General features: G+C 43.1%; 1 protein-coding gene across 1 annotated transcript; it reads right to left on the reverse strand.

Moving 5' to 3' along the window:
* Positions 1 to 31,670: 31,670 nt before the first annotated feature.
* CCNI2 (cyclin I family member 2) lies at positions 31,671 to 55,928 on the reverse strand. The gene is made up of 7 exons (XM_069244737.1): positions 55,383 to 55,928; positions 47,216 to 47,372; positions 44,762 to 44,896; positions 42,234 to 42,308; positions 40,343 to 40,483; positions 39,170 to 39,397; positions 31,671 to 33,523 (listed from the first exon to the last, which is right to left on the reverse strand). Exons 2-7 carry the CDS (start codon positions 47,327 to 47,329, stop codon positions 33,119 to 33,121), a joined length of 1,098 nt encoding a protein of 365 aa, XP_069100838.1. The 5' UTR covers positions 47,330 to 47,372; positions 55,383 to 55,928; the 3' UTR covers positions 31,671 to 33,118.
* Between the last annotated feature and the right edge of the window lie 16,161 nt (positions 55,929 to 72,089).

Raw genomic sequence — 72,089 nt, forward strand, 5'->3', positions numbered from 1 at the left:
AATGGCTCCTGCTTCAGCAATGCGGTCACTCCTTTCCTTATTGCCTAAAAGGTGCACCGGCTTGGCCCTCCCTCCTCATGCCTTCCTCGGCTGTTTTGTACAGCTCTCGGGGAGCCCAGGCTTTCGGAGCCTTTATTTACCGTTGTAGCCTCTTCTGAATTGGGTGTTCTAGAACCGTGTTTCTTTTCCTGTTGGAGCGTGGCTTTTTTCGCCTGTCACACCCCTCTCCATCGACTGCATTAGTTTTTCCTTGCCCTTCCCTGGCTCAAATCTCCTCCCATTTCACTCCCCTTACTTGTTAACTCTTTCTTTACCAAAATTGATTTTTCTTCATGTTTCAATGAAAACAATGACAGTGAAGAGGATTTTAAAAGCAATTTGAATACATTTATTCACACCGCTAAGGCGGTGTCATCCTCAATAAACAAGGTTTCCTTACAATTTGAGAATACCGTATCATCTTTTATGTCACAATCTAACCCGGCCCTATCTTTGGCGGAAAGCAGAAAGCACAAAGCCATACTGGCTTCTCAAAATACTCAATCTAAATCTAATTCTGCGCTTTTGGATGGTGAGTCGTCCTCACAAATGATAGAGGACGAAGTTCTTCACAGGTCTTTTAATCAGGAGGGGGAAAATTTGAGCATCAAAGGTAAGTAAAAAACAAAACACTTATTATCTCCTGCCCAAAAGATTGTGATTTCTACTATCAAAGATACGGATGACGATCTGGATGATCCTGATTCTGATGATGATGCAGATGACATGCACAATTCCAATGTCTTGTCTGGACCTCTTTCTAAACAACAAAAAGTGTCTCCCTCTGTTGACCTTTTTGATTCTAAAACTATTCTAGACTTAGATGGCAATCCCATGTTCGACCCTAAATTGATCCACCACCCTAACTCCACGGAGTGGCTTCCCTGAGACCACATGGGAGTTTATATTACTACAAAATTACATTTGCCATTGGACCAGCAGGTCAGATCTAAGCTGCATTCCGAATTCCCCAGACCTTCTTTACCACTACATATAACCTCTACTCCCATTATTGAACCTTCTATGATTACTTTCTTTACCCTCATAAAGGGGTCGACAGAGCTTGGTCCGTCTGCCAAGATAAAATGTTGGATATTGTGGGTCCTTTATCCCACATTGTTGACATGGCAGAGATAGCAAGACTGCAGAATAATGCCATTGACCCAGAGGAATTATCAATGTGGGTTCTGCAAGCCTTCTTTCTTTTAGGAAATGTGAACTCGGTGATAACACACAAGAGACGCAAAGGGTTACTTCATAAGCTGGATTTGAAATTGGCTAACCTAGCTGTTATGGATCCAGGGCCTAAAGCTGATGGTTTATTGTTTGGGGATTCCTTCATCAAGGAACTGAGCAAGTGCATCACAACGTTTGCATCCCTGGACAAGGCTCAATAGCCTCTGTTTAGCAAACGTGTTTTTGTCAGGGCTGGCATACGAAGGAGTCGCTTTACCGGCCACTTTGCCAGATCTCAAAGCTACAGAGGCTCCTCCATTAGTTCTCAACAAGAATACTGTCCATTATTTTACCACAAAAGAACAAGAGGCTTCAGAGGTCGGAATCAGCGGAACTTCGGATCCCATCATCCCACAAGTAAGTGTTCCTTTTGGCCATCTTTCCGTAGGGGGTTTAAAATATTTTCTTCACAGATGGAAAAACATAATTTCAGATCCATGGGTTTTAAGTACGGTTCAGGGCTATTCCATAGAACTCTACGAAAAACCTTTTCAAGAGTCTCTCCCACCCTCTAACTTTCTCCACAAAAATGTCCTCTCTAATTTCACAAGATATTCAAGCGCTCCTTCAAAAACATGCAATTTAAATAACCCATCAACATCCAACGGGTTTTTAAGTTCCATCTTTCTGGTTCAGAAGAAATACAAAAAAATGAGGCCAGTCATAAACTTAAAACAATTCGACCAATTTGTGGCCTATTGAAACTTAAAAATGAAGACTATTTTGCATCTCAGGGATGCTTTACTTCAGAACGCTTGGATGGTACGTCTCGACCTTCAAGACACTTACCTGACTATTCCTATTCACCACCAACACAGGAAATTCTGACAATTTCAGTGACAAAATCAAACTTATCAAATTTCCTGCCTTTATTTTTGGTCTTTCCTCAGCCCCATGGTCTCTTCTCTTCTATCGAACCTAGGCTTCATAATAAACAGAGAAAAATCTATTCTGACTCCATCTCAGGTCATGGAATTTCTTGGTTTTCTGGTAAATTCCACTGAAGCTACTCTTCGTCTGCCCGAGTCGAAAGTAAATGCTATAAAATCAGAGATAACCCAATCTTTACGCCTTCCTTCTCTCTCACTCACGTCTCTTGCACGGATTGTGGATCTACTTTCTTCTTCAATTCAAGCAATTTTTCCAGGTCCTCGTCACTATCCGGCCCTTCAGAGATTGAAAATTCATCACCTTCGCAAGGGTCTTGCTCATTCAGATTCCATCCCCCTGGATCAAGAATCCCCTATAGAACTTCAATTGTGGCTAGATCACCTGGACGCTTGGAACAGCAAGATTATCTTTGCGTCAGCCCCAGATCTTGTGTTAGAATCAGATGCAAGCCTAACAGGTGTGGTCAAGTATCGACTGGAGGTACATGGTCTCCACAGGTCTCTTCATTGCACATCAATTGTTTAGAGAGGCTTGCAGGCACCTTTGTTCAGGTCTGGTTCCTGTCAACAAACTATGCTTTCCCTCCCTTTCTGATGATCAACAGAGTACTCGCCCAGGTGCGATGAGGTTCCCTTCTGGCAATCACAGATTCGGTATCCTTCCCTCCTAGAGCTAGCAATGGACTTCCCAATTCTTCTCCCTTCCTTTCCCAAACTCCTCCTCAGCCCTCTGGGTCTTCCTCACAACCTGGTCCTTACCTTCCAGGCTGAAAGATGAAGTGTGTTGTTAACTGGTCTTCCCTCTCTTATCCAGGAATTTAGTCTGAAGCTTCAATCTATATCAGTAAGTCATGGGTTCCAGGCACAACAAAGGCATATAAATCAGGCTGTCCATTTGGTCTAGCTGGTGTTTGGGAAAATATTGCAATCCTATTCCAGCTGATATCTCTCTAATTGCCAACTTTCTGGCCTCTCAAGCCAGTTCAGGCAAATCTTATAGAACAATCAACCTCTATTGTTCGGCCATTTCAATAAATCATCCTTTCATTAAGTGCAAGCCCGTCGGTAAATACCATCTTATATGCTGTCTCTTAAAGGGAATAACATTTTCTAATCCCCCTATTCCTAAATACAGCAAATTATAGGATCTTAATCTTGTTTCACAGTTGTTTTTGTCCTGGCCGGATAACGATTCATTATCTCTCAAAGTGCTTTCTGCTAAATTAACAATGTTATTATGTTTAATCTCTATGAAACGACTTACAGATGTAAAGGATTTAAATATTTCGGTCCATCATTTCACTCTTAATGGTGTTCTTTTAAATGTTATAAGATGCACCAAAACAAAAATTTCTATTGTCTTTTATCCTTTTTTCCCCCAATCAACATAAACTATGTGTTGGAAATTGCCTAAAATCTTCTGAACGTAGAACTTTCCATCTCAGAATGTCCTCTGTTACCCAACTCCTCATCTCCCAAAAAAACTCAAACTTGTTTGGTCTCCCACTCTGGCTCGACGCGTTAAATGGGTTATGATCCTAGCGGGTACCAATACTCTAAATTTGGAGCCCATTTTTCCCGGGGAGCCATGGCTTCCAAAGCCTTTTGGGCAGGTTCCCGCTTAGAGGACATTCTGAGATCAGCTGATTGGTCTAATGATTCTATATTTCACACCTTTTATTGCAAACCTATTAATACAGTGGTTATTGATATGCTTTAAACAAGCATTATATGAGCCTCCGGGCTTGTCATAGAATGTAGATTTTCCAAGTAAATTATGAAGGAAAGTCTTCATTTTATTAAAGATACGGAGGCCAGTATTATCCTGCCTCTTGATTTCATTAACTGTGTTTATTTCTCTCTTTCTCTTCCTTAGTGTCAGAAAATACATCATCTTCCACCGAACAAACTTCATTGCAACTCCGGGCTAGAGTTTCCTCACAACGACTGTTTCTTCCAGTGACCATTGTCTTCAAATTCCAGACAGGACTGTTAAAGATTTCCACTTGGGCTGGATTCAAGACTTTTTCCTCTTTAGTTTTAGCTGTTGGTATTATTGCATGTATTTTACTTATTTTTACTACTTTCTCATGACTATTCTCGCTCAAGAAAAGAGAGCTGCTTGCTGTCAAGATAGGTATACCTTACATTACTGCTTATGTCTGATTGGTACCCTATATGATCTGTTTTTTCCCATTGGCTGCTTGTTCGCTTGCCTTTGGAATTGGTTTAGTGTTCCTTGACTGCAGCTGCTATTTAAATAAAGCAAGAAAAGTTAAGCATAATACTCGGCTCTGTGTCTTTAATAAAATTAAGTCTTTCCTTCATAATTAACTTGGGAATTCTACATCCTGCATGATTTGCAAACTATGTGCTTTGCACCACAAATGGCCTCTTGACTCACTGTTTTTGTGTACAAGTTTCTTCTATTGTTGAGGGTTCGTGCTCGAAACGTGTCTCTAGGGTAGATAGCATGATATGCTTGGGTCAGTGGTGCCTCTTATTGCCTAGTTCATGCACTTAAATGGACCTTTTCAGCAGGTGCTGAAATTTCAAGCAAAGTGATTGGGTTATTTTTCTACCCTGCATTTAGTTGAGGACAAAGATGTGCATTGGGAACAAGGGCCCCAAATTTAGTAAATGCTAGTGCAACACAAAGGAGTGCCGCACAACATAAAACTGCATAAAAGTACTTTTGGACTGAAAGTTGATGCCACTGAAGCATAGCACAAATTCCCTAACAATCTCTATAAAGTAGGCAGAATGGGCAGCAACATCACACATGCCCCATAGATCCCAAAGAAAACCATACCAGCTAAAGGAAGCCAAGCAGGAGGACTCATTTCCAACAGCAATCTGCACACAAAATGATATCTGTGCTGGAAGTGACATCACAGAATTTCCCATCATCCGTCTGCACAGGAAGTGACATCACACCCCCATCCTGCCTGCTGCTAGCAGACTGTGACCCTGTATGCCCTTAACTTCGGCTGCACCACACAACATAGTTGACATTCACCTGCAAGTTTTCATGAACTTACTCAAACCCAACACTCCATTCTTTCACACTCAGTTCTGCAACCTCCCATACAGCACTCCACACTTGCATGCAAGCTCCTCAACACCCACCCACTCAAACACACCACAGAGATCTGGACCTGCTGCACAACTAGGCCTTAGACCTACTTTTCCTCACAGAAACCTGGGTGTACCATGCATGCTTCAGCACCTGACATTGAACCAACCCTGCTCCCCCTCCCTTTGCAACAAGACTGCCAGACTTCACGAGCCCCGAGGTGGAATTGCTATCATCTATAAGCACAAAATCAGCTGCACTACATCCACAGACACGACACATTCTCCAACATGGAATATCTGTCGTTCAAGCTCCAAGTCATAGCCAACTTCACCCTTAGTGGCACTGTCACCTACAGACCACCAGGACTGCACACCAATTTCCCCAACATCACCAATTTCACCAACATCATCACAGCCTTTTTTGTAGCACTCACCCTCAATGCTAGCAATGCTCCTGAACTTCCACCTGAAAGACCACGCCAACCCTAACTGAAGAGAACTCACTGAAGGCCTTAAAAGACAGGTCCTCTCCCAACGATGTCACCAGGCACCTCCTGGACCCCATTTTCACTAACTTCATTAATGTTCAAGTCAAAGAGCCCACACCAGTCCCCTGAACAGATCATGTCCTCGCCAAGTTCAGCATCCCTGCCCTGGTCCAATGCACATGCACCAATATCAGACCAGCCCACTGAAACTGGAAGAGCATCACTGACAAGGACTGGATCACTGCTCTCAATACCCACCATCGTGGGCATAGCAACAGCCTCCCCAAAGCCATCAAGAATTTCAACAATTTGGATCACCTCATGTGCTGACTCATTCCTCCCCCTTGAACACATCAGTACAACAAGATCAGACCACTTGGTACACGGAGGAACTCGTATTGATGAAACGCCACCGCAAACAACTGGAGAGCAAATTGAGAACGAACTAGAACCAAAGCAGACCGGAGCAGGCTCAAATCTGCCCTAAGACACTACCTCCAAATTATCCAGTTTACCAAATGTGCTGGTCTGATGGACAGCCTCGATGCCAACAAAAGTGAAGAAACCTTCGCCCTTGTCAAAGATTTCACCTAACCATCAACAGCCTCCAACTCGATCACTCCCTCGCAGGGCTTCTACAGCTATTTCTCTCAATTCTTCAGCAATACAATCACTGCCATTTACAGCAACTTCAGCCCCTACCCAGACCCAACAGACCTTGACAAACACCTCTGAATCTTATCCAGAAAACCAATGCTAATAACAGGGCCCGTCATCACCCCAGAAGAAACCGCCGAAACTATGAAGTCATCTACTCAGTAGCCCCCTCAGACCTCTGTCCTCGCCAAACGTATTCCAGAGGACTGCAAGCCATCAGCACAATGCTTGCACTCATTCTGATTTCTTCCACCACTTTTGTGACCTTCCCAGATGCTTGGAAACACACAAGCCTACTCCCATCACTAAAGAAATCCTCTGCAGAGCCTTCAATGCTCAGCAACTATAGACCCATCTCCCTGCTACCATTCCCCAACAAAGCCTCAGATAAAATCTTTCAGACACCTCACTAAATACCTCAATGACAACTCCTCAACACCACTCAGTCTGGTTTCAGACCCAACCACAGCACAGACTGCCCTCAACACTGACACGAATGACAGCCGCATGACTCTGGAGAAAGGAGACACAGCGGCATATTCCTGAACCTCTCCAAAGAATCTGACACAGTCTCCCATCCTATCCTCATCCAATGCCTAGGCAACTTCAGAATCCAAGGGCATGCCGTCCGATGGATCTGCTCTCTCCTGATTGGAAGGACCCAGTCAGTAAACCTGGCACCGTGCACCTCAGGTGCCTGTGACCTAATCTGTGGAATTCTGCAAGAATCCTGAGTGAGCCCGACCCTTTTCAACATATACACAAACCCTCTAGCCAGCATCATCTGCTCTCACAACATAATCGTCATCCCCTATGCCAACACCACGGACAAGAAGCCCAATACCTTGATCAAGTTCAATGCCTGCATTACTGAAATCCCCCAATGGATGAAGACCAACTGTTAAAAGGTGAACACAGACAAGACTGAAATTGTGATCTTCAGGAAAAGCACATCATGTTGGGACTTCGCCTGGTGGCCAACAGAGGTAGTACTGTGATTAACCCCCACCACCTACACCAAGAATCTCAGGATGATCATCGACAGCAAACTCGACATGGCCACCAGAGTCAATGCCGTTAACTCTTTATGCTTCCATACCCAAAGAATGCTGAGGAAGATTTTTTAAATTGCTCCTGATCAGCACCCAGAAAACTGTCATTCACACCCTGGTCACAAGCAAGTTGCACTACAGGAACACCATCTATGCCAGAATCAACAAACAAAAACTCATCAGAAGGCTGCAGACTATTCAGGATTCAACCTCACACCGCACTCACGTCACACCACACCTGAAGGAGCTTCACTGGCTCCCCATTCACAAACAAGCACAATTCCAACTGCTCACCCAAACTTTCAAAGCACTACATAACAGTGGCCGAGCAAACTTCAACAGTTGCATCTGCTTTCACAAAAGTTCCAAACACCTGCTCAGCTATACTCCTACTTGTACAAATCCAAACATACAGAAAACCATACCTGGTGGTCGAGCCTTCTCCTACATTGCTCCAAATGCATGGAACAACCTGCCGCTACACATAAGAACTTCCTGCTTACTTCTTGGAGTCGGCAAAAAGCTGAAGATTTGTTTTTTAGAGTAATCCAAGAGGCCCTAGGTATGGCTAGATTCCCACCTGTTCAGCACCAGGATACCCACCGGGTGATAGTATGCTCTACAAATCTGCATTAAAAAAAACCTAACATAACAAAGTAGCATGACCTGTGTTTGTGTGAAATTCTAACACCAACTGTAACCAGGCACAAACCGAGGGCAAGCTGAATGGCACTTGATGTTTCAACTTCTACCGTCCACAAAATTAAAAGCCAAACAAGATAACCTCCCCTTCTTTGTATTTTAAAAAGCACCCACATTTAGTTTAGGAATGCTTATATCATGATATCAGTCCTCAAAAGCTATCATGCTGGGTGTCCTGATGTATAAAATCAAATTCTTAACATTTCCACTAGTAATACATATGTATTTATTTGTTTATATTATACATAAAACTATATTACATTTTAAGAAACTTTAATCACATACATTAATGGGGACAAAATCATAATCTATTTGTGTTTGCATAAAAGTGTTCACCAGGCTCACTCTATCATAAAACTCAAACACACACTTCCTGTTAAGACCCAGCTTTTCTATATCAATGTCCAGTATGTGATTATATCATCATCAACATCATGTACATAACTCTACAGCAGTTTTTACAAAGCTGACATGGTGTTTCAGATGTTTACTTAGCTCGTTCCAACTTCTTCAGGACAACCTCACAAACCTAATGCATAAAAAACTGTTTACAATGGAGACGTTTTAAGTGTACTTTTCTCAACATCTGTTCCTAATTTAATTGGCTCTATCTGTCCCGAAATGTTAGTTCACTATTTGTTTTTTTTTAATTGTCATAATTCACCCCAATTTGTCGTGGAATCTGTATACTTATTGTAAACATATGCACAAGTAGTCTTTGAGCATCCATATTGCACACATTTACTTATCATTGACAACACACTGTGGTTCCTTAATGTATTGATCCATGGGTTATTACTCCTAATTTAATGTAGAGGAAATGCCTTTCCTTGTCATAAGGGTAGTCCTCGCTCCACCATAAGCAGAGGCAGTTCTTCTCCATGAAATTTGTGATTGATTCTTTGAGATTAGCCACTATTGAAGGGCTTTGTGAACGTGGTGGCTGATAGGGATCAGTATTTCCAGTGTTTAATGAACATGAGGACAAGACAACCATGTTCCTTGGGCCTAGAGTCACTGGAGATCTGACCTTGTTTGTGCTAGGAATTTGTCAGGGTGGGTCTGGACTCTATGAATCCATAGTAAAGGAAGAAAACCGTTTCTCACTGACGTATCAAAGAGTTGTACAAATCTGAGATGCTGACTTGGATCTAGCTGAGATTTTTCTAAATTTATAAGGATTCCCTGAGAAAGTAGCAGGTTGCACGGAAGAAGCATGTACCATTTAAATATGATAAGATGTGTTTATTTTTTCCTATGAAGAATTCCTATCAGGGAAGCCATGCACTTCACAAACACATGTGGAGTTGACTTTGGTTCGAAAGGAAGAACTTGACGTTGGATAAGTTCCCTTTTGTGAAGCAAACCTTAAGTATTGTTGATATGAGTGATGAAAGGGGATGTGAAAGTACGCATCAGTCATGTCTATTGATGTTAGAAACGTCCCTGGAAAGACCACCATTATTATGAGTTGAAGAGTAGCCATCCTGACACTTGTTGACACCTTCAACTCTGCCACTTAATAGCGAAGGAGAAACTCTTCCATAGCTTAACTAAAACAGACTCCAAGTTCGAAACTATTTGGCACCCACTGATCCAATATCTCACTTGAATAGAATTCACCTGCTTCCATCCACCAAAGCTGAAAGCACTCCAGCTCTTTGGTGGATGGAAGCAGGTGAATTCTATCAGAGAGTTGCTCCTTCACTATTAAGTGCCAGAGTTGGAAGAACCACTGCGCTATTGAAGGGGTTGGGGGGGTCATCTTTTTCCATCACAGTATCACAAGTTGCCATGCCACTAGAAGCATGTAGCCAATACGCTTCCATTCAGCATGGGTTATCACCTTCAAGGCCGGGGGTCGAATACAGAGAACAACTGTGCTGTAGGAAGTATGAAGCCGATACATTATGGTTTTGATATGGCCCAGGACCTCCTTCTGGTAAGTGTGATGAGCCTGCAGCACCACCATATATGGCAAAAGTCACCAGCTGCTGCTAGACGATATCTTCAACACAGGGGTGAGAAGTTGGGGTACATGATGGAGAGACAGGCCAGTGTATAATACCATTGAAACAGGAGTTTTTATGCTGTTTCCCTAAGGTACAGTACGTTTTGGGTATGTCCCACCACAGGGTGTCTCACTGTTTAGGTGAAAGATCCTCTTGGGTAGTGGTTTCCAATGCTGACTGGTAGGCTGTGAGAGGTGGAGTGTTGTAGCATGTTGTAGGTGCTGCAGATGAGACCTCACAAGCCTTCAAATGCTCACACCAGCTTCTCAAAAGGAGTATAGGGTTGGGTGGCCAGAGGGGTGTAATGCCCAATGCCTGGGCTGGCAAAATTAGAGCATTGCTGCCTCCAGGAGATGATATTCAGTTTTGTGTTGATTGAAGGATTTAATTGAGACCCCTGTGATGAGATCTGAGTGTTCTACAACCTAAGTCGCACCATCTGCAGAAGGAAGGGGACGACAGTGCAGGAAAAAAGTCAGGGTTGCAGGCAATAGGCGTGTTGGGAGAGGCTCCAACTGGGTTCCCTCAGTGTGTGCTGGGGAGGGAGGGTCCCAGATGCTGAGTCTCAGTACTCTGTGGCTCCACCACACCAGCTGCTACTGAGGCCACAGTAATGGCAGGAGCACCTCACCAGCTTCCCTCTGCGGGGTTAAAGCGATCATTCCCGGGCTCAGTGGATTGTCAATGAAGCTAGAACGGGCTGCTCCTGCAGACCCCATAAAAGTATTTTAAATGCACAGGAGGTCTCAAAGCTCGGACTTCCCATATGCAAGTCTCGCCTTCATCAGTGGGGCCGCATCGAAGCAATGTGAGCCACATGTCTCCCGTATTTGTCACAGGGTGTGGCGCGACTCAGGAAACATGGAGATGAGGTGCAGGGTGGGCCGTGGTGGGCCTCTGCTTGGCTTTTGACGGGGCTGCAGCATCAAAGCCAAAGTTGAGGCCTAGTACAATTAAAAGGCACATCAGTGGACATGGACGAAGATGATCTGTCAATATGTCTGTTTCTCAGATACTTGTGACTCTGAAACCTCTTTCCCTGGTTATGGTGGCTTCTCTCAAAGGGGAGTTTTTCAGGGCTCCCGGTCATTCCTGCTAGGGACAGTAAAGCAAAAACCAATAGCAAAGAGTATCTTAATAATGACCAATAAAAGCTACCCACCACTTAAACAGTATTGGGGTTTTAAATAGGTAAATACTTCATGCTATAGGCACTCTGACAGGTCCTCAAGTGCCTTGGTACATCACTATCTCAATGAAAGCGAAAATCAGACGAGCATACAGAGAATGGAGGATGGCCTACAAACACGCCCAGGATAAAGAGGCAGCTTCTAGCTTATTATGTTCATTGTATACTTTCTCTTCTAAGAATCTCCCTTCTCAAATTATATGTGTTGTTTGTTTAAATATAGGTTTCAAGATATAGATAGACATATTCATGTCATTATTCATTGCAGCATGATAATTAAGTTAGCTTGAATATGTCCATATTCTTCTGTATGGATAATGAACATGGTTTCTTAGAGACTGATAGCTTCACGTTTCATTCCTTGTTATTAAACCATAGGCAAGATTTAACAGCATGCAAGGGCTTTACTGCTGTTTGTTTACTCTGAACAATGTCCAGATACAATATATAAGATAAAGTCAGAGTATAGTGGGAGGTAGAGAGGATCTTTATACTAGGTACTCAACACCGAGGGGCCTATAGAGCTGTAATAACTTCCTTTACTGAAGAATAAAGGAAAGACCTTCACTCTGTGGGCATATCTGCATGCCTGTAGAGGCGAATAGAAGACGATTTTTATTTTCTGAATATTGGTTCTATTGTTCAGAAGAGGTATGCAGGTGTGAACCAACTCTAAACCTCAAAGTAGACCCGTTTAGCGCTACAATTAGTTTAGTTAGCTGAGAGGAAGGTGGGTTTTGAGGTATTGCTCTATAAAACCTTTATGATATCATCACAATGTTAAAATATGTTTTACTATTCCATCTCCTCATAAGTATCATTGCCACTGTTTTGCTTGTTTTTATATTAGTCACTATTCATATTGTATGCACTAGGGTAGGATATTGAATTGAAATAAATCTTTAAAAAGTATTTCCAGTTTCCTAGTGTTCTTGTGTGTGCCTTCCCATAAAGAAAGAGGGTTTGTATTTCTCTAACTATCCCTGTGAAATTACAAAGGATTTATAGTTACCTAGAGCACAGCTCACTTCAGTAAAGCTTACTGGGTTGTTGGGGCGGTTGCAGTCCATTGTGTTCTCAGGTTTGTAAATTGATTAAGTCCTCTGCACCACAGAGTCTCGAAAACCCATTTTGGGACTACGTTATGGAAATAAATCCAGAAAGCATATCAAACCATTAGAAGACTTAAACCACCCAATATGAATTATAAGAGGAAGGGTTTGTACAGCAGTGTCCTCAGTATCCCAGATGGTCTAGATAATGAATTCTACATAGCAGAATCCACCAAAGAAAGAAAAAAAAGAAACATACCGTAAGTCAAACCTTACCCTACCTAGGCAGGTTATGTGGCACCAGGCATCTGTCCTTCCAAACGACAGGAACACAACAGGAGATTCAGCTGAGAAGCAGTCCGGTAATAACTCTTTTGGGTTGGGAGTTTTTAAAAATTGTAAAGGCGGAAGATATGTGTTTTGGATGTTTTGCCCCTATGAGGGAGATGGATTACCCTTCATAGAGGAGGACTGTGAAGAGGGATGAGGTAGTAGTAAATGTCTGGCTTCATTCTGTGCAATTGAGACTGTTTAAGGTCCAGCATAACTGGCATTGCTATAAATAGAATGCTGTGCATAAGTTGTAAGCAATGGCTTTTTATTTTCCCAGTGGTAGCCAGAGCCTATCCTTACAAAATGAAACAGGTGACTGCAACTGCTTTTGAGAAATAGCAGCAACTTCAGGTCCTGTGAGAGAAGTTTGGGCCAGATGTACATAGCGTTTTTTTACGCAAACAGCCCGATACCATTTTGGTATGAACAAACCCTATTTTGTGTTTCAGTAACCTATTTACCAAATCGCAAAAAGCGGTTTACGATTAACAATTAGGAAGGGGCGTTCCCTCCCTAATTGCGAGTCGCAGTGTGATGTATGATTGTTTTGTGACCATGAATGTGGTCACAAAACAATCACAGTTAGCACCAAAATGGTGATAACCCATTTGCAAATGGGAAGGGGTCCCAACAGGACCCCTTTGTGAATGGTAGCGAAAATATTTTGTGGGAGCAGGCAGACTGCATGCTCTGAAAAAATGAAAAGAAAACTTTTATTTTTTGTTTTTGAAATGCATCACGTTTTCCTTTAAGGAAAATAGCCTGCATAAAAAAAAAATGCTTTATTTAAAAGCAGTCACAAGGTGGTCTGCTGTCCCCAGTAGACCACCATTCCTGAGTGTAGCCATTCCCAATGGGGTCGCAAATAGCAACCTACCGCATGACTATTAATGAGGTAGATCATTCGCGACCCCATTGGGAACAGCAAACAGTGTGAGGTACATTGTTGTACATATGGTTTTGCGACTTGTAATTTGCAACTCGCAAATGAGTCGCAAAACTCTGGGTCGTGCACCTGGCCTTTTGTTCCTTATACCTCGTCACACTTCAGTGGAGGAAATGCTGTAAAATATTTGCATCCTCTAGGTCAGAAAAACGTGGATTAATGTAAAGAGGGTGAAACAAAAATGTAATGTCTGACGTGGGTGTCTGCTAACGTTGAGCGGCGGTACATGCTCCATTTATCAATATGTTCTATTAGCAGGGGTGAACTTGTTGCAGGGGTGGACTGGTTTATAGAGGGTGTTTGCTCTTCATCACATGCCAAGCATTTGACTCAGAATGTCCCATTCATATTCGCCTTCCTGATTTATTGTCTTGCTTGGAAATCTCTCTATTTCCCTAAAGGTATTTGTAGACCATTATTTAAATAAACTTTCTTACCAAAGTCTCACTTAAGGAGGACAGGCACTTCACAATTTGTGGTGACCAAGAGCCTTGGATCACTTTAAAATCCTGGTAGTTGTTTCCTGTGGTATTGCTATTCACCAACAGTTATTATCCCAGAAATTAATTGAGATGTCGCCTAAAATTTCCTGAAAAATCAAGGTTTCAACATTAGAGCGCGTTGCTCTTTAAAATGAACCTCGTATCCTTTAATTACTTCAAAATCACTTCCAGATGAACCCCACCTCTGTAAAATTGCTGTAAATCCTAGTATTTTAGTTGTGATGAGCCCAATGGTCTTAAAATTGCACTGGTTACTACTGTTTATTTTAGGTGGCTTGTGAATTGGAAAAAGTGTCATGTATTTCTGAAGTTTTCAAATGGGCATGGATTGTCATTGCAACAATGTAAAAGGATTTGCTTTGATGAAGTATCAGGATAAGACCCCAGATGCAGGCTTGACCCCGGCTCCACAAACGTTACTGACTGGTCGGGTTCCCGGAACTCTAAAACATGTTACTGTTGCTCATCACAGTTAAGGAACAGACGTGAGTATGCTTATATCTATTTGAAACCTAAGTGGAATGGGTCTTGACTCATCCTGGACCCCTGACCATGCACATGCATCTACACAAAGCAGCCATCTACAGGGTCTTGGTTACTATTTTGCATTCATGGCATAATAGGAATGAGGACTCAGTGCATGTAGGTTTCAGGTGGTATAATGAGAACGTGTCAGGCTAACTGCATGCAGCCCTGCCAAGTGTTGCACATCTTGCGTTAGAAAAACGCATATTTGGTATTTTCCCACATTACCGCAATGCCTGAGATTTAGGTGCTGCTCCCCCGCTAAGGTGGAGGAACGCCAACCCACCCCTCCCCCCCAGCAGCTGCAAAACTTTTACAAGAAAACAATAATAAAATATATTTATTATCATTTTCTTGTAAAAGGTGCAGCGCCACGGGCAATGACAGGGATTGAGGGGGAGTGCACAGCATTTCCCCTCAGTGTGCATGTATCTTTAGCAAGCAGTCACGCGCACTAGGCTCTCTCCAACCCGGCAACACAGTGTGCCTGGGAGAGCATTGGCTTGGCGCTCCCACCAATCAGAACGCTGCAAGACAGCAGCACTCAGATTGGCTGCTGGGCAGGCTGGGAGCCTGTGCCTAGGGCTGCACTAAAGGCAAGAGGAGTGGTGCGTGGCGGTAGTGAGGTAAGTGGTTTTTATTTTATTAAACGCCCCCCATCACGCGCCCCTTTGCCCCCTAAACGCAAGCCACTCCTGCTGAGATTGTCACGCAAAAGAACCGTGTCCAGAAGTGCGGTAAAACCTTCTTGTTCCAGTTTCACACTTTACCAGGTAAGCTCCGAGTAGTGTTTATCAAAGGTCACAAGGTGGCACTGGTGTACAACAGGAGGGATAGGATTCTCGATTTATTATGATATTGCTATCGTTCCCCCATCTTCATCGCTTGATTTCGCTTGTGTGAAAGTGTCACTTATAGTCGTTGAAATGTCACTCATAAATTACACAGAAATTACGAAAGTGTCACTCATAGCAATCTGAAACCTTGGCTGCTACGTGTATGTGTACACTGATTGAACATGGACTGAGTGTAAAGTGCACTGACACCGGAAGGACACCAGATTCCTGGTTTTATGTATCTGTAGTCTCGTGCTGTTAAGCACCATTTCAACAGAACTGCCCCTAACCCTGCCCTCCGCTCTGCGAACTTTATACAAATAATCTGCCCCATCTTGGTTTGTCGGGCAGGCTGGATCCGGACGTTTGCAGAAATCCCGCAGTAGTCACAAACGACATACCAGGAAAAGGTGCAGCAGCGTTGCTAATTAAATATATCTTACTTCCGCCTCATGTACGTCAAGGATTCTTAGATAAATGATAAAAACAAACCTTCGGCGATGTTTAAATGTGCTAAACATGCACTTTGATAATGGGAAATTATGTTTTTGAAAGACAGAACCAGGAATGGGGGAATTACGAATTTTATGAGTGTATACATTCTATCAGTACATTCGAATACGGTCGTCTGTAAGTGTAAAGTAAGAGGCTGGATTCTGGGAGTCCTGGGTTGAGTAACCCATGGAAGTAGGGGAAACTAATAAGCTTTGTCGGTATCCGCTGAACTGTGAGGGTTTCCTATCTGCTATCTTGGGGAAAATGCATTTTCATGGTAGGAATTGTGGGGGGGCGGGTCCGTTGTATTTTTTTAGGGAAAGGTGGGAGTATATTTACACATTCCGAATGTTCCATCTGGTTGATTTTCATACATGGGAACATTTTACAAATTTGAATAATGCAAATGATCTATGACATATGTAGAGTCCTTTAGAAGTCTAAAATGTGCCTCGAATATAGGAGTAATCTTACGGTCGCCACATTCTTCTTTTTTTCTATTACGTTTGTGAATGAGAAACAATATCTCTGATGAATGACTGAAAAGTTTGACCTGTGTAATACAAGCTAAACAGCCCTATGATAGCCATACTTGTACCATCCCCAGCACAAGAGCTTGCCTTTAGGAATGAGGGAGTCCTTAAAAGCAACCATATATTCTTAAGAAATTAGTTTTATTTAATCATGAGATTTCGTCAACCTGTTTCACTTATTATCAAATCAAAACGCATTGGAGCCTGTAGTGAAAAGCAGTGTCTGAACTTGACAAGGAACAGGTAGGCGCTGTATGCCTCAGAAATATTTACCAGGTAAATCATTAATACTCTCCAGGGTGATTATACTGCAGTCTTCAGCCTCTTGGGCTCAAATGATTGGCTTAGTTCAGCACTTCCCCAAGAAAATCAAATATGTTCCAAAGGAGGAAAAACAATCTTGGCATCCTACATGCTTGTTTTTTTGTACCTCTTGTTTGTGACAAGTATGGAGGAGGTTATGCATAACAACTGTTTTTGCAGGATATTAACAAAGGCATCTGAAGCATTCTTTGAGAAGTTGGGGTGAAGAAAAACACTGATAGGTGTAGACCGTAACGCTCTTATTTATGTAGGTGTTTTTGAGCGCTCACTGTCGTCTTGTGGTACCTTGGAAGTCCTGTTATTACAGGTATTAATGTATGGCAACAGTAGAAGTCGTAAGTGAGATTTTTAAGTCCATCTGGATGAGGAGAGTATCATAAACCACATTCTTCAAATTTGATCTAAATGGGGGTTTCACTCAAATTATTACTTGAAGAGATTAGTTTAAAAATCTTCCTGATTCGGAAGTAGCTTGATTTGGCTCTGATACCACAGTTTGGGGACTAATACTGCTAAGGATAGGTTGTGGTATTTTAGCTATTTGTGAACTCGGGTGTTGAGAGACTGAACAGAAGTTCACAAGAGGAAGGTAGAGTAGGTCCAGTATTTGTGAGGATAGCAGGCCTTTGTTCCAATAAGCCTTGTGGGTAATACAGAGTGTCTTGAGTGTGACCCTGATACCCAAAAGAAGTAGAAGTGCTTTCAGGGTTGGTGTGGCATGATTTGCAGATTCAGACAGCTTTTGGTGTCATAATTTGAAGTCTTTGGAGAATATTGAGCAGCTTTTTTTGGAAAGCCACTATAGATCAAGTTACTGTAGTCTTTAGTCTATGTGCTCCATGACCAGGCCTCTTGTTGGCTCAGTCTGATAGGCGGTTTGAAGAAGAGAAAGTATTTTGCAGAGCATAGTGAGTTGTATGTTGAGACTTAAGTAGGTAGCTTCTCCAAATGCTACACAAGCAATATGCATCCTGTTTCATTTCTGATGTTGCCAAAGTCCATAAAATTATATATATATATAATTATATATATATATATATATATATATATATATATATATATATATATATAATCATACTGGCAGTCACTTTTAGGACTTACGGCCTGATTTAGAAGTCGATGGAGGGAAATGCTCAGTCACAAACATGATGGATATCACATCCGGCGTATCAGAATCCCATTTTATCCCACGGTGGGTGGGGTATCCATCATGTTTGTGACAGTATTCCCTCCGCTGACTTCTAAATCAGGTCCTTAGTTTCCATGGGAAAAGTGTTTTTTGTTTTGCCAATAGCTTTGAGGCCATTTGACGAATTGTCACAAAAGTTTCAAAACTAGTTTGCCACTCCCTTCGATGCTGCCTTGAAAGTCTCGGGGGGGGATCCGTCAAGAGGGTGCAGAAAGAAAGGGGAGGTCCCAAAACATGTTTTCTCCATGCAACTTTCCATAGGGATTTTTAACACAACTACAGCCTGAACCGCTGGGTGGAATTATACCAAATTTAGCAGAAAGCTAGCTCTTGGTCCAGAAAGCGTGCTTTGGTGATTTGATGTACATCCATTCAGGAGTTTTGGAGATATTAACAAAAAGAGAATCATATATCTAGAGATGCAGATCCTCCGCGGATCCGACAGTCCCTGTGCTTAAATCTGATTGGCTATCAACACTTCAACCAAGAAGTGTTGGCAGCCATCTCAGAATGTGGACTCAGCTGAGTTCCCTCCACCCTCCCAAAAAAAAAGAAAATGGGTCAGGGTAGGAAAACCCTGACCCCCTCGCGCTGGCTCTGGGGGACACCGGCAGGCCAAAAAAAGATTTTTTTTTAATTGGTACGGAATCATGGCATATATGTGTCAAAAAAGGTTCCTGCACTTATTCTTTTTTTCTGGCCCTGGGTGGGCCAGGTTAGAGGAATGTTTTAATTAAATGAAAAGGGAGGGGCCCATGTGCGTCCCTCCTTCCCCAGGGCAATTTGAGCCCCGACACAACCACCTCCCCAGAGTTTATATTAAAATATAGCAGGAGGGGGGCTGTGTGCCCCCCCCCCTTAGGCCGTTTATGGGACCACCACTCCCCAGTGCTTGTCATGAATAAAGAGGGGGGCCGTGTGGACATCCTTCCTACAAAGGAAATTACCCCAGGGACCACCACCTCCCCGGGGTAGAAAAAAAAAAAGAAAAGTGGGAGGGCCCCCCCGACCACATTTGGCCCCGGGGACCAACATCTTCCCAGGATGTGGCCAAATGTAAAGTGGGAAGGGAGCTGCCCAGTCCCCCTCCTGGGCTCTTTATGGCTCTGGGGACCACCACCTCCCTGGGGCTGGCCCTGTGAAAATAATAGGAGGATGGCCATGCGGATACCCTCCTGTATGCTCTAAGGGACCTGGGTACCACCACCTTTGCCAGGGCCGACTCCCTATTTCCCAAGGTTCCCGCACCCTCAGGAGATAGTAGTTTGCTGTTGCTTGGTTGGAGCTTTGACAGCTCTTGCCAAGTGAGAGCAAACCATAAGTCAATTCCCAGTGGGCGGGAGCAGGAAAACTGCTCACTGGGAGCAGACTTTTCATCAGGGCAGGAAAATAGATGAAAGTTTTGCTCCCGCATGCAGGGAGCAGCATTTTTAGCTCCTCCCTGCGTGCATGAGCAAGGGGGCTTTGGGGCTTACACCCCCCCCCCCGTACGCAGTCCCAAGAAGCATGAGACATCATCGTTCTGGCTTTTAACCACTATGTAAAATGACATAGAAACTCTGCCCATCTGGCCCCACACATATAAATTAGTGGTATGCAACATCTTCCCACCTTTTCCCAGGATGATGGACAGCTTACTATAAAGCCCCCGGTGCACATTTCTCAGCCGATTTTGGACATGTATTTTTGATGCAAAGGAATCTGAGCACATCTCCACAAAACAAAGAAGCATTTGCTGAATATAATTAAGAGAAAGTGCCCTGTTTTGGTGGAGATCCAACTCTCTGTAGTCTCAACTTCGTCTCCACACCATGATTCATGTTATTGCATATTTCTTTTTGTAGATGCTCGAGGAACTATCACATTGCCAAAATTACAGACGCACAAGATCACTGGCGACATTACCTTGTGGTTCTTTACACAGCTACAGTGTAGGAGATGCACTATACATTTACGTAATGAGGTAACTCTTACTAATGAGGCAGTAGAAAGTACTCCTGTTGGGTAGAAATTATGCACAAAACTGTGGGCTCTCCTTGGATGAAAAAAAACACCTCAGGATGCATTATGGCACCAATGCGCATTTAACAGAAATTAAATCACATCAGGAAACACTTACAAATATAAACAAAACAGGTACTTCAGTTAAAGCTCTGCTTTAATAAAGTACAACTTATTCTAAGTCCTTGCTATTTGGCCAAGACCAACCTTGCTGCACACGGGCAAACACCAGCACAGGTTTGGATGCCTATGGGCTCCCAGGCCTCAGGCTGTGTGCGGTGTTGGTTTGGATGGCTCTGGGCGTTATGACATCAATGATGGCATCTCAAATGACATAGTTGATTACATCATCCAATGAGTGTGTTAGTTTTATTGTAGTTTCGATAGTGGTGGGTAACCATCATATTAATGTCCTACCTAATCCTGTAGAACCTGTGTCCAGCTAATGTGTGTAGCTGTTTAGAAAACACATGTGCCTCTAATGCTTTATAGGTGTGTAGAGGCATCGAACACATTATAAATCTTTGTACTGAAGAGTAACTCTCTGTGCAGGTGACAGTTGATGACTTGGGTTCATTATGTTCAACACACTTTTTTGGTACTTCAGTAAAAGTTTCTAGCAGGGCAGAGATTTTACTTACTACATACTAACTATTGTAAACAGCCTTAAGTTATTAGACAGAATCGTCTCAGTGTGACAATTTCTAGATAACAAGAGTGTGTGCACCATGTACTAACCTAGGTACATGTGCTTATTTTGCTTCAGAAGAGGGGTTATCTGTAATGTTTTCACCACAGTATGAAGAATACGGGTATTATGATCTTTAGCTCCTTCAGACCTTGGTTATTTTAAGCTCTTTTGACAAGCTTTGCAAAGATTATACACTGTTCGTAGTCTTTATTAATGTGTAGGATATTTCACTTGAGAGTCTCACTATCTGCAAACAGTGTGGTACAGAGTAAACCCTCTCCATAGAGAAAAAGTTTTAACAGGACCCACATTTCTACTTATATCCATTTCTTTTCTCAGTATAGGTTCAGTGACTGTCAAGGGTTTGATATAAAAAGAAGGACTAGCCGTAGTAGGGCATTAATTATGTGACAGGGTTTCAGTATCTGGAGGAACTTAGTTATCCCTGAACACTTGAATACAGATTGAACACCATGTGCAGGATAGTCTACCCTTTCATCTGTAGTTCATAGTCAACTTGAACTCAGCTACCCAAGAAGTGTATGGTATAGGATCAATGTTGCACATAACACAAGCTTGCTTTACCTATGGGGGTTGTATGGATGATAGCAGCAATGATGCCCCATATTATTCTGTGCTATTTGCACTTGCTTTCATAGCTCTGATGCAATGCCCCTTTATGGAGCAACATGTACAAAAGAAGCTTGGATGGTGTTACCAGTGACATCATCAGTGATGTTTCAGTGATGTCATAAATGATATCATGGGACGTCATGAGTGATGTAATATGTGAGGTCATAAGCAGTGAATGGCGGGGTTGCAAGTTATAAGTAGCTCTGCTAACTAGAATTGGTGAATTGCTGTGGTGTATTTTTAGTTCAAAATTTTAATGTTGTCAATTACATATTCACCTAGCTATAACATTACTTTAGCCTAAGGTTATTTTTCAAACAAAATCATCCTTTTATAACACCTAACTATAACTTGACTTTAGCCTTTGAGTTTTTCCCAGTGAATTTCTAATATTTTAATATTTTATTACCATACATAATGTCAACTTCCTGCCGCGCACGGCCAAGGTTGGCCTTAGGGCCTTATGTTTTTTAAAGGGGAGGGGGCTGCATGGCTCCTTGGCACGATCCTTTTTAGGCCCTGGGGACCCTATCTCCCAGGGCCAATCATGTCAATAAAAGGGAGGGGCGACACAGCCCCCCTCCCCAAGCTGTTATTGCCCCCAGGAGCCTATCCCCTGGAACCGCCATCATTTATAAGCACTAACCATCTACTCCTTGGGGGCTACAGGATGAGTTCCAAGGCTCCCGAGGTCTCAGCTGGCTGTCCGCATGCAACGGAAGTTGGCATTGCATCCACCAACCAAGAGGGAGCTACTACCAATGCTGTCCCCTCTGGGGGCGAGCAATATTTTGAACTGTTTCCCTGGCTGCATCAGTGCAGGCAGGAGAACAGATCTAAAGTCTGCTCCAAGCAGGTGGGAATTTTTTTTTAAGCTCCCACCCATTGGGAGTGGACTTGTGTTTGCTCCTGCTTGGTGGGAGATTTGAAAATGATCCTGCCAAGTGGTAGTAAATACAGGTTTCTCTGCCCATGTCTCAGAAGGTAGGGAAACCGCTATGTTCCAGGTGTGGGCTCACCAGGACATAGCCTGTGAGCCAGCCACAAGAGATGGGGCCCCCAGGAAGATTCATGGTTCAGGGAGGGGGGCGGCATGACTCACCCTCCCTATTTAAAGCTTTTTTGGCCCTGGGAGTGTGTTCCCTGGGCCTCCCAATTTTTTATAATTTCAGCCTCAGGGGCCTTTCAGGCATGGGGAAGGGGGCCTTACGGCCCCTCCCCTCATTACATGATTTTGGCCCTAGATGGGTTATCCCTTGGGCCCTGAGGGGTCTGCACATCCCTCCTCCCCATATACAATCTTTATGGCTCTAGGAGAGGGCTCTCCAGAGCATGTGATGGCACGGGGAGTGGGGCTGCATGTCCCCCCTCACCATAAAAATGCTTTCAGCTCTGGGGTGAACTCCCCAGGAGCTCTGATTTTAGTGGATCCTATTTTGTTTTAATGGGAATCAGGAGTTTAGCTTAGCCTTTGGCTTGCAAGCCTGTGCCCCCATCACCTAGTTACTTTTAACCTACTTAGCTTGTTCTGTTTTAGCACATTTATTTAATTATTTCATCCAAGATAGCTGCCATGTTTATAATTAGGAAGATTATTTAGTTTCAAGATATCAGTGCCACTCTGTAAAGTCATCACTAGCAGCATCAAAGATAAATGAGATACGTAGGTACTCATATCATGTACTTTCCCACTTTCGTGTGACAGTAACATAATGTACCTCTTCAGGGAAATGTTTGTAAAATTGATGTCCCAAGCATGCCTTCTTATTATTGTTTGGGGACATACCTACATCAGGGCTCCTACAAGATCTGTATAAATACATCTCACACAGATCAGATAATCAGAGGGATTCCAACCAGATGCCATCAACGCTATCTGTGCTACACGTTGCCTTGATGCTGACCCAGTCTTCGTGTCCCTACGGAGTCACATCTATTTCAAATCACATGTCATTGCAAGATGGTGGGGGTCTTTGTATTCATGACTCTTGTTTTTACCATTCTGTTTCTTGAATTGTTCATTATCCTAATCAATGCAGACTATGCAGTTTACAGTAGATTGCAGTCTTGTTAATAAAACCTATTAAAACTTTACTGCATCTACTTCATTGCTTGTGTGTATGACTGATACATGTTGCTCATGTGAGAAAAGGGTAATCTACGTTTAACCACAACCTCCTTGAGAAAGCCGTGACACCTCCAATCTGCTGGCAATCAATAAAAGTCTTAATTGGAAAATTGACTTCCCTCCAACGCGTTTCGGCCGTAGCCTTGGTCACGGATGGAGTGTGTACGTGAAAACATCAAAATATACAAAACTAATAAACATTAAAAACTGACTTTTTCCCAAGCTCAAAACTTACAGATTGGTGGCCATCCTGGAATGTTGTGATATTCCATATACCAGTGCTAATGTCAATCAATGTAGACCAGATATCTCCATTTCTGATCAAGAATGTATATATGAGCAAGATAAAAATAGGGCCGTTTGTAACGCGAGCTCATTAAACTTAATTAGGAAAGAATTAATAGAATTAATAAGTATATAGAAAAGTAATGGAAGTATGACAACGTATAAAGGTATAATTAATAATAATAGAAAATTGATATAGGAGTTGTTATATACATACTGAAAATCAGAAATGGAGATATCTGGCGTTCCTGTCCAAAACATTACGCTAAGCCCATAGCGCCATATTTATCCCCTGTGCAAAAATTACGGACGGGGGGAAGGCGGATCAAATGATGACACTAAGCCTGCTTAACGTCATTATTTAACGCCTGGGTCAGATCAGGCGTTAGGGTCCCTGTGGACCCATTTCCATGGCCAAACACCATGGAATGGGCCCACAGATGCCCGCCCCAGGAACACCCCCACCCACACCAGAGGTACGTAATAGGATGGGGACCCCTTCCTCTGTAAGTACTGGTAAATATGATTTTCTTTTTTTTCCTGTGCCATTGGGTGCTCCTTACATGGGGCTCCCTGTCTGGCAGTAGGTGTTATGGCCTTGCCCAGGGAACAATGGTCCCCTGGGCTGGCCATTGGGGTGGTGGGCATGACTCCTGTCTTTACTAAGGCGGGAGTCACTTTTTGGTAGTAGTGCGTCAGAAAATTGCGCTAGGCGGGCATAACCAGCCTAGCGTCATTTCTGACCCACTAACGCCTTTACCGCTCTCCCTCTCCCCACAGCTACAGTCATTTCTTTAGAGCCTGTCTTATGCACCATTCCATAAATATGGCTGGCACTATGGGATGGCGCTAGCAGGCACTATGGATTTTTGCCACAAAACTGTGTTAGCGGAAAAATCCATAAATATGGGCCTTGGTGTGACGTGACTCATGGCGTGCTGCTTTAAGCACCTCCAAATGTAAGTGCAGATTCGTGTTGCGATATTGTCTTATTAAACCCCTTTGTAAAGATGCCATAGCAAACATCTTGCACACAGTAAAATTGAGGGACACAGAATACAATGGGAGCTCAGATGTTTGAGATACCATGAGCATGGGCTGGAGCAATAAGGAAAGGAAGCCACAGAAAGGATATAGGTGCCAAAGGAGAGAAACACGATGAGTCAACACACGTGAGAGCTTAAGATCTATGTAGACACAGTGGTGTTTGAGGGTGTAAGACTGGAAGGAAGTGAGTGGAAAAAGCCAGAAAACTAATGAGCAGAGTAGAACAGTAGTCAATACGAAAAAAGAAACAAACAAGAAACGAGAAGTTTAATGACAAAAAAATGAAGTGTGAACTCGTCATATAAGTTATCCGCAGTTGAATCTGGGAATAGCTGGCCCAACTATGGAACAATAAATGGAAGAGATAGCTTGAAATTTACCCATAAATTATATGAATGGAGGGAAAGAGGAAATTAGACATTTGAAAGATTTATCAAACGATGAAGCTGCAAGAAAGACTGAGATGCTGGAGGGTATTAATAGGGCTGGTGCGCCGGAGGTCATCACGTACTTGACCATGGTAGATTTACTATTTTTTTTATGCAGCACAACACTGCAAGCCACCTTGCTGCACTGCGCTGCGTGAAAGGACAAGAATGTGCTGTATTTACCATTATACGGCACATTCCTGTCCTTTCCCAGTATAGTATTTTTATGCATTCCCAAGACTACCACTCATGGTAGATCTAGCAACGTGCCAAAATCCATAGGTGAATGCATAGGAACACCCACACTTCACTCATGGCACACCTCCCTGCTTCAGAGTACCGCAAGACAGCGATTTGCACTACCAGCGGCACCCGCCGCAAATCTCAAGGGGCAGGGCTGCAGGGAGGGACAGGGGATGGGGAATGAAAATAAAAAAATTAAAAAATGCACTTGTTCCCATCACCTGCCGCCTCGCTCCTCTGCTCTTCTTCTGGTGTCCTAGCATTCACTGGTACACCAGCACAGGCTCCCCAGCAATCCTGTTGCACCTCTCATGCTAAACGTAGCATGAGAGTAGCATAGGTCCGAGCGGCTTGTTCTGCTGTCAGACAGTGCACTGGAGCCTATGGAGTTTCTCCAACCCGGATGTGTAGCACAGCCGTGTTGGAGAAACCTAAGTGTGCATGTGTGTTTAGCTGACCTGAGAAAGCCAGCTAAACACACATACGCACTTAGAAGTGCACAGACTCCACTCCCCCAAGCCTCAGTCCTCTCCAAGCAGATACTTCCTCTTTTATGTCTGTAAGCCCAAAAGAGTTCCGAGATGCTGGTGGTGGGAACCCCCAAAAAATGTAGTACCTCAGCAGTGGTTGGTGGAAGGTCTTAAAGTTGTTATTGGCAAGTTCCCCATTAATGCAGCAGTTCTTCTCACTTCAGATAAAACTACTGTTGTTGGGGTGTCTCCCACAATAGTACAACCACAGTTCCCCTTTATTTTTAACATTCTAATGGGTGAATGGGAATACAACACACATTCCCACCCACGGAAAACCATCTCTTACTGCTTCTGGGCACGGGCTATCTCCTGGTGTGATAGGAGTCAATCTGCCTTGGAACAGGTCGCTATCAAATGCAAGCTTTGCAGCAGAGCCCTTTTTTTTTTTTTTTTTTTTATTAACCATGCTTCTCTGACAATTCCTGCTTGTCATTGGTGGTGCCCATCTTCTGTGCCTGTTCACTCCCGTCACATTCCAAGATAGCCTAGGATGCACTTCCTGCACCAACATACTGTGGCTTTGCCTATAGGTGATTCAGCCCAATGGGCTTAGTAATTATTTTCCACATTTAGGGGTCACAGTAAGTGCACAGGGAGGTTTGAAGCAGACAAAAATGCCAGAAAAATAAAATTTAAAAAATAGGAGAACCATAACAAAAAATGCAGTTTACTATAGTTGCGAGAGTTCCATACCACATCACAATGTTATGTTATATTGATTTGTACAGTGCACTAATAACCTGAGAGGGTATCCAGGCACTTTGGCATGTGTGTAGTTTTATGGTCCCTAAGGTGCTTCTACAAAGAGCCAAGTCTTCAGTTTCTTGCAGAATTTAATAAATGAGGAGGCTCGGATGTGGAGAGGGAGCTCATTCCATGTCTTGGGTGCAATGTAAGAGAATGAGCATCCTCCATTTTTGATTCTGCAGCTATATGCACATGGGGAATGTGTAGATTTGAGGCAAAGCATAGGGGTCTGGTGGGTTAGTGAAAGTGTGTGCAGCTGTTCAGGACCTGTGTTGTGTAGGGCTTTGTATGTGTGCGTGAGAAGTTTGAATTGGCTGCACTTGTGAATGGGGAGCCAGCAAAGCTTCTAGAGGTGTGGTGTGATGTGGGTGCGGTGTGGGAGTTTTGCAGCAGTATTCTGGATAGTCTAGAGCCTGTGTAGGAGTTGTTTGGAGATTCCTGCAGTGTGTTGCGGCAGTCCAGCCTGATGATGAGTGCTTGTGTCACGTTCTGTCTGGTGTTCTGAGGCAACCACTTGGAGATTTTTTTTAGCAGGATGTGGAAGCAGTAGGTGCACACTGTGTTGACTTCAGCAGTCCTGTTGAGCTGGTCATCCAGGATGATTCCTAGATTTCTTGCATGGTCTTTGGGTGTTGGTCCAAGCTACAACAGCCACTAGTAGGAAGATCTTGTTGCCAAAGATCAGTACTTCCATTTATCAGAGTTGAGCTGTCGGCAGTTGATTCACATCCCGTCTCCTACCATGGTCATGCAGTTGGTGAAATTAGTTCTGGTGGTGGTTGTTTTGTCCGTAAGGCAGAGGATGAATTGAGTATCATCGGCATAGAAGATGACGGTAATATCTTGTGATCAGATGATGTTGGCAAGCAGTCATGTATATGTTGAAAAGGTTGGGGTTGATGAGCAATTCCCTGTGGGAATCCACATATCAGTTTCTTGGTCTCTGAGGTGAAGGGTGACAAACTGACTGTAAGACCTGGCCCTTATTACAGGATCATCCCCAAACTCTTTGCCTTCCTCCTATTTTTTTTTTTTTTTTACCTCTTGTTGGCTCTAGGACTCATGGTAGTGCTAAAGTGCAGGTGCTCTCCCTTCTAAAGTTGGTATGATTGGCTTACACCTAATTGGCACATTTAATTGACCTATAAGTCACTTGTACAGTGGTATCCCTGCACCCAGAGCCTGTAAATTAAGGCCCATATTTATACTTTTTTTTGCGCTGCATGTGTGTCATTTTTGCACACAAAAGCGGCGCAAACTTACAAAATACAATTATATTTTGTACATTTGCGCGGCATTTGCGCCACAAAATTACGCAAATGCAGTACTAAAAAGGTATAAATATGGGCCTAAATGCTCCAAGTGGGCCTGCAGCACAGCTTGTGCCACCCGTAGACATAGGGGCATATTTATACTCAGTTTGCGCCGGAATTGCGGTGTTTTTTTGGACGCAAAACTAACTCCATATTTATACTTTGGCGTTAGACGCGTCTAGCGCCAAAGTCCATGGAGTTAGCGTCATTTTTTAGCGTGGACACCTACTTTGCGTTAATTATATGCAAGGTAGGCGTTCCCGTCTAAAAAAATCGACTCCGAGGCATGTGCGGCGGATTTATACTCCCGGGCAAAATTCACGCCCGGGAGTGGGCGGGTAAAAAAAAATGACGTACGGCCGCTTTAGCGCCTGCAAAAGGCAGGCGTTAAGGGACCTGTGGGCTCTGAAGGAGCCCAGAGGTCCCCTCCCATGCCCCCAGGGACACCCAGTCACCCTTGCCCACCCCAGGCTGGAGGGACCCATCCCAGGGACATTAAGGTAAGTTCAGGTAAGTTTTTTTTTTTTTTTTTTTGTGGCATAGGGGGGCCTGATTTGTGCCCCCCTACATGCCACTATGCCCAATGACCATGCCCAGGGGACAGAAGTCCCCTGGGCATGGCAAGGGGGCATGACTCCTGTCTTTGCTAAGACAGGAGTCATTTCTATGGGGGTTGGGAGTGAAAAAAAATGGCGCAAATCGGGTTGAGGCGAAAAAATTGCCTCAACCTGACTTGCCCCATTTCTTGACGCCCAAGCCCCATATCCCCCTACGCCGGCACTGCCTGGTGTACGTCGTTTTTTTTAACGCACACCAGACTGCGCCGGCGGCTAACGTCATTCAATAAATACGGCGCCCGCATGGCGCTTCAGAATGGTGTTAGCCGGCGCTAATTTTTTTGACGCAAAACTGCGTTAGCGCAGTTTTGCGTCAAAAAGTATAAATATGGGCCATAGCGTTTCACACCTGTTGCAGGCCTGCTAGCACAGACCCTGCGTGCACAGTTTACTGCCACAGGGACCTGTTATCTAAATTTACCTGCCAAGCCTGGAACCCCCACACCCCCCCCCCCCTTCCCCCTCTTTTTACTACATGCAAGTCACTCCTAAGGTAGGCCCTAGCTAGCCCTACGGGCATGGTGCTATGTATACAGAAGACAGGACGTATGCCTGGTTGTGTGGCCTGTCCTGCTAGTGACAAACAGCCTATTTGGTTTCTCAATGCTGTGAGTGCTGCCTTGCTCATAGGATTGCATTAGAAATGCCCTACCTTAGGTCTAGGTGGTATTGTCTGATCTATGAGGGATAGCATAGACATGTTTAGTATGGTTGTAATGGTACTGAGAAATGCTGCTTACTGGTGTAGGTGGATTTTTTATGACCATTATAGAAATGCCACTTTTAGACAGTGGGCCTTTCTCTGTGCTTAGGACTCTGGTGTTTTGCAGATTGACTCCAATCTACATCCGGGGCAGAGTGACAGCTGGACTTTGTGCATACTTTTCAGACAGTCTATAACCAGGGAGGATGGAGGTGTCACAGAGGTGCATCTGGATACTGAATGGTCTTCCTGGGCTAAGAGAAGGAGAGGCGGGGCACACCTGCATTTGGAAAGGCTGTGATAAACAAATTTGCAGTGTATCCATTTAGTATAGTAATACGCCAACAAGATTATATAAAGCATCACATGACTAACGATCCAGCAAAATCAATAGCCTAATGTGACCATGGTCTGGGGTTTCCACAACATGAATCTCTTCTTTCAAACATTTCCAATGTTTATCTGACAGTGCTCCATTTATACTGTAGTCAACTCACGTGCCCACTGAAAGGTCTTTCATGCCTGGATGAAATCTGAAGTATTTTCGTTTACCACTCATTCACTGCCATGAGGATGCCTTTTACCCCCCTCCTCTTCTTGCAAGACTCTCCTCTTCTCCCCTCCCAACCCAAAGTTAGTCTTTCAACTAAACAGCAGAAGTCAGTGACATACTCAATTCTAAAATATATATTACTTAGTGACAGTTCCCACTAGGTGGTTATAGTTAAAACTTAGTTTTTATATAAAAAGTGTATTTTTTTTCTCTTTAAAAAAATTAAAAAAAAATAAACCACACTTGCCCTCATTTTTGGCACCGTTTGACATATCTTCACAAAACTTTCCCCCCAAAATTGGCAGTCCCGTCAGCTGCTCTTAAAGTTTCAAGGTGACTCCTGAGGGGGGCCCGAAAACACATTTTTCCTGTGCATGGATTCATGATTTTGAACAATAGTGCAAAAACTAATGGATGTAATTACCTTTTTTGGGGGGTGGGGAGGAGGTTGGGGTGTTGTGGGAAGGGCTCTCAGCTGCACCCAAGCCACAGTCAACTGTGAAGCAGGTCCTGCTGTCAAAATCCGAAGCTTTCATCTCGGTCCCCTGCACTGTTGCAGAAAACAGTTGAAATGCTTCAGCAAGCAGGAGCTGCCTTAAGGCACTAGTTAGTTACTTGAGGTAACTAACTGGTGAATTTTTATAGTTGTGTGTTTAAAATGTGAGCCAGCTATAACATCCCTGTACCCTTAAGTTTTCCAGAGATTATCTATTCATCCTATTCACCACCCGCAATTAATTATCCTGAGACAATGGTAGTTTAACAAAGGAAATGATCTAATCTGCCCAGACAGCTCAACTAGTTCCACAATTAATACATTTGTGAAAAGAAAAGGTTGTATACGAGCATGTTGACAAGAAGTCTGGGCAAAAAAAGAAATTGCTCATATGTACACCTATGCCTAAGATGTTAGAGCCCAGTGCTTTATAACAAAAGCTTCCAACAGGCCTGACACTTGTCTAGCACTGGTGTGATCTTGCACTCTTTACTTAACTATCCAGTTGCAAGCCAAAGCATGCATGTCTTATGAGAGAAGTTGAAGTTGCACAGACCACACATCAGTAGGTGACATAATAGGAGAATGAAGGGTTAAGGAAATGCTAAGTGTATGGTGAGATATATGTGAGGATTTCAGGCCTACCTGTGTTTTATCAAATACATGAAAAAAGTATACAGTGCCCACAATACATCAGGGAAAAGGCGTGATTATAAACCCCAATTATGAAAAAGTGTTCTATGTTTTCTCCTGAACAAAATTTAAACCTATGTTATCCAGGCATAAGTTTAAAGTGTACAAAAGCATAGGATAGATACTGGAAATGTGGCCACATGCCCTTAGTAAACCCAACTGCTCATCAGATGATATAGGCCACTTGCTTTACCAGGACAGTCATGACTGGAGAAATTTCTTGTCATTACACGGGAAATCCATTAATCAGAAACCTGAATCTCTTCTGCGTTTGCACTGTTACATCTTCTGCACAGAGAGTCAAATATGCCTAAAAATAGACTTGCAAAATGATGTGAAGAATGGGGAAGAAATCTGAGATTTTTGAACCATTTGAAGTGGTTGGTAGCTAGTTCACTCAAACTACATTCTCATCATCCAATTTAATTCTATAATAGCAGCATACGACCGCCTTGATAAAACCAGACAACTGCAATAACATTTAAGATTTAAAGATTTAATTTGCATTAAATCCAACACAAGGATCAGCGTTCGACATAATGCTTACATTTCTTGTACAAATAAAACAATTCTCTTTAAGTATGCAGTCGAGTCACAGTTGATTAAAGTAAAAGTGCTTATTTTTGCAAAAATTAAAACAAACGTTTCTGAAATACCAAAAGCAACAAATAAAGTTTCCTGCTTCTTGCACACAGCAAGAGACACTACCAGAATAATGTTTAACATGTCCTTAATCAGGTAAAGGCAATGCAATTTAATCTGATGACATCCATTGCAGTGTCATTTATACACTTCAACAAAAACTTTATATTTAGTCACTGAATTGGTCCCTTGTGATTGAAGCAGAATCACAAGTGAACAGAAGACTATGTGGTTTGGCCACAGGTGTAGTACCTAGATAGGCATTTCTGGTGCAAAACATTAGAAATAAGAGTGCACACACCGGACCCACAAAATTCACAGCTTGTGGTGGACCAAAACCTTCTATTTGATTAATGTTTAAATCGCTCACAACGATTACATTACAGTTACACTAAGCTTTTTGCTGAAACTTTAGCACCATGGTGTGGAATCACACATTTGATTCGCACAGGGAAGCTTAATTTTACCACAGTGCTTAAAATATTAAATTAATCCCAATCTCAAAGGCTCATTCATCTGTACTTACACGATAGAATATTAGTTATAAAAGATGTACAAAATAAACAGAATATTGGCAATAGACGTTGCTATGACCTTCTGCTAGCTAGACGTGCCGAGAAGAACAAGCACAGTAACCGTCATAATACAAAAGTAAGAATGGTACTACACAAAAATGTGGAGGTTAGTTAAGGCAAATAACTAAAACAGATTACAAAGATAATAAAAATACATTTAATATTAAATAACATTAATGTGTAAACCAAAGTAAATTGCACGTTTAAGGAAAAAAAAAAAAAAAATTTAAAATCTTACACCAGTGTGTAGGCTTTTGGTATGGCACGTTTCACTGATCACTTAAAAGTTTGGTCCAAACCTGAAATTCACTCAATAACTCATGATGGACAAAATCTTTCTAGTAAAAGTCAAAGAAGGATTGTCAGGCCCCAAAAATATGCATCTGGTTACCTCTTCAACCTCCGACATTATTTTATTTGTAGGTCTATTGGAGCACAAACATAATAGCTGCCAGTTTTTTTCAAAAAGTGATCCCTGAGTGCAAGACATTCAGTTTCCTTTTAGAACATTTATGAATAAAACTAAGAAAATTAAAAGCAAACTTTGTATCAGCATACAACACTGTTTAGAAACTTTTTTCTTTAGTAAAAAAAAAAAAAAAAAACAGCAAGTTGGGTTGTTTTTTGGTATTGTCCGAACAAACAATATGCTTTAGATAACTACAGAATTGTAACTTGAGTTGACCATCTCCCTTTAGTTAAGGCTTGCTTCTACTGCATTTCAGGAGCTTGTAATGGCGGACAAGGGGACTTGCTAATCTCCTGCCTCAACCTGCAGCAAGTGCCAGAATCGTCAATCCTTCCACTTTCAAAAATGCAATCTTCTTTGTACAAATGGTGAAACCCATCATAGAATTCATCAATCTCCATGCCATCATCATGCATTCGCTCTGTGGCAGACTTGTGTGTTGCTGTGACTGGTTCGTTCTCCATTTCCCTAGACCCAGAAATATGCATGTGGTGGTTCATTTTGAAATATGGGCAAGGTATTCCAACTCTGCAATGCGAACGTATGTACTTGCTGGCAGGATCAAAAATATATACCGCATTAGTTGAAGGAGGACGGAGGAGTTGGTCAACCAGCTCTTTGCAGTGAATAAACAGGGTGCTATCCACCTTAAATAAATACAAAAAAAGAAAACACACAGATTAATAAGAGCATACAAATGAGTATCTGCTACATGCTGATAAAATGTTGTAGTTCATACTGGCATTATGGCACAATATAGAACAGTTTCCAGGCACATGTCCTTTGCAGAAAGTGAATTTGAAGGTTACATAAACTAAAATTCATAACAGCATTACAACAAATTCCTATGTACATAGTTCAATATATTATTGAGTCACTTTTGCAAGCCTCGCAGTTGCTCTCTGGCCCAAATATCTCAAACACAGCCATCAATTCTGCCTCATGTAAGACAGATATTTTAAGCTTAAAATGGAAAAGCTTCCAGCCTGAGATATCAAAACAAATGGTTCGTCCAAAGAAATGGAGACCAGAGTTGCAGAAAGGATTTAGACAATTAAGGAAAGGTGATTGAAGACAATTTCACTGACAGAAGGGAAACTAGGACAAGTAAGAGCAGGGGTCTGCAAACTGGAGGAGTGGGATGAATGGGGCGCCAGGCTCTGGCCAAAGGAAGCATTATGCCGATCACAGTGCTTTGTTTTAAGCAGAAAAACATTTTATTGTGTTAAAAAAGTGTAACAGAACTTAACTGCACTGAATAAGTCGGGCGGGGGAAGAATGCTGCCCACAGGCCAGTCCCTGTAACTTTTGTTCTTTGGGTGCACTGAGTTAGGCAATTTCTTGCCCACAGGGCCCCTCTGTGGGTCCTATGGGGTCAGGATACCTGTATTCTGAACCCTTGTGTTTTTGCATTCTTCCTTTCCCACGCCGATGCGACAAACAAGATGACAGCCGCAACCGTTCTGTCAGGTTGAAGCCAGACAATCGGGGCACTGTTTTTCCCCCTGGATCCACAGGTTTGTGAATTTGCAGCCCTACATAGCTATATTTTTTTTAATCTCTAATATCTCAAAAACTTTTTAAACAGATTTACACTACACTAAAGTGTGCTTTCTGGACCAAGCTTTAGCTTTCTGCCAAATCTGGTGCAATTCTTGTCAATGGTTTGGGCTGTAGCAGTGTTCAAGAATTAGAAAAATCCCATTGATGTAGAATAGGAGAAGTGTTTTGTGACCCTCCCTCCCCTTTTTCTCAGCACCCACCTGATGAATCACCCCAAAACTACCAAGACAGCAGCTGAACTGACCAAAGTAGGTTTTGAAAAATTTGTTTAGATTCTAATGGTGCCCAAGTTATCGGCAAAGGAAAAAAAAAAAAAAAAAAAGCTTTCTGACCAGCTATAACAAAAAGCAGTTCCCCAAAAATTTGACAAAGCCTTTAGGTCTGGTGTTGGCCACCAAATCAGACTTTTGGCAATTCTTATTTGGTCATTGTTTTTGCTAAATATTTCTGTTTTGGGAAGCTGCAGGGCCCTTGTCAATCAAAACAAAAACATTGGCTAAAAGCAAAATTGCTGTTTGGTCTCAAAACATGCACACATTTCCATAGTGCTTCCTGGCATAGAAGAGGCCTACTTTGTACGTTGATGTGCTCCTTGTGAAAGGGCAGCAAAAAGTAACTCATAGTGAAGTCAGCCAATGGCTGAAGTGGCCTGACACGTTGTCCCTTGGTGCATGCTGGAGTAAGTGAAATAAAACTATTAATGACAGAACTTCAGACTAATGGATTAAGTCTGGCTGAAAACCACAATAGGTAACTATGTCACACAATTTTAATAAAAATCAAAAAGGCTTTGGCTAACTGCCCTAAAAAGCCATTTGATCTGGCACTAGCTGCCAGACTCCCGGTTTTGGGTAGGAAGGTGAGTAAGTAAGAAGTGATGAAAGCAACAAAGACAGAAAAAAGGCAACGCTAGAAAGGTGAAAAATATAGAAAGAAATGAAGACAGAAAGGAATGAAATAAAGATAGGTAAAGAAAGAGGAAAGTGGAGGGAAAGGAAGGATACAAAAGGAAAGAAAGAAGCCGGTAAGGAGAGAAGAAACAAGAGGAACAAGCATTTGCAATGCAACGGGTCTCGCGTTTGCTCATGTTAGAGATGATCGCGTTGTAAACTCCTAACCCGACTTTTCATCTATCGGCAAAAGTGCTTTTATGTACGAAAGCCAAAAAAGTTAAATTAACCGTGTAAAGCGCTCGACTTCTGCCAAGCGAAATCGCGCTAGGAAAATAGAGAAAAAGTAGTCCACGATCCGACAGAAAACAGCGAGCCTCGCATGTTTTCTGTACTTGGTCGCTGCGCTCGAGGAGGGCTAACCACCAGAAAAGGCATGACGTGTGCATGCCTTTCACTAATGAAAGCAAGCAGATTTTACTAGGCAAACCCATGAACCAATGAAACGCGGACGTAACGTCGACAGGGCTCTGAGCCCTTTTCTAATAACTAAAGCGTCTTGCGATACGCATGCAACGCAGGCTCGACCCTAAAAAGGGCAATAAGGAACAAAATAAAAAAGGAAGGCATGACAAAGAAGAAATTACATTGTTTCAAAGATAAAGCACCCTCACAAGCTTATATTAAGAGTTCACGGGAGCTGGTGATATGGTGTGAAAATGCAGCAGTCAAAAACAAAGGCCACTTCAAAAGGAATTTACAACAGCATTGGCAGGAGACAGGAACTGATTTAAAGTAGAATGTGCTCTCATATGGAAAAAAATGCCCGGCTATCACATCAGGCTTTACAAAACAAAAGCAACACTAAAGTAAAAAAAAAAAAAAAAAGGACATTGAAGGGAACTACCTGGTTTGTGGATGTTCTACTTGTGAAAGGGCTAAATGCAGTCACTCAAAGCAGTCGCTGATATAGACTGACCCATTGCCTCATACATGGAAGCAAAATGTGAGTAACAAGAACAGACCAATGAATGACTAAAGGTGGCTTAAATATCCCTTATGCTAGTGTATTTTACCTATATTATAGTTTTAGTAAACGTCAAAAGGTCTTAGCTAATGCCAGACCCCCCCCCCCCCCAAAAAAAATAAATAAAAAAAAAAACACACACACAGCCTTCAACTGTTGTCTGGGAACAACCCAAATCTATCCTCCCCAGAACTAAAAAAAAAAATTCAAGGAAACAAAGTAATTTTAAGGCTTCTGTCTTGCAATAAAACGTAATACTTCCAACAATACTGCTGCTTTCCTGGTTTAAAATGTAGGCGCTCTGCTACCACACAACAATGTATTTAGAAAGCTTGTGCATGTCAGACACTGGGAAGTGCAACATCAATGCAGAAATGGCTCTAAAAACAATGGGCCAAATAATCCTTTACTTGGGTTTTGCTTGGTTTGCATAGTTCTTGAATTACATTCATATTGTTTTCTGCACATAATGTTTGTTTTCAGTAACCATCAACTAAAAGGTTCCAAAAGAAAAATTCCAAAAGTGGCAGGAAAAAGCCCAGTTTGAGCCAAACCAACAGCATGAATCGAAATTCCCCCTGGCAGTGTAAAGGTACGCCATCCATTTTAGGACAAATGTAGACTGCTAAAATGAAATACAATACACATCGAGGGCATGATGAAAATGCACAGTATATGAATTCAGAAAAGATTCAGGCTGCAAATCCAAATATTGTGTTAAATTATTTAAACCACAAAAATTATCTGGCAGAAGGGTATCTTCCAGCAGTCCTACAATACATTTGGAATAGGCACTGTATAAAACGTGTTAAAGTTTAAGATAGTCACACCACTCTGTGGCAACCAGTAGTCTGGCACCATGGCAGTGAGTTGAACGTGCCTCGTGTAAACAAGCACTGATTACTAATGCAGATGTTTAAATCCCTACGAGACAGAATATGCCCTCAAATCTTTCCGAGGTTGGTTAACTCAGTACTGTGCGATTAGAAAGTTGTTACGAGTGTTAATTACAGCACTTTGAAACACCAGACATGATGCGTTTAGAACCAGCCCGTTTGCTTTGAGAGCATAAAAACACACAAATGTGACAAGATAAACTTCATGATTGAGACACTGCCCGAACGCTTATTTTGAAGAGATTGCTGCACAAAATCTACTTTTATTGAAACTAGATGAAAAATAAAAATGGCAGTACCCAATGGATCTACTGAAATTATTCTTGCTTAGTAGCCCTGCAAAACAACCCACTTGTGTCTGAGCTTAAAGAAAAGGTCAGAAAGACAAAAAAAAAAAAAAAAAAAAAAAAAAAAAAAAAAACCACCACACCAACACAAACCTGCCAACTGATTCAACCCTAGATTACTTATTTTGAACAGAATCAATAAATGGGCTCCTCACACCACAAGAGAGCACTGAAAGTTTACTACGGGTCTCTACTTCGCCTCATTGCCCGAGTCACGAAAAAAAAAAATATATATATATATATATAAATTATGGTTTCAATAGATATAAATAAATTCAAGCCATCTATATAAAATAAATGTCTTATATGTAAACGGAGTTTGAAAAGCAGAATAAACGCAAGGCATACATAACTTACCAATAAAATAAAACTGTTTAACAAACACAAATTTCGAATCTCACACCACCTGTGCATACAAACTCCTGCACAACCAACCTCTAGCAAACGTGTGCGATAATCTGCAAAACATTCACGATTACCGATTTCGTGTAAGAGACTTGGGCCCCTTATTCGATACAGGAAGCCAGAACTCAGTTTCAATTATGCGCCAGTACAGTTATTCTTCCATGGATGGTGGATTTTACGACTTTGCAATTCACAAAATATACCCAAAAGCTATGCCCGTCAAAGGTTTTCATGCACACTTAAGGTGTAAGAATTTCCTTTTATGTTTGGGTACTGGCGTTTCTGCCAGCACAGGTGTTGCACAATTACACTTGCTGAAATGCCATTGCTTTTGTTCAGCCAGACATTCTTTGCTTTTTCTCCCCTAGGGAAGTTTCATAGTGGATAAACCTCTTCCCCCAATACATACTATACGATTTGGGTATCAGCAGGATCAATTTCCAACAAGTATTAGGATAAGAAGGTCTGGAGCTCAACACTGAGTGGCTTTTACTCATTTGTAATATTGCAGTATTGTGGAGTATGACGGGTGTGAGTGTATGGCATCCTTTTGGCAATGCCTTACAATTGTAAATAAGATTTATACGTGCAAATAGCTTTGTGAGTGGAGCCCATAACAAATCTCTCAGTAAAGCACAAAAAATAAAAATAAATAAGTACACTTGCATCACAGTAGGAAAATTTGGAATTAGCATATGGACTTATTCTACTGCACACACCAAAGCATTAGAACAATACTAGAAGTTTCTCCGATTTTTCCCTGCTGAAGGAAGTACACTTAAATATTAAAAAAAATAATTAATGGAAAACAAGACTGATTAGCATGTTAATTACAACAGCAGATCCAGACGGGTCTCACTGAACATTCTTGAAAAATGTCAATCTCAAGACTGTTGCAATGGACCAAATATTCCAACAGGACACAATTATTTGCAACAGAAGCAAATACACAGGTATGCAATTAATGAGTTAATTTATTCTTTGTGAAGGTACTTAAATGTGGGGGGGGGGGGGGGGGGGGGGGGGGGGGGGGGCGGGGCGGGGGTGGAGTGGCACCAGGTCGTATTTAATTCTAACTAATTTCCACGTCAACACACCAACTTCTGCCATGACCCTTCATTTGGTTTAATGCATGTTATTGTCTTAACAAGTAACTGATTCTTACTTGTGCTTTTTTCAGTAGATCGGTAATAACTGGAAACCAATCTGGAGTCAGCCTCTCCAACTCCAAGGTGATGATCACCAAGGCCAACGTTGAGCCTTTAAACTGCAATACTTGGTGGCGTGCCATACAATGCTGTAGCTGCCTCGTCAAAAATGCAACATGGCGGGAAGGATTCATTTGAGCGGGTCCAGTTAGTACATGGGGCCTGTACATCACCATGGCATGGAACTGAAGGAAAGAAATATATATTCAATGCATATTCAAGATCAACTGTGAGCTTCATACTTTAACTGTGTTGCCGACCAAAAGTGCAAATTAATGTCAATCCACATCTGAAGCCTGAAACAATACTTCCTTATAACCATGTGTACTCAGTGAGTGCTGTGATGTACTTACCAACTACTGAACTGTTTGAGCGAAATATGAATGTAAAGATGTGTATTTTCTGAAACAATTTTTTTTTTATTACGTTATTTTAACTGACTTGCTAAAATGGCTGATCCAAATTTACGTTACCAAAGTATGCAAACAAGCATACTGAAGCAAATATTACTGCTTTAGTATTCTCTGCTGGCAGACCATCAGGACAGTTTGCAATGAAGAGTATTGTCAAAAATAGGGAGCAGCCTTAATTATTTTTTTCCTACAGTCATCATAACCACCCGGATCAGATCTCCCATGTGTATTTCAGCCTTTGAAATAAGGTGGAAAAAAATAAAATAAAAACCCACACAAAGAAAAGCAAGAAGACTTCACGTGCCAGATCTTTAAGGTTTAAGTGCAGACTCTCCTCCGGTTTAAACTTTGTGATGACCTACGCATTATAGTAATAAGCAAGACAGCCGACAGCTTTCTATGTACAGTGTTACCTACTAGAATGAATAAGAGTTACTTATTTTTGCAGCGTGTATTTACACAAAAAAAGTCAGCATAGAGTATAACATGTTTTTATGTCTACTTAGTTGTCCTTTAAAATTGTTAAGTCTTGTACAATTGAGATCCATCGGTCCCTCTGAATATTAAGATCTACAAAATGACGGCATTTTCACTTTTACATCTAAGCCTTGCAGATGGTTTATTCTGTAGCTTGTGTGTGTTACAAAATTCTTGTTTTGGTAATGAACTATGTCTCATAGCTTTGTAAAGAACTGTCTAGAAGTTAGCAATGCTTACAATGTTTAGGAAGTCCACAGGTGTTGCAGTGTAAAGGTCCCAGTGAAGTTTATCAAGTAGAATTCTTTCCATCCGTAGAATTTCTGCTGGAGAACATTTGCAACCGCTCTCCACTGCAAGCTTCTTAAGTGATGGTATTACCTGTAAAGACAAATCAATAAAGAGACAAAATTTACACCAGACTTCATTTTATTAATCCATAAATTCTAAATGTGCCACCTTCAAATCAACTGCATTCTGAAAGAGTATTATGTTTTGACCTTTATGTCTGTAGTAGTAATACATCTTTCAACTGTTAAAATTGAATTATTACAAAAAAAAAAAGTTACGTTACTACACTACGACTAAGAAACGTGTAGAGTGGGGCAGAATGTTAAGGAAAAAAAAAAATACATTCAACTCAATAAAACAAAAAGCCCAAACTCTTTCACAAATATTTGCTCCCAGTCTAGGAATCCAAATAGCTCAACCATGGCAGGTTCAGAAGCGAGTACGTCAAGTTGGAAGTACCAACTGTTTGGGTATGAAGAAGACCTAAGACTTCCATTTGGGATAGAGGTGGGTTAAGTGTCAATATAAAATTGGTATTGGATGTTTTTGGCAACAAAAATGCAGACCTATAAAAACTGCACTGCAGCAACGAGAAACGGCCATCACCATACACACTGTACCAGAGCTTGAGCACGTGTACAGAATACACTGCTTCTATAAAACACTAACAAGCCAGGGGAAAAAAAATAAATAAAATTAAAATCATTTTAAGTCTCACACACAAAAACCTGAAAAACATTGTGCCAAGTGTTGTGTTTCTAAATAGGCATACTCCCTCGAGGAGTCACCTGTATCAGTATGAAGTGTAAGGGCTGGATGATATATTAATAAAAGAGGTGTGAGCAATGTGTTTATGGCCAAGTCCTGCTTAGCTGCCAACAGTTATAATTAGCAATATTAAATTAGTAAACGATCATGCACCCATTCGAGGTAGGCCCTTTTAAATGAAGTCTTCAGCAGCAAGGAGGAGGATGTTAAGACTAGAACAGAGGCAGAGAAAGTCAGGGGAGGAAACGTGCATTACTGCCTGCGAATTCTAAAAAAAAAAAAAAAAAAAAAAAAAAAAAAAAAAAAAACACTCCCAGTTCCAATAGTAGATGGAGTGTTTCTGTTGGCTTGACAGTAGCAATTGTTTACCAACTCCAGACTTTCAGAATATATGCATCACTTGCGCTGGTCTGTTGCTAATCATGCTTCCTGTGGTTAGGGTGCTTCCTCCTACAGTAACACTAACAGTGATGGCTAATTCTGTAGAAATAACCGAAGGCTTTTCACTAAAACAAATGGGGCTAATCTGCACGGATAGCCAATCCAGACCACTCAAACCCAGCTGCTGCAATACATTCTTTCACAAACCACTTGGACTTGTGTATACAAAGGCATTTATTTTCCTCGCTTTTAAGAGTCCTCTTTCTCTCAAGATCCCATCCTTAGATTTCTCATCGCATCAGACATCATTTCCATACAGCAAACCTCTAAAAACCCAACAGATTTGTTTTTCTGTAACAGCTACAGAAACCCCAAAAATGTTTAGGCAAGTATGAACCATGTTAGCCGAAGAAAAGGCCATACTGTTAAAAGTAGAATAACACTAGGACTGCATGCAACAGAATTATTTTCTAACAGTCAAAAAAAGACTTAAGAACCTCACCAGCAATGAGTGCCTAGTCTCCTACAGCTCCAAATATAGCATTCTATAAAATTTAAAGAAATAATTTGAACCAAACTGCAAAATAGTTTAACAAATGAAAAATGAAACAGTGAATCTGTGAGAACAAGTTGGCTACATAAGTTTATTCATACAAAACAGTGCAACTGATTGCTAATGTAATAGACTTACTTCATCCTCCTCATTGGTCTTGGCAGCGATGACCACACAAGTGACAGCTATGCAGCGAAGGTATTTTGACTGGGCCTAGGAAAAAACATAAACTGACAGTAAATACCTGTACAGTGCAGGTCGGGAGGACAGATCAGGCAAAATACCACACACAACACTTCATTTCTGCAGGGTCTAAACTGAGGGACCCTTAGACCGGGGAGTGGGTTAAAAATAAAAATAAAAGCTGAAGGGGTGGGTCTGAACTACTTTAAAACAGTATAAGGGGCTTTAACAGGAAAGCAGCACATGGGGGAGACGGTTAGACATGTGCATTCTTGTAGATGCTGCAAGACAAAGGCAAAGTAGTTCTCTAAAGGTGTGCAGTAAAGGATACAAGTCAGCCACTGAAATGGCAAGTAAAGAAGCAATGTTTATTTAAAAAAAAAAAACCACACACATCGAAAAAGCAAGGAAATAAGTATCAATAAAGCAAACCAATGGAAGAAGTGTAAATCCGCTATACTTTTTTTGGTGTAGTCTACAAAAGGGTTTACGCACCCAGGAGGCCTAAGGTTTCTGGTAGGTGAAACCTAAAAAGTAAAATTTAGAAGCATTCCCGAGGACACTTTAAACAGAATCATCACAAAACACGTGTGTTTGGTCCTAAGAGTCAAACTGTGCAGAAATACTGGTTGTACTGCCGCAAGAATGTGCAAGTGCATGCTGGTAGAGAAACTACAGACTCGCAGTTTTTCTTTCAGTTGAAAAAGTAACATGCAAAACATGTCGCTGAAGTTAGGCATATCATATACATTAACGATGATTGTCAAAACCCTACAAGAAAGTAACATGTAATCATGGTTGTAAACACTGTAGCTACATACAGGATAAATAAAATATTTCCAAAAATGACAGGGAAGATGCAACATGAATGCAGCAGGGTAATTTGGTTTAGCGGACAAATTTAGATCAGTGCCATATTGCAATTTCCTTATTAGGAGTATCTATTATAATTAGGGCTTCTGCTGCAAGGGAGGACCAAGTTAAAATTAGGTGCCATAGAAACTCAAATTATGCAGCATGACACAGCAAATTATGTGAGCGAATCCGCTCTTTATTTTGTCATGCTTTACACATGAACACTGTCTGGACAAAAGGTTTCATCTTATTAGAACCAGTTCAACACTGAATACAACAAGCAAATGAAAGGTGACAAGTTCATCTTTGTGAAGTTCCTTCTGCAGTGCAGCAACATAGGACGCTTCCTTTTTAGTAACTTTCGATCTACAAACAAGCTGCTTGTTAAAATCTTCAAATTGTGCAGCAGATCCATAATTATGCAGAAAACCCTGCAGCTTTGCATAAATCCAGTAGCCCTTATCAAGGTGTGCTGCTTTCTTGGCAACCACCTGCAGGGGCCATTTCATAGAGCTGGTCTGTCTGGCTATGAAGGTATAAGTATTTTGGAGTTAGCAGGCAGTGCCTTCTGGTTCAGGCACCACAGCTTCAGCAGCAGGAGGCATTATTAGAGCTGGGAGAAAAGCCTAGGATAAACCTCACTCAGTTTAGAAAGCCATGGGCAACTCCAGGTTCCCCTTCACCCAAATGTCATTGAAACAACATCTGCGAGCCGACCTTCAGGTAACACGTTTGAATGTAGCGTGGGCCAAGTCAACTTTCAACCTTGAAACGTCACTAAATCCAGAAACATAAGCGGACAACTACAACACCCGTTTATAACAAGTGATTAGCAAAAATGGCAAAGTCTGCAACATGTAAGTGCCACCTAAAAAAAAAACCACTAGGTTAGTTTATGGGCTTTAAAACATCTGGCACAAGATTTAAAAACTGAATTTCAAGAAGTGGTTCCAGTTTGAATGAGGCAACCTAATGATAGTCAAATACCTCTCCTGTCAGGGTGGTGGGCAAGCCCCCGAATCCCCCCCCACCAATCTCAAAGAACAAGCTCTTGTGCAGCTGCCAATCTGGAGTTGCACCCAAAAGCTGATTTGGTGCCTGCCACCTTACAGGAGTTATCTCTACTCAAATGTATGACCAAGGAGGCAGGCCTAGTATTACTAGACCCTCAGCATTGCTTTAAGTAGTCAGCCACGGCACTTTACCAGCCACTACAACCGTCAAGGAGAATCACTGGCATAGTTATAACAAGATATATGTATACACACACACACACACACACTCTGTCAAAGACACTGAACTATACTTGAGAATGGCCTCTGAAAGACCGAAAACTTAAAAAAATAAAATCTAATAGAAAGTAAACCAGATGTCGAGCTTTCAAGGAGCGAATTTAGATTCAATTCACTGTTTGCACCTTTTAAGATAAACTGAAACCCAGGCATTAAAAACCTTTACCAAAATGTTTCACACCATAATACTAGATGTTCCCACAGAAGTCACCGACTTTAATGCAACAGTTTGAGCTTCTTGCTTTATAACTGCTAAAACTCCTACAATCTTTATACAGACTTTTTCTCTCTCTCTTTTTTTTAAACATGAAAATGAAGCACACCAACGAGTAGTACCTTTACCGCAGCCAAAATTCTGTTCAGGATGTTGACTGCCAATCCAAAGGTTTCTGGACTGAAATGGAACTGCAAACTTAATTCTCCAATCCACAGTACTGTCTCTTCATAACACAAAGTGGAGATATCTGTGCCCTAGAACAAAAAGGAGTAGTTGCAGTGGTTACATAATAACATTTGCAGACACATACTCCGAATCAGGGGCCCCACTGGAAGATTTTAAAATCTTTACACACATTTTCCAACTGGTATAAAATATCCTCCTTATCTATACCAAATATTTCAGACCTGTAAAGTACCAATGCGAGATTTTGTGCAAAAAAGCTTTTAAGAGGGGCGTATATGACAAACCCCCACCCCCATGCATTCCATTAAGCTTTGGCAAAGAGCCCACCTGTAGGAAAATCAGATCTTTTCCTTGAGTTGTTCATCCCACTTCATTAAAGTGCAAGCCTAATTTTTAATAGGACTTAACTTCTACTACTTTCAGGTATTAATTTACCATTTGAAGCTGGATAATTTTCCCCCAAAGACTAAGCATTTATCCTAAGGTTGTTTAATCCACAGTATGCTGTGAATGCGTCAAGTTTCGTCTGGAGACCCCTCCAAAGTATAGTCTAAAAATGACATGGTTGTCAGCATACCTCGAACAAAGATGACGGGTTGTAGGAAAGTAGCCTCTTTTTAGCATGGTTCCCCCACCTTTTGCCTGTGAGTATGTTTTGACTGTGTTTACTGGTATGGAACGGGGGTGACGGACACCCTCTCCCTTTGGCAATAGGTGTTACATGGCTTGGGAGGGGTAGCCTCCCCAAGCCACTGTTATGTTTTGAAGGGCACATTTGGTGCCCTCCTTACATAAAGCCACTATATCAAAGATGGTACGGCAGTCCATGAAACAAGCACATAAATAGAGTTATTGCTACAGATCTATAAATTATAGCACAAAGGGCAAACATTGCTCTGTAGTGGAATGGCCTGTCTGGAAACCACCTTGTTCAATAGGTAAGAGTTTTGTTTTTTTTCTAAACCCCGTTTTGAAGACCATTTATTTATAAAGAGAATATTTTAACAAATATTTTTGCTGACACACCCAAAAGACTAACCCAAGAGATAAATTAACCTATAATTTGCAGTGATTCTACCATTTGCTGACACAGCCAAAAAAGACTAATGTATATCTCACTGTGATTCTACCATTTCCTTTAAGCAGTGGCTTTATCACCCGCCTCCCCCCCCCCCCCCCCGACAACAGAACAATTCTTGTTCAAAACATCTATAGATATAGATACTCGAGACTTTCTGCCAACCAATCGATTCCCACCCCCCCCCTCAAACCACTGCCAGGATATAATTCAGTCCACTGGCCCACTTAACCTTTAGGTAGCTATTGCATTTTTTATTTGCTCTTTTGTGAATAAATTCAGAGACATTTACCTGGCCTTTTGGTCAAGGAGGACAGTAGTGTTGTTCAAAAAGACGAATCCAATTTTGAATATGGGTGTTACTTGCCTTCTTTGTTAGTTTCAGAGCATTGATTTAGCAACGATTTGTAATATTCTACCACTGTGATGGCTAGATCAAGCCAGCCTACACTGTTTGAAACTGCCACCAGGGTCTTGAGACATATAACCTCTTGAATACTTTACTTTTACAAATCGATGAATTCAAGGCAATAGCTTTTTTTTTTTTTTTTTTTTTAATGCGGTTAGAGACATCTAGAAACTCCACTGTCATGGCATCTAAATTCACAGTCCAAAGAGTTCCCTTAGACTCCCTGAGGGAAAAGCAACACCCCCAGATAGTTGTGCTGCCCAGAACCAAGCATTTCAGAGTAACTACTGTGAAAGCCACCATCACTATTGTCACAACTTACAGAACTCAGACCCTTATTAATGATCCAGTTAAAGGCAATTCAATTTTTTTAATTAAAATATTAATACTAAGAATAATAAATAAAAAAGGGGGTAGACATGGGAAATATATTTCAATCAAACCCAATTCCTTGGTAATGTTCATACTGGTTGCCTAAACAACCTCTGAGGGGAGTAGGAGAGGACAACCGTGTTCATCAACATGCATAGATTGCTAAAGAAATTGGAGATGGCAATAGCTTAAATATTAAGTTACTTACATAAAAATTAAGCAGGATGTCTGTAAAACTCCTATGCTATCATATTACCGTGCACAGGTTTGTGGGGTACTTTCCAAAGTTTGTTTGCCCTCAACCGCGCTATGATACTTCTGCTTTTCAGTTTCGTTTAGACTTAAACGATTCATGCTTAAAACTACAAACATCAGACCTGGACGATGTCATTGGTAAAAATAAGACAAGCAATCAAGACTAACAGTCGTATAGATAAACTGAGGATCCGACATAACCAGACTGCACGTTGTAGTTAATGATTGCACTAATATGACTATATACTGTGAAAGAAGAGAAACTAAAAATACCTTTAGTATGCAGTTCTGAAAAGCTGGCACCTTCCAAACTCTGGATTCAGCAGTCAGGGCATTTTCCAACAAAACGGACAGCCGCTGGCTCTCCGAGGACCCCGTGAACTTCATGGCAGCTCCCGTACTGGCCAGCTTCCTAGCCAACTACAGTTATCTAAAACAGACAAAAAAAAAAAACATGTTTATGCAAAGTAAGACTCAAGAACAAATTTCACATTTAAGTTAATTTTACATGACCACAGCAATAGAAGAAATCAAGAAGCTTCTAGCAGTTGGCAAGAAGTCACCGAGTACTGTCTGGCATTTCCATAAAAAAAAATAAGCAGCATGGGAACCCAAGTTATTGAGAAGCCAAATCAAGCAAGATTTAGCTTGGTGTAAATCCCACCATTAGATTGTTTTACTGTGAAATGACCTTAAAGAGAAAGGTAAGTTTCCTGAAGCAGCAAGGATCACTACATTACTCCAAAGTCACCATCATTTCTATACACCACTGTTACATGGTCTTCTTGCACAACTTGGCCTGCACAGTAGTGAAATAAGAAAGTTGCTGGCTCGTCGTTTACACGTACAACAAACTAAGGCACATATCGCCAAACTCAGATGGTTGGATGGGTCCTGGGTGAACACGACAAACAGGACGAGTTCCGCAACTACCACTAGCAGAGACTGATGCATACTTGTGTGTATGACTGAGACATTATTCCTGCTCACAGGGAAACAGAGTCTCCCTTAACTGTAGAAGAGATCTGCTCTGCATTTCAGTGCACTCCAGTGAGGGAGGACATCTGGCACTGATGGCCTACCGATTATTTTTTCTCCCTCTCTTTTTTTTTTTTTTTAAACAGCTGTTCCTTCCTGAACTAGGTGGGGATCACTTACTCAAATTATATAACCATTTCAATTAAGTCACATGCCTTACTCCAACAATGGCAAAAGCTGAGCTTTCTTATTCCCAAACCAGGCAGAGACGCAGCCCTTTGCTCCTCTTACTCCCCCATTGCCTTGATAAATACTGATGCTAAGATCTATACCAAAATCTCGGCATCTAGGCTAGACTGCTACTTATAGACCCGACCTAGTGGGATTTATACGCAACAGGTGGGAAGCTGATTACATCAGCAGAGTAATTGAGATGGCACACCGTTGCAACACCCCACTATGCCTTCTGTCACTGGATGTGGAGAGGGCCTTTGATAGAATAATTTGGAGTTTTCTTCACTCGATCTTAGTTAAAACAGGGCTACGCCCCACTAGGATATCTAAAATAATGGCCTCCTACATATCTCCAACAGCCTCTACCTGGGTTAATGGGCGGCAACAGACACTATCACCATTGGTCACGGTTGGCCCTTTGTTGCCCCTACTATTTGCTATGGCAGTAGAGCCTGTGGCCATTGTAGTCCGCAATACCAGACAGAGGGTATATCCTTCGGAGGTCAAACCCACAAAAGGAACCTGTTTGCAGACTACTTGCTCCTAACCCTGGCCCACCCCTCTACCTCTATACCAGCAGCAGTCTCATGTCTGACCACCTTTGAAGCCATCTCAGAGTTTAAGGTGAATTTATCCAAATTCAGAGTTTGGAACATAATCCCAAAGTCAAACCTTGGCCCCACTTCCGCTTGGCGTTTGACGCCATCAAATATTTGTGTCTTAACCTTATGCCCACATCAGACACCTGGTGCAAACTGGCCAGATCTCCTGTGGGGACTCTTGGAAGACCTAGGAGATAGAAGCTCCTTCACATCTTGTGGTTGGGGCGCCTAAATGTTATAAAAATCTCACAAATTCTATACGTGTTTCAATCCCATCTCACACCGATCCCGCAGGATGTTATGCGCCTGCAGCCCGATCTTCGGACCTTTACATCGAAATGCAAAATGCCTTGTCTATCTAACACCATCTTGACGCAGCTCCGTGATCAGGATGGGCTGGGATGACCCAATCTTTTAGAATACTACTGGGCAGCCCACCTACTATATATTTCGGCCTGGACTCCTAGAGAGACCGAAAACCATTGGTTTCATATGAAATAGGGCTGTGGTTTGCTACCCCTTGTGGGGTCTGGCTTGGCTAACCCACCATGCTAGACCACAGTGCCTACCTCGCCATGCTGACCAGGACGGTTCTGGATATATGGGACAAATTAGCCACAAAGGGTTTAACCACCTTTCCTTCACCGCATACCACGATAGCCCACAATCGTGCATTTACCCCGGTGTTGTCTTCACACATGTTTACCGACTGGAAGTTCAGGGACTGTCTGACGATGCGAGAACTTTCTGGATGACACCATACAGACATTTGATCAGTGTAAAAAGGAATATTACTCATCCGACAAGGCCGGTCTACTGTACAGCCAAACAAGTAATTGGGCTCTTCACCTTTCTGTCTATCCTGAAATGAGCCGCCCGTACACCTCCTTCGAAACATTAGTTATAACCTATGATAGCTCGCGCAGGCTGCTATCCAACACTTACCGCACTCTCCAGTATGCCATCTTTTACACACACACACAGGAGAATACACCTACAGAGGATATACTGCATGCCCAGTGGGAGAAACTTTGGCAAGACATACCCAAAACATACCAGTCTCTCACTCAGGGAAAACGCATGCAAATTAATGTATCAGTAGTACTATGCACCCTCTTGCTTGTCTGCTATGTACCCCGCTGCCACTGATTTATGCTGGCGTTGTAATCTAGAACGGGAAGATTTCTAACATATATGGTGGTCCTGTGCATTAACTACCACATCAGTAGGTTTCCCGCTCCCTGCTACATACCACTTAGTAATTCTTGGCCTACATCCCGTACACCTGAAAGCAGTGACCACTGCTGAGGGGACCCTTATCAGTTATATATTACAGACGGCCAGACAATGGATAACCCTATCTTTGAAACAGAAGTCTGCCTCCTCTATGGCCCAATGGTTTACTCTTCCTTGGTACTTACTGGCCATGGAGTGGAAATGTTAATTTGAGTCTCACAGATACTAAATTTCAGGCTATCTGGCAACCACTGCTACAGTACCTTTCCCGCACTGAATTAACTTGCTTATCCTCACCGAAGCTACAGGCATTGCAGCTCTTTCTCCAATACTGAGACATTCAAGTCACTCCCCTACCTCGGAGTTCCTCAACAAACTGTGGCTGCCCCAATGTCATGCTAAGACCTCACCCTGTCTTTGCCGCCAATCACATGCTCACACTCTTGGACTTGGTTATTGAACTGTTAAAGCTGATTATTCTTCATCTATATACGCACCCCGGAATGCCTCACTTGCCCTTTAACACACCTTCCCTTTCTCTGCTCAGGATATGGGTCGACGTGTGAACTGACTATTTTTTTGTTCTCCTTGTCTTTTGGAAACACTCTTGAATTTGCTCACGAAGCAGATAATGGATGTGCGCATGTTACTTAAATTGTACTGAACTAAAATCCATTGTGCACCCATAGTAAGGCGCTGCCTTCCAGACCACTATTTTGTAGCTTCAGGAGGTGAAGAGAAGCCAAATCAAACCATACGGATTATGACCATAGTCTGACTAGCATTATTTCAACTTAGCTATGAGACCCTGGTGTATTTGGTCTGATCTAGACTTCTCCGGGCACCTGGATGCTGAGGACCAAGTTCACATTAAGCATTAAAAAAACAAAAGGCACTGCCTGGTGTTAAGGGAAACGAGTATAAAGTCACTGTAGCAAACAAGAGTCTGTTAATAGGGAGGTGGTCACTGGTAAGTGTAGTTTGATTTAGTCATGTGGACTAGCAGTAGGTGGAGTTACTCAAACTTTAGCCTCTAAGGGCAAATCCCCGACTTTTCTACGGGACAAAACTATGAAAAATGTCAAGCAGCTATTTTATTATCTTTCTACTCCGTAGACAAAGCACTAAAGTGCATCAATGTTATTTATACAATATAAAATACATCTAGAGATTGGCATAGGCTGTGTTCTTGCGCAGATAGTTTGGGAACATCAATGAAACAGTCATATGGTAGCTTGATTCTCACAGAAAACAGTAAAGGAGAGAACTTTTTATGGTGTTCTCATTTTTAAGAGTATTTTTTTTGGGTGGGAAAGGTCACAAGTGTTGAACGGTGCCATCAAGTTAGACTAGTGCTGGCCATATATCCACTAGCTCCTACACACTGTCTGCTTCTCCCAATCATAGCTGCCAAGTTTTCAGAAAGCAAATGTGACATTCTAATTGGTTACATATGCTTTAAGTGACAATGCATGTTAGACACTTGGTATGAAACTTAATTGTGACTAAGCCTTGTAAGGCACATCGGAAAGTATCCCCACGTATAACAGTAAACCTGTCTTCGACCCTTTATTATTGACTGCACACTTATGGACACTGCACAGATAAATGACTTTTTCCACTGGGTGGCAAACAAAGGACTGTGGCAGAGAGCAAAGGGGCCCTCAAAATTGTGTGACAGTGTTCCACTGCTGGAATGATTAACAATTTGCCTTAGTCTAACTTGTGATGCATGGCACTTGTAAGGGCTGCCCAATCTACATTATTTAACACAGTCACCTTAGCTACACACACACATCAGGTGCTTAGTGTGTTTTTGCACGCAACTGATTGACTATTGCCAATAGCAAGGAATAATACGAACAAAACATGTGTGCCAGTTATTACATATGTTAAACTTTTTTTTTCACAGTAAAACACTTGGGGAAAGGATAACATGTAGTGCAAAACAGATTAAAAAAAATAAATAAAAACATTTGTGGTGTATCCATACAATTAGCTGGCCACCTTGTGTTAGACTTGTCAGCAACTGATGGTCTTTTGCCCTCTCCCCACCTGTTTTCTGCAATTTCCTTTGGCTGTCCTTAGGACTAGGCACTTTGCCACTGCCAACCAGTGCTAAAGTGCTCACTTCTTAAGAACATGGTAACATTGGCCTACATCCAACTCGGACTTCATTTACCTGTAAGCCTCTAGTGAAGTGGCACTAAATGTTCCAGAGCCTGTAAATTAAATGCTACTAGTGGGCATGCAGCACTTACTGTGCCACCCACTTAAGTAGCCCTTCAAAAACATGTCCTAGGCCTGCTACTGCAGCCTGTATGCAATTTAACTGCTAGTTAAACTTGGAAAAATAAACGCTTTGCCAAAGGCTCAACTAATTGTGTCACTCCTAAAAGTAGGCCGTAAACAGTCCATGGGGCAGAGTGCGAGCCATATGAAAAGTTCAACATGTACTTTTAAGTTATACATGTCCTGGTCGTAAAAAACAAATTCATTTTTCGCTACTGTGAAGTCTATCCTCTCCAATAGGATGACACTGGGTTACCTTTTTAAATTTAATAAGTGATAACATGACTGGGCGCTGATAAGAATATCATGTTTATGCTTGAGTGAATTGTCATTGAGAACCCTCTTTAATAGTAGTCGTATTTTAAGTCACAATTCTAAAAATACTACTTTAAGAAAATTAGCATTATCTGGTCCCAACCATTTAGAACCTACAGCCCGTCGTGTATAACTGGGTGCAGTTGGCCTTGGTGTATTCCCCTCCGACACACAGATAGGAAAACAATGGGGTGACTCCCTGCCAGGATGTGAGGGGTGGAGCTGTCCCTACCCCACTTATATTTCAAAAGGGCTGCCTCCAGCACACTCAAAAAGAACTTCACACCAGTCTTGGCACTCTAGACATCTTGGAGCATTGGCACAGGAAGGGTGAAACTTGCAGAACTAATTGTAAAAAGGCTTAGATGTTTTCCCCACTTCAAAGACTGGTACTAGGTATAAATATTTGACTCTCAGACCAACTCTTCAGTTCACTCTGGACGGCCCTCAGAAAGACTGCCTTACTGCTTGATCCCAGAACTACCAGACTTACTGAGGGTCAGGTGACTGACCTGTTCTGCGCTACAAGGACACAACAAGCTCCAGAGGTCTCCTTACAACTGCTCAGCTAAACGGGGACTGCTAGAGCCCTGATGGAGTGGATTCCTGATCATCAAGAGGTTGTCTCACCAGTTCTTAGATCCTTGGTTAGTATCACTTCAGCTCCTCCTAAAGAAAGTAAGAAATCCTGAAGCTCTGGGCTCTACGTGACTCAGAGCAGCCCAGTTTATGCCAAGATTGCTGCCCACAATGATCACCAATGTGCAGCTCTGGTAAACCTGACTGCACTACCAGCGATGACCGGCAGCGGAAGATCTGAACTTCGCATTACAGTCTGCAGTGACAACCAATGCGAAGCTCTGGCAACAACCGTCCAAGGAACCCCAGTAGATCTTGTTTTTTACAGCGATGACCGCCTGCAATGCTCTCCCTGGGGCCTTCTTCACCACAAACTGGACTTTCCCACAGCCTAGCACAACCAGATGACTGAGTGGCACTTTTAGGTGCTATACTTACCCAATTCTTTGAAGCTACATATTTCTGGTTGTATTGATTGGATTTTTGTCGTTGTATCATTTTATTTAATAAAATGTATAAAAGTCTTCTAAATCAGAGTGGGATTTTTCCCGTGTTTCTGCTATAATACTTTGTGTGCTGCATAAACACTTAAAAGAAAGCCTCCAAGTTAAGCCTACCTTCTTTGGTGCCAAGCTACCTAAGCACAGGTAAATTTAGTGACCTTTGTGGCTCACCGTGATAACGATTGTGGTTGTTGCCCGAGAAGGGGTTTCACCACCCCGACGCATTTTTTTTCTTCTTATTTGTAACACCTTCTTACTGATTACTATAGTCCAGTGTTAAGTTTGTACTAATGAGGTGAAAATTTCACCAAGGTTGCAGTATAGTGTTTTATATAAAAAAAAAATTAAAAAAAAAAAAGACATTGTTTAGCCAACCCTGCACTATCTGGTGACGAAGGTATGCATAAGAAAAGATGAACACTTCGGAAATTAAATGTAAACAAAGTTCACTGCCCATTAGGAGTCACTGAACATTAAGAAACAATTAAAAATATATAAATCAACGAAAACAGTAGTAATAGAGGAAAGTTGGGAACACTAATTTTCATAACAAATGCCGATTGCTTTAAAAAAAAAAAAAGTTTCTAAATTGGGCAACTGATGAGCTACAGGTACTGAGCGTGTAATTAGTATAAATATCAATCTCTGCCTCCACGTATCACTTTTGATAGACGTTTTGACTGAGGCGGTATACTGTAGATTTACATACAGCAAACGATTGCATGCAAGTACTTTTGCAGCAAAAACGACATCGATGGTGCCTATGTGTTTTTTTTTTTTTTTTACCTCAACTGATCCTCTTATAGATCAAAAATGGAAAACAAGGCAAAAGTGTGATCTTCCTTAGAGAGATTTTCGGGGGGGGGGGGGGGGGGGGGGGGACGACGGGGACGACGACACTCAACGAATACCTCAAAACTAGGAGAGCACAAACACAAAAGAGCGAGATGTGGACCGTTGCGACCTTCCCTCCTTTACTCCGAGGTTTGAAAGCATCACTTGGAAGCTCTTGTTTCAAGCACTTCAGTCCCTAAGATGTTCAAAATGCAAGTGCGTGTCAAGAACGGGACAGAAGCATTCTATATTTCACGGTATAGATAACGAACCATAGTATATATATATATATAAAAAAAAATAGTTGGCATACCCGAAGCTCCAAAGATTTGAAAATATCCATAACCGCTAACTCCTGTCCTTAGATTTGTAAGCCAAACTAGCGTTCCCCACTAATAACACAGCTCCGGGGGTTAGGCGCCTATGGCGCACAGAGCAGACGTTGGAGCTTCGCAGATATCTCCGGTTTTTCCACTCCAAGACAGATACAAAGGAGTACCACTGACAAGCAAGTCGAAAACTATTATTGATCGCCAAGAGAAACTGCACACTGTGGTATGCGCGTACAATTAACACACATCACAAACTGTCATTCTCACAGCGTTTCGCCTCTGTTCAACAAAAATTATCAGAAACCTGCCAATTGAGATACTCCTAAGATCTTGGGGGTTAATGCAGCGCTGACTGCAAGCATTTCACGGTGTCTGAAGAACAAAGTTCCAACAACGATAGAGAAAATCCTTTGCGAACACAGTATCGAATTTGTATAGCGCGTACTACTCCCGGCTAGGCGTTCAAGCGCTTTGAGTGAAATTGGTTAGTAATGGAGATGACCTTCATAACGGAACAAAATACCTGAGCACTTACCTCCCGACCCTTTTCTGCAGACCCCAGACAAGCCCCGGTCATTAATCTGGATCCTTCATTCCTCCATGGCTGGCACCTTCAGAGTGGGTGGAGGCTAGGACGGCAGTGCGAGAGGGAGTTCCCAAGGAGAGGGTCTGGACGGGAACTGGAAGAGGGCGCCGAAGGGGGAAACGCAGCAGGAGGTGAACGGGACAGTGCTGCGTGGTGCCTGGTAGTGCAGGTAGGGGTTGGCAGGAGAGGAAACGGGGGCAGACTGGTATAGGGACGGCAACGGGGGTGCGGGTAGGGAACCTCGCAAAGGGCAGCTGCAACCCCCTGACTTTTCCTTTATAAGCAAAACCAAAGACCCTGACTCCAGGGTCATATTCAAGGGATGTGAGCTGTCAGTGTGGAGATACGGGCGACTCCGGGGCTCTTCGCAGCTCTCTGAACGGACTCCTTTGTTTACGGCTTCTGATGGGAGGGCTCGTCCCTGCAGGCTGTTTGAACACAACAAACCCCGCCCACGCACGGGTCACATGATCCCCGTGGAAGGGGACGCACGCCCCAGCGGCGAAGAATTTTCTTGTTACGGATGTACACGACCATCTTGAAGTGACGAAATTGTTACTGGTAGCGCGAACAGCTGTGAAGAAACAACTTCAAACCGTTGTTCAATGTATTTACTTACATACTTTTGACAACATTTCATTTTTATTTTAAATATCAGATTTTCGGCTTCTATCACGCTTAAAATTAGAAATTCATACATTTTTGCGATCGAAATGCATTCCATTTTTTTAAACAGTACTTTTGTCAGATGTATCTTTATAAAAAACTATGAATCACGGCATTTTAAGATGGTCGTTTTGTTTCAGTGACTCCTGACAGTCTTGGGGGAGGGGTGGAGGGGCGGGTAGTTACCGCTTACAATTCTCTTGGTACGCCCATTTTGCGTTTAAAATGACAAGCCTTCAGAGGCGGCCTTATACACCCTACAGCAGGGGCTATAGGGGCTCTGTGGTCATTTTGAAATTCGGAGGTGTGTTTGCTACCGTCTCAACTAAAGCTGTTGAAAGGGCACGCTTGAGTGGCTTCAGTAAAAACAAACCAGAGATGTCAGTAGGGACCTGTAGTGTAGCGTATAATGGAAAGTATTAAATATTTTGAATGGCCGGGTTACATGTTATGGTTTCTCTAAAGAATAAGCTGAAGAATATAAACGCCCTTGCCAAAGGAGAGGATCCCTGTCCTAAAAATGGCAAACCAATTAGATGCCAAATAATTGTATTGATGAAACGCTGAAAGAAATACCAACGGGCGGTTCTTAGCGTAGCCACGCCCCTTCCCTTTTAGCTGAAATCGCACGTACAACACGAAAACACTAAAATTGTGTAATTTTTTTTCTAAAGCTCATCAGCCGTATCACACAGTATAACGTTAAGTTCTTAATCATTGGGAAATTAAGCGATTCGCATAAAATCACAAGATGTAGAACCGACGCCGAGACTGGAACCTGATTACCTAGCTTCATCTTCGATCGTTTGTGAGGGCAGGTATTGTCTTATTGTTTTGAACTGGTTTAGGCTAGAAGTGGAGACAAACATAAAAAGATTAGGGCCTCTTTACGAGTTGAGGCTTGATGTAGCAGAAATGTTATTGCTACCTTTGGAGTCACAGTAACCATCTGCACCTGATGGAGTTTGTATTTTGTTATTTGAAGTCTTCATGGATTAATTGTAAAGTGGTGCACTGAAAGCCTATATTAACAGTTATTTCATTATAAATCTACTTTAACATAAACACTGACAAAGCTTATTAATGTTGAATTCATATTTTTAATGTTATATGTGCCTTGTTTGATATAAATGCATTTTCCGTTTTAATTCATTTTACTTAGCCTAAGTGAGACCTGCAAGGTCCTGTTTTCTGACCGTGTATAAAGATGTTTAGTCATATTTGCTAACATGACTTTTTTGCAGACTTAGTTCCCATAAAATGTTAGCTGGTAATGGAAAACAGCCATTACCCCACGGCTGTAACTACTCAGAGCCTGAACCACGCATGTGTTACAATGCATGCACCTTTACCATGCATAGCCTTAACCACATACTTTTTTACAACGGATATGCCTTTACCACTCATGCCTTTATAACAAATTAAGTTGTATAGGCATGCATGGTATGGGCATATGCATGGTTGTGGTGGTTCAGACATATGTGTGGCAAAGGTGTGGAAAAGGATATCAGTGTCGTTAGAGGAAACAGAAATACCTTACCGTATCCTCTTTACAACCTGCCTGCCTGGAAAGCTGCCTGACTGGAGAACTGAATTGTCGTGAGGAGAGTGACGTAAGGGAAATGGATGGGGGTGTTTAGGGCTTTGGGGGATAGGCTTTAGCATTGCGTTGGGGGGGCGGTGTTGAGGCTCAGGGCAGGTATTTTTTTTAAAGGTTTAGGGTCAGGGGTACGTTGTGGGATGGTTTTAGGACTTGGGGCACGGGGCGGTGCTACAGTGGGAGGGGCGCTTATTTTTTTTTTTAAAGGGTTCTGGTTATGAGGGAGGTGTTGTGCTGGGGTCTTGTTTTAGGACTTTCGACGTGGGTGTAGGTTTAGTGTTGGGACGGAGGGCTGGTGTTAGGGCTCATATTTGTTTTTAAAAGGGATGGGGATTATGGGAGGGGGTCGCACTGGGGTCAGGTTTTAGAGCTTAGGGCAGGGGGTTTGGCTTTAGGTCTTGGGGGCAATTTTAGGGTTCAGGGCAGTGGTTGTTATGTTTTTTAAAAGGGTTGTGGGCAGGGGGATACACAGAGGTCAGTTTTTAGTGTTTAGGGCAGGAGCCAGGGAAAACCTTCACCACATATTTGCATGCTTTTACAACAAAATGTATTCTCAAAGCATTTATGGTAAATGCATATTCGTTGTTTCATATGCACGGTTAAAGTTATGCGGGGTAATGGCATTCGTGTTGTAACACAGGCGTGGTAAAGGAATGAGTTGCAATGGAATGCGTTGTTCCTTCATACAACCACAGGTAATAGATTACCTGCTGTTTTACAGATAGTGAGCTTGAGAAATTGACCTTGAGTCCAGTACACTCAGGAACTTTGGAAGTAAAACATCAACATTTGTTTCAACCTGCACGGATGAGCTAAGATGGACGCCTTTCCCATGTCGGTAATGGGAATCTTTTCTGATGTTGCAGGTTCCAAGTCGCATGAGGGACTTTGATTGGACAATTACACCTCACAAGTCATGATAGATCATCTTGCACTGTGTAATTTAATATACTGTTTCCCAATGGGACCACCAGCATTCTTCTTATGCAGTCTTCTTGCCCTTCCTTTTAGGAGCAGACACCTTGGACTCCGAGGGGTACAGACCTCTCAACCCTTGTCCTTCTTTTACAATGCTTTGCTGAAACGTAGACATTTTTCCCTGAGCCCTAAAAGAAGACTCTTGAACAAGCTTCTGAAATGCTGATTGTAGGAAAGTGCCAACTTGCCTGGCATGTTACCCCCATATTTCACTGTATATATGTTGTTTTAGTTGTATGTGTCACTGGGACCCTGCCAGACAGGGCCCCAGTGCTCATAAGTGTGCCCTGTATGTGTTACCTGTGTGATGACTAACTGTCTCACTGAGGCTCTGCTAACCAGAACCTCAGTGGTTATGCTCTCTCATTTCTTTCCAAATTGTCACTAACAGGCTAGTGACCAATTTCACCAATTTACATTGGCATACTGGAACACCCTTATAATTCCATAGTATATGGTACTGAGGTACCCAGGGTATTGGGGTTCCAGGAGACCCCTATGGGCTGCAGCATTTCTTTTGCCACCCATGGGGAGCTCTGACAATTCTTACACAGGCCTGCCATTGCAGCCTGAGTGAAATAACGTCCATGTTATTTCACAGCCATTTACCACTGCACTTAAGTAACTTATAAGTCACCTATATGTCTAACCTTTACCTGGTAAAGGTTGGGTGCTAAGTTACTTAGTGTGTGGGCACCCTGGCACTAGCCAAGGTGCCCCCACATTGTTCAGGGCAAATTCCCCGCGCTTTGTGAGTGCGGGGACACCATTACACACGTGCACTATACATATGGCACTACATATGTATAGCGTCACAATGGTAACTCCGAACATGGCCATGTAACATGTCTAAGATCATGGAATTGTCACCCCAATGCCATTCTGGCATTGGGGAGACAATTCCATGATCCCCGAGTCTCTAGCACAGACCTGGGTACTGCCAAACTACCTTTCCCAGGGTTTCACTGCAGCTGCTGCTGCTGCCAACCCCTCAGACAGGTTTCTGCCCTCCTGGGGTCCAGCCAGGCTTGGCCCAGGAAGGCAGAACAAAGGACTTTCTCAGAGAGAGGGTGTTACACCCTCTCCCTTTGGAAAAAGGTGTCAGGGCTGGGGAGGAGTAGCCTCCCCCAGCCTCTGGAAATGCTTTGATGGGCACAGATGGTGCCCATCTCTGCATAAGCCAGTCTACACCGGTTCAGGGATCCCCCAGCCCTGCTCTGGCGCGAAACTGGACAAAGGAAAGGGGTGTGACCACTCCCCTGACCTGCACCTCCCCTGGGAGGTGCCCAGAGCTCCTCCAGTGTGCTCCAGACCTCTGCCATCTTGGAAACAGAGGTGCTGCTGGCACACTGGACTGCTCTGAGTGGCCAGGGCCAGCAGGTGACGTCGGAGACTCCTTCTGATAGGCTCTTACCTGTGTTGCTAGCCTATCCTCCTTCCTAAGTAGCCAAACCTCCTTTTCTGGCTATTTAGGGTCTCTGCTTTGGGGAATTCTTTAGATAACGAATGCAAGAGCTCATCAGAGTTCCTCTGCATCTCTCTCTTCACCTTCTGCCAAGGAATCGACCGCTGACTGCTCTGGACGCCTGCAAAACCGCAACAAAGTAGCAAAAACGACTACTGCAACCTTGTATCGCTGATCCGGCCGCCTTCTCAACTGTTTTCCTGGTGGTGCATGCTGTGGGGGTAGTCTTCCTCCTCTCTGCACTAGAAGCTCAGAAGAAATCTCCCATGGGTCGACGGAATCTTCCCCCTGCAACCGCAGGCACCAAAAGACTGCATCACCGGTCCTCTGGGTCCCCTCTCAGCACGACGAGCGTGGTCCCTGGAACTCAGCAACTCTGTCCAAGTGACTCCCACAGTCCAGTGACTCTTCAGTCCAAGTTTGGTGGAGGTAAGTCCTTGCCTCCCCACGCTAGACTGCATTGCTGGGTACGTCGTGATTTGCAGCTGCTCCGGCTCCTGTGCACTCTTCCAGGATTTCCTTTGTGCACAGCCAAGCCTGGGTCCCCGACACTCTAACCTGCAGTGCACGACCTCCTGAGTTGTCCTCCGGCGTCGTGGGACCTTCTTTTGTGACTTCGGGTGAGCTCCGGTTTACTCTTCTTCGTAGTGCCTGTTCCGGCACTTCTGCGTGTGCTGCTTGCTTCTGAGTGGGCTCTTTGTCTTGTTGGATGCCCCCTCTGTCTCCTCACGCAATTGGTGATATCCTGGTCCCTCCTGGGCCACAGCAGCATCCAAAAACCCTAACCACGACCCTTGCAGCTAGCAAGGCTTGTTTGCGGTCTTTCTGCACGGAAACACATCTGCAAGCTTCTTCACGACGTGGGACATCCATCCTCCAAAGGGGAAGTTCCTAGTCCTCTTCGTTCTTGCAGAATCCACAGCTTCTACCATCCTGTGGCAGCTTCTTTGCACCCACAGCTGGCATTTCCTGGGCATCTGCCCACTTCCGACTTGATAGTGACTCTTGGACTTGGTCCCCTTGTTCCACAGGTACTCTCGTCCGGAAATCCATTGTTGTTGCATTGCTAGTGTTGGTCTTCCTTGCAGAATTCCCCTATCACGACTTCTGTGCTCTCTGGGGAACTTAGGTGCACTTCGCACCCACTTTTCAGGGTCTTGGGGTGGGCTATTTTTCTAACCCTCACTGTTTTCTTACAGTCCCAGCGACCCTCTACAAGCTCACATAGGTTTGGGGTCCATTCGTGGTTCGCATTCCACTTCTAGAGTATATGGTTTGTGTTGCCCCTATACCTATGTGCTCTCATTGCAATCTATTGTGACTTTACATTGCTTGCATTGCTTTCTATTGCTATTACTGCATATTTTTGGTATTGTGTACATATATCTTGTGTATATTTGCTATCCTCATACTGAGGGTACTCACTGAGATACTTTTGGCATATTGTCGTAAAAATAAAGTACCTTTATTTTTAGTATATCTGTGTATTGTGTTTTCTTATGATATTGTGCATATGACACCAGTGGTATAGTAGGAGCTTTACACGTCTCCTAGTTCAGCCTAAGCTGCTCTGCTAAGCTACCCTTTTCTATCAGCCTAAGCTGCTAGACACCTCTTCTACACTAATAAGGGATACCTGGACCTGGTGCAGAGTGTAAGTACCCCTTGGTACCCACTACAAACCAGGCCAGCCTCCTTCACTGATGCTTTCCATTTTACCTACTTTTTGCCAACATTGGTTAGTCACCTTATGCCCCAGATGTAATTTTTCCAAATTCTCTTAGTCTTTTTCCTTTGTACTTATTGTCCCCATTTGCTTTTAGCCCAGCTCATGCTAAAATTGGACTTGCTAACCTCTAGAGTTTTTCCTTGTCCTAAATAGAAAGCTTAGGTGCTTTTTAAATTAGCTTATCTTGTTTTGTTTTGTATTTTAATTGTTGAATGCTTATTCCTTTTGATGTTATTTTGTTTGAAACTTTTTTGTCACCCTGGTGAACCAACGGTGATCTGTATCTTTATAACTTTGTTTTGAGAATTGTCTACATGACTCTTGAGTCTGAGTTTGTAATAAAACCCCTTAACCTTATTTCAGACTGGAATTTTCCCTGTGTACCCAAATGAGTCATACTGCCATTAAATTGTATTGATTGGATGGATCCTGATTCAACTATTTCTCCACCCCTTCATGCTGGGTGAAAATATGTATTGACCTTGTTTAAAGCATAATCCTTAGGAAAAAATGCTTTAACAGGTGTTATTCATTGCACACAATAAATAACAATACTACAGGGTATGTATTTTTCATGTGTGATAAATTACACCTATTACAAGTTTGTGGGGAATAACATGCATATTTTGATGTTTAACACAATAAAACACATGATATGGTAAATACCGTATAATTTCCCCAGTTAAGTTTTGGCAGATTTGACCTGCCGAAATTTAATAAAGGTTCAGGTATATAACTCATCTGGTAATTATCATATGTGTTAACACTAAACTCATAATTCTGACCCCTGAGCAAACTGGGGTTTACGCAGGGACCAGAAATTAATGACCCACTCATAATCAGGCCCCTGCAGAGACAGAGCAAAACTGAAATAGATGGGCAAATTCAACATTTGGCAGCCCCTAGAGGGAGCTTACTTGGTAAGGAAATAATGAGAGTTGTCATTCATGTAGTTTTTAATGTACTGGGATACCCAAAAGGGATTGCGAACCCTCAAAATTTCTGACACATAGATCAACCATGAATTTACTGTACTTTTTTAACGTTAAAAATGATCATTTATTTGTAACTGTCTAGGGTTAGGACCACATCCACCAGCTTCTCCAGCTCCTCCGCGGTGAAGGCCGTGGCCCAATCCCCTGTAACACATGTCAACTCAAGCACCAAAGTCAGGACACAGCAGCACATGCAGTGGAGTACTACCCTTCACGTGAATCAGGAGTCAAGTGTCAAGGGTTTGCTAAATGGCGTAGGTACTGCGGCCGTGTGCTCCGTCACAATCATCGGCGGCAATCACGATTGGCCAAGGTTCCCCATTGACAACGATGTAATCCAATGATCAGGTGCACGGCGGTGAACACCGCCTTCCACCATGACGTGTGTCCACACTGTGATGCCATTATGACAGAGTTAACTCAGCACACATTTGCCTGATGGTGTACCTCATTCTTTCTGTTTGTGTGCATTACCTACGTGTTACATTTAAAAAAATACCGTGACATCATGTGATGCAAGTATATGTTGACACTCAGAATGTGTTCTTTACTCCCCCATACGTACAGACCCATTTGGCGAGGGAGGTCCCCATCTGTATACAGACCCCTGGTAGATCTGGACACTATGGAGGAACGTGACATCATTATCACCTACAGACTCAATAGAGCTACAATCCATGACCTCTGTGCATTAATGGATGCATTAATGGATCCTTTTCTGAAACCAGCAAATCAAAATCAGCGTGCCCTCCCTACAACTGTGCAAGTGCTATTTGTGCTCCACTTTTTGGCTACAGGCTCATTTCAGGTGACAGTGGGCATGGGTGCAGGGGTCTCACAGCCAGTGTTCAGCCACATCCTGTCCAAATTCCTGAATGACTACGTTCAACACTTGCAAACATATGTCCAGTTTCCCCAAAGGGCTGAACTCCCCACCATCAAATCTGGATTTTTTGTCTTCGCTTCTATCCCCCATGTGATAGGTGCCATTGATGGAACCCACATAGCTCTCTTACCCCCAAGAGTGAATGAACAGGTGTATAGGAATCATAAGAACTATCACTCCATGAATGTACAATTGGTGTGTACTGCTGATCAGTACATATCAAATGTCACTGCCAGGTTCCCTGGCTCAGTCCATGATTCATTTGTCCTGAGAAACAGCAGTGTGCCACAAATGATGGAACAACTACAAGGGGACAGGGGTTGGCTCATAGGTGAGTGTGTATGACACTGGATCAGTACATAGCTGGCAGCCAGGCTGTATGCAGGTAAATGCAGTTTCTTAAAGTCCTCTTTCACCCACTTTTGCTGGTGATTCTGGCTACCCCAACTTGCAGTGGCTCCTGATACCTGTGAGGAATCCCAGGACAGATGCAGAGAGGAATTATAATGAGGCCCAAGGACATACTAGGAGGGTGATTGAGCACACTAGAGGTCTCCTGAAGGCTAGATTTTGTTGCCGCCATCTATCTGGGGGGTCCCTGACAAGGTGTGTAAGATAGTGGTGGCCTGCTGCATGCTGCACAACTTGGCTGTGAGGAAAGCTAACACACTTCTTGAAGAGGAGGGTGCTGTCCAACCAGCCCTGCAACTTCAGAGAGGGGATGAGAGTGATGGCGATGAAGAAGAGGAGGAAGATCTCAACTCCAGGCCCCAGCTAATCCACCTATACTTCCAGTAACTCTAAGGTACTGTTCAATGATGCTGATGTCTTCACTGCATACTTACAGTCTGACTCATGTAAGAAGTACTGTGGTGTCTTTTGTCAGTGACAATGCTAAATGGTGACTGAAGTGGCTTGTGCCAGGAAACCCAACATTAGGTACAGTGTGACATACTTCAGACACTACAATGTGTTTGATTCCCACATGCAATAAAGATGTGATTATGATAGTAACTGGCTAATGCATACACGATCACAATTCAAATTTCATATTGATGAGGGACATACAATTTGAGTGCATAGGTGCATTTATTAAATGGCAAAATATGCATATGTGTTGGGACACTGAAAGGGAGTGGGCACATGGTGAAAATATATACTCGTGCTCAGCAATTGGTAGCACTGGGTTTTGGTCCATGTGGCCATTGGAAGATGGTTTGATGGCAGTGGCATATCAATAAGGTAGCTCAGTGGCACACAAGGAAAATAGTTCAGAGCAGAGTCACTTCCTAGTGCTGGGCTTGTCTTGGCTGGTGTTTCAGTGGCATATCTGGGTCTGAGGGCACGTTTGCATAGGTGCAGCTGGGCGGCAGTGTTATGGGTGCTGGTTTCCTGTGTGTCCTCTGGCAGTGACACCAGTCCAGTAGTTGCTGCTGATGAAGGAGGCAGGGCAGAGTCCTGGCTAGTGGTTGGGGCTTGCAGGTGGGGGGAGGTCTCAGGCTGGCTGTGGTACCGGTGCTGCAGCACCCCTGCAATGGAGGCCATGGTGGCATTGAACTGTTTCCATTGCTCCATGGCCTCCTGGTGATGTGCTATCTGCAGCCTCTGATTCTGCTCAAGGGTGGCCAGGATATTGCCCATCCTGTCCTGGGTATGGTGGTATGCTCCCAGGACCTCAGAAATCACCTCTTGGGCTGCAGCATCCATCCTTTGGCCACCTCCCTGGGCCATTGATGCCCCCCACTGGCCCTAGCCCCCTGGGCCTATGTCTCCTGAACAGGTCTGGCAGTCCCATTTGCAGTTGGCCCTTCATCATCCTGCCTGTTAGTGGGTGGAGACTCTGGCCTCTGTACATGTTAGCCTCCAGTCCGTGGCCGGGAGACACTGGTGTGGGGTGAGGGTGACAGTCCAGGACTGTGTGATGGGCCAGGGAGTTCCTCTATTTCCAAACATCCCTCTGCACTCTCCTGAGTGGGGCCTCTGTCTTCAGGTGGGGGGCTGGCACGCGTTGACGTCTCCATCCGGGTGGCATGGGTGGTGGTGCCTGTGTGTGGGGGAATAGACAGGTGGGTGTCAGGTACTTTATCTGTAATTGCTGCACTGGTGTGCATTATTTGATGGTTATATTCCCCTGTCGTGGCATGCAAGGTCCCTTCGTGTACATTTAGTTGCATTTTATGTGGGGGTGGAGGTGCATTGTGGGTGCTGTAGTGACACTAGGATTCCACGCAGGGGTAGGTGACTATGCACAGGGGGCTGGATGGAGATCTGTTTGTGGGTCTGTGGGCATGCAGGGAACTTGGATGTGGGTATTGCGGACTGGGTAGGGGATGGGGTCCTGCTGGTAGTGAGAGGGATGGGGTTATACATGCATTATAGGTGGGGTGACTGTTAAGGTGTTGTAGTTGTAGAGTCCGGTGAGGCCCTCCGGGTGCAGGATAGCCTCAGTCGGTGTATGCGGGGGGAGTAGGTGAGGGACCACCACCAGTCTTCTGTACGGCGATGTTGTGCCTGGATGCCATTGACCGAACCTTCCAGTGCATGTCGTTCCATCTCTTCCGGATGTCGTCCCTTGTGTGTGCGGATGGTTTCCCACTGTGTTGACCTTGTTGACTATCCGCTGCTATAGCTCCATCTTCCTGGCCATGGGTGTCTGCTGCACCTGTGCCCCGAATAGTTGTATTTCGTCCACCATGGTCCTTAGCTCCCTGTCTGTGAAGCATGGGTGCTTAGGGGGTGCCATAGTGTGTGTTGTGAGCGTATTGGTGAGGGTGCTGTTGTGTGTGTGGTTTGTGATGGTGTTTAGGGTATGTATGTGTTTTGGTGGTATAATTGTGTGTGTGACTTGTGTGATGTTGGGTTCAGTGTATGCGTGTTGTGTTGTCAATATCAGTCGTGCTATTGGCGATGCAAAGGATTGTGGGGTGTGTATGTGAGTGTTTTATAGTGTTGTGGATGTGTGTCAGGTGTGTGGTTTTCAGACTTGCCAATGTGTGAATTTGTTGTTGGTGGGTCCCAATACTGGCCGTGGCAGTCCGTACCGCCAATGGTCGTTCGGCATTCACTATCTGCCAAGCTGATTTGTGCATCATTATTTGGTCGGCGGAGGATTTGTCTGCATGGTGGTGGCGGGGTGGGGTGGGATGTACTGCCTTTCCGCCGTCGTAGGCCCTGGCAGTGGGGGGAGGTTGCAGGATTTTTTGAGGTTTAACTTTTTGGCATCATTATTCGGTGGTGTGCAGTCCACCGCCACTGGTGGCCTTGTGTTCACCGTCGCCACAGCAGTCGGCGGTGATTACCGCCAAGTTCATATTGAGGGTCTATATCTTTTATGGCCGGAATAACCTGTAAAAGTTTTAATATATTTCCTCGGTTTAGAATATCAAATAGGCCCCTAGATTGGTATTGTGGTTCCAAAATCAGTTGTTTACAATCTACAGGAGGACTGTTATTGGGACTTCTTATAGAGTCGTCCTGTTCTCCCACTAGGGCTATTCCTTTGTGTTTTGTTTTCTGGAACTGTGGCGTATATTCTCTGTCTGGCCATCCCGGATTTGATACATTTAGCCTTGCATCTGATACGTTTAAAGGCTCTATCTCCAAGAGCGATCTGGGAAGTTCCACCATTTCCTTTGCCCCTGGTCTCTCCACTTCCAACTGTCTAATGGCAGACCCACTTCCTTTTTCTATCTGGAGCTGAGCCGTTTGAGCCCCTTGACGTTCAGCATATTCGGAATAGTAACTGTGATACATATGCCCTCTTCTTCAAATTACCTCCTATGAATCTCTGGGATAATACTCAGTTCAGCTTTGGGCTCCCTTTGGTGTGGTTTGATATTTTGTGGTTCCTGCTTTGTTGGACCTATGCCGTTTAGGTTTAGCGAATCCTGTTGGTCCTTTTTTTATTTACTCTACATTAGAATTAGATTCATTCAAGTCCCTATGGTCTTGGTAAGTAGGCTCCCTCTTTTGTGTATTGAATAGTGGGAACAACTTGTTGGCCATTGAGCTGCTCTTTTTGTTGATACTCAAGTCATAAGTCATTATCATCCCATTTATTATGTCTAGAGGGAGAGAGGAGCTCATCTTTATAGTGAGAGGGCCCATTAAGACATCCCTTTTTTATTCCTTGCTTTCCGTTGTTTTTTCTTTTGTCTTTTAGTAACCGGCTTTTCTAAGTGTAGCGGTACAGGGGAGGAGATAGGAAATATATTTATTTGGATCCCAGACTGACGGCCTTTCTCCTCAGAGGATTTCAGTAAACATACCTTTTCCCTAGGTACTCTTCCCCTGACCGCACCCCGGTTCTGAAAAAGAATCTATTTCCTCATCAGTCGTTATTTCAGGGCAGCAAGTAACTATACTGCCCATATTTTCAGTTGGACCAGCCTGCTCCCATTGCTGGGGAGATCCTTGAGCTACAAATTCACCCCCTTTTATCATATTTAGATTTGCCCTAAAATCTGTTATCATTAAACTAAAGGCCTCTGGGAGTGTGGCCAGCTTGTTGATTATAGGCTCTCAAGTACAATCTGTTTTTGTCATCTGTGCAAAATTCTGAGCTCCCTTAATCAAGATGTTTAGGTTAGCCAGCTTCTGATCTATCACTGAGACTGATTTTGACATGACATTCAATAGATCCACCTGGACGTCCATTTTTGATGACTAACAAGACAGGGCATCAATAGTTAGTTGTGAGGTCTTAAAGAAGATATCCCATACAGCATTTTGATCCAATTTGTTTGGAGTATTTCGTCAAGGCGGTAAGTTCTCATTTATAGCCTCCATACCTTCAAATTCATTTGTTTGTGTTTTTGATGTGACAGAGGCATTTGGGGATCTATAACCAAAGGCAGAGGTATCTAATTGAGTATCTGTGGTAGAAGCCTGCACTTCTTATGGATTGCCCCCCATGTTTTTGGTAAGAGGACCCTTAAAGACGTGTACAGTGGAGCGCAATTCCAATTTTGTACGAGAAGGAGAACTAGGGTTAAGGTTTAATGGGCCTAATTTATTAATATTGTCCGAAGTATGAATAATTTCTAAAGTGTGATTCTCCTTCCGCATTTGACAGGCCTCCTTTGGCCCCAAAGCGGATAGTTGTGGCGTGAAATCCATACCTCTTTTAATAATTATATTTACCTCAAGAGGAAGTTTACAACCTAATTGTTTATGGTCAGTCAGGAGTTTCAGGGATGGACAAGTGGAGGTGACTGGGGACGGTGATGATGACCTCAGGGTCAGTAGTTCTAAGTCACTGATCGAACCCTAGGCGTTTTCTTTAAATTTATCATCCATTGACTTTGTAGTATTACCAGAAGCAGATTTTTCAATCACCTCCTCCTCTTTGAGCCCACTTACATCACTTGTTCGTATAGCAAACTGCTTTCACTTTTTATGGGGGAGCTAGGATGGGGTAGGTCCGCAGAGCCATTAGGTATAGAGAAAATCGTATCCATAGGGTCCTTCAGAAAGTCAAATTTATGGTGGATGTTCACCGATTTCTCAACCCTTTGGAAAAAGGGGGATATTGGAGAGATTAAGGACTGCTGCTCTGACTTAATTTTTGCTTTCCATTTTACTATTGAAGGCGGAGAGGAGGGTTTATTATTCTTCTTATTCCTCTTAGTTTGTGGTTGAAAAGCCCTTTCCTTCCAAGATCACATCTTCACCGGCCTTAAGGTTTTTCTTCTCACTTGTTTTATAGACGAACCGCCTACCTCAACAATTAAGGGGCACGAGCACGTGCAGTCCTCCTCAATCTGCTAATGGATCCTGCTGAGACTGCTAGAGGGCTTGATCGGGCCCAAGTAGTTACACTGAGGCCAGCTGAGGGCCTTCACCGGCCTCAAGATAGCCCTTGAGCACCGGTTTTATAATCACGCCACCACACCTCAACTGTTGAAGGGCTCGAACACGCGCAATCCTCCTCTCCTCCTGAAATCCTGCATGGACCGCTGGCTTGGTACATAGTATGGCTAGTGGGTCACATTGGCTCCCCCACAAGCCGCACAAAGACCTAGCTGGGCTGCTTCTGTGGTGGCCTGGACTCTTCCTTGGCGCCAGTCACCCATGACTGCCGCACTCACCAACACTTCGCAAACACTGCCCTGTATAGCTGTGCTTCCTAAATAGGCCTCTTGGCCTTTCGCCTGGGCCTCCTGGGCCTCCTGCTTACCCTCCCTCTCCTCCCCCACTGGCCACCTCCTACCTTCTTTCCACGCTCCAAGGAAGGGGGAGGAGGCGGGGAAGGTCGAGGCACTGCAGGAGGACTGCTCGACTCGAAAAATCCGCACAGCACGGCAGGGAGCAGCACAAGGGCATGGCAGCGCTCGGCTTCTCAGCTGTGGATTAGCTGCACAGCACAGCAGCGGTGCGGCAGTGTGGCCGGGTTCATCTGTTCGCACTAGACTGCTCCGCTCCTCCTCCGGCTTCCGGCTTCCGCAGTCCGATGTCAGCACCTGCACAATAAAATATGATCCATTGATTGCAGGCAAAGTAAACAATACATCAGAGTGTGAAGTAGACCCATTACACTCCTTTAGCTTGATCTTACACTAATACATTAATGTATCAATAACAGAGTGACTAAACACATTATTAGCCATACCTCCAAAATGTAATATGTTCGACTTAACCGTGAAAGACTGCTTCAAAGTCAAGAACTTTTTAGTGGCCACATCTTGGGAAAGAAAAGTTCTCTACATTGCTGAAGACATGTATCCTTGTCCTGAGTACCCAACTGTACTGTTTTCTGGATCCTTAATGCTGTTTTTCTGTCATAGGTAAAAACGGATCACGCATGTGCACCATGACGTAGGCCTGTCTCATGGATTGTGGTCTTGTTGGGCAGGTATTGGAACCCGAAGCACTACCCTCAAAGTGGTGGAAGGCTGCCTCCTACACAAGGAGTTAAGCAGTATTATTGCAGTGGTGGCAGCATACTGTGTAGTGATCAGTAGTAGTGAACAGGGCTTTTTTACCCTGTGTCACTAGAGTGAGGCCTACAGGCTCAGTCACCTTTTCAAAGTTCCGCTGCTGTGTCCTTAACTCACCCTTGGCCTACATCAGGAAAATGTGGAGTGCTGAACAACGATGGTGTAGTGACTGCCTGCTGGATGTATGTGTGCCTGGGAAAAGTATGTACATGGATGGAGCAGTACTGTGCAATGCATTTGTGTGGTGCACGGACTGGGTGTATGTATGCCGGCAAGGAGTACATTAGATGAGAGATGTAGTGCTGTGCAGTGCATGCACAAAGAAATCATGCAATGGGTGTATGTGTGCTTGCATTAAGTACAATACATGAAGAGTACATCGTTTACATGGTGAGTGTGTGTGAGTTGATAGTGTATGGGTTTGCAAATAGCACACCATGGGACAGTATAAAAAGCTTCAGTGTTGAACAGTGTGCACAGACTGAGTGTGTGTGCTGAATGTATGTGTATCTGTAATGGTTCAATGCAGGAGATAACAGTGCTGGACAGGAAGTGTGCTTTGAATTTACACTAAGTATGTGTGCCTGTTCTAGTACATTATATGGAGGACTCTGAGTTCCATTTTGAGAAGCCCAGGCCTGCCTGGTGAAGACATGCAGAGGAGAGGAATTCCACCATTTTAGATTTGTGTATTGCTTCATTCCTGTGATCTGGGTGGGACACACACTTGTGAAAAGGAGGAAGACACTTCCTTTACACTTCAAAAGACTAATCTTTGATTCAGTGACATTTCACAAGGAATGGGCCTGGACACATCTCAGGAAAGGCGATGGAGCTGATAAAGGAAACATAAAGATTAGGGCTTAGAGCCTGGGATTAACTTTTTCAGACAAGTGTCCACTTCAAAAGAAGCAGAAACCCAAAATAAAACTTCAAAGACTTAGGCCCTCATCACAATCCTGGCGGTAAATCCTGCTTACCGCCGTGCTGACGGCCGCCAACATACCGTGGCCGCAGTGGAAATCTGCTACAGGTTTTACGACCCACATCTCGTAATCCGTCACAATACAGACACCCACACAAGTCCGCCACACCAAAGGTCAGTGATAAACTGGCGATAGCAAAGCCTACACCGTTACGCCAACAGGAATACGCCCACACTATCACGAATCAGTGTGGTGGTCATTCAACCGTGGTAATGCATTGGTGGTACACACATCACCCACACCACATTATGGCACCTCAAAGACACCCCAGGTTTTCTGAGGAGTAGCTCAGGTTCATGGTGGAGGAAATCACCTAGGTAGAGCCACAGCTATTCGGATCACAGGTGCAGCAGACATCCATTGCAAGGAAGATGGAGCTATGGCGGAGAATTGTCAACAGGGTCAACGCAGTG

Source organism: Pleurodeles waltl, chromosome 7 (assembly GCF_031143425.1).
Source record: "Pleurodeles waltl isolate 20211129_DDA chromosome 7, aPleWal1.hap1.20221129, whole genome shotgun sequence".
NCBI classification, from domain to species: Eukaryota; Metazoa; Chordata; class Amphibia; order Caudata; family Salamandridae; genus Pleurodeles; species Pleurodeles waltl.

What these genes read in the sequence shown, in the direction of transcription:
- CCNI2 (XM_069244737.1), bottom strand. Translation starts at nt 47,329, where the DNA reads ATGAAGTTCACGGGGTCCTCGGAGAGCCAGCGGCTGTCCGTTTTGTTG. An exon ending in TTCAGAACTGCATACTAAAG is followed by an intron (nt 44,897 to 47,215) that starts GTATTTTTAGTT and finishes TTTTTGTTCTAG; the next exon opens with GGCACAGATATCTCCACTTT. An exon ending in CTGTGGACTTCCTAAACATT is followed by an intron (nt 39,398 to 40,342) that starts GTAAGCATTGCT and finishes TCTTTCCTTCAG; the next exon opens with TTCCATGCCATGGTGATGTA.